This window comes from Salvelinus fontinalis, chromosome 32, assembly GCF_029448725.1.
Source record: "Salvelinus fontinalis isolate EN_2023a chromosome 32, ASM2944872v1, whole genome shotgun sequence".
In the NCBI taxonomy this organism is placed as follows: Eukaryota; Metazoa; Chordata; class Actinopteri; order Salmoniformes; family Salmonidae; genus Salvelinus; species Salvelinus fontinalis.
The window spans coordinates 20470058-20542146 of NC_074696.1; the positions used below are offsets into that span (position 1 = coordinate 20470058).

A 72089-nucleotide genomic window follows, 5' to 3' on the forward strand; every position below is an offset into this window, starting at 1 on the left:
AAACATACACACACACACACACACACACACACACACACATACACAAACATACACAAACACACACACACAGACACACATATACGTGTGGTTATGTCAGCTCCTCAGTCAGGAGGTTTTTGTCTCAAAATCAACAAACTAAGTTTGATCCATTAGCGTCTACTGGAAGTCTTGACATGAAAACAAAAATGTTTTACTAATTATCTTCAGCAGCATCAGGTGTAAAGCAGTTGCATGTGCAGTCTGAGGAGACTTAGTAGGGGACACCGGTTGCATGTGCAGTCTGAGGAGACTTAGTAGGGGACACCGGTTGCATGTGCAGTCTGAGGAGACACCGGTCCTGCCACGTGTCAATACACGGGCGAGTCCATTATTTTCAGTGAGGGAATCTCTGTAGGGGACAATCCAAACAATGTTGTCAGCCAGTCGACAGCTCTTCCCTCTTCCTGTGCTTCTGGGGCCACAGTACTATGCAGTCAGAGCAGAGGGCCCATCGCCATCAGCCCCTGTACCAGGCCAGTTTTAAGTTTTTCCCTCTGGCCATCTGGTCAGACCAGGGCACCAGCCACCAGACCCAATTTGTCTGCTCAAGCTCCACTGCTTCCATTTGGTTTCCTTGTCCAGTTCCAACCCCCGTTAATTCCAGGTTCCTGGCTGTTGCAGCTCAAGGACAGTGGTGTATTCATTGGGGTGCTGTAGTGTAGCTGGTTAAGCCTCAATTCCATGGCAAGACCTTTAAGATAGGATAGTGTGTGTCCCAGATGGCACACTGTTCCCTTTATAGTGCACTACTTGTTCAAAAGTAGTCCACCACAAAGGGAATAGGGTGTGATTTGGGAAATAGACATAGCTACCTGCTGTCCCTCTGAAACAACATGGTGGGACACTCAATCTTACGGCTATTTGTTTATGAGGTCTGGAATAAAGCAGTATGGACTAGTGTTAGTCCGTGGTGATGTCAGGGCAGTCATAGCCAATTAAAGCAGTGGGATACAGGATGTTCCATCCATGCTGCCGATATAGGTCTGTCTGGTTTCCACCGATTGCAGTAAGCCAAAGTGGGAGCCACCACTGAAGAATATTGTAAATCAGTTAAGAATGAGTGTTATTGTTACGGTGACTTGTTGCCCAAGAATGATGTGAAATGAGCAATGCTGAGACAAATTAAATAATAATACATGTGCCAACAACATAGGCCTAAACCTGCTAGTTAGTATAGGCTACACCACAGGGGATCTCCTTTCTGTGACCAGTTAAAGATTCACAAACAGTTCTCTGCAGTATTTCTGGCCTTGCCTGCTCCCAGATCTGTTTGTGCCCTTGCTTATTCCATCAGCATTGTCAAGGTGAATATGAAATGGCATGACAATTCCACAAGGAGTTAGCAAGAGAGGAGAAACAGACTTATTCTGGTCCAGATGCAGCACAAAGCAGCTTAATGTTGGAGTAAATGTAGTAGAACGAGCAACATTAAAATGCACTTCAAATTTCTAAAATAGCAAACTTCTCAGAAACAAAGATCGGTTATATCACCACTGGAAATTGGTGTTTTGTCAGGACTGAGGCGGAAAGAATGAGAAAAAGCAGTCGTTTGAAAGACGCCCGCGTGTGCCTCTGCCTTGGGAAGCGGACCCACCTGCTGTAATGGTGCCGCCGAACAATTCATTTTGATAGATGCAACTGCTACTGTCAGTGCCGCGCGGGGAATATTGTTCTCACCGCGAGACTTGGCGGTCAGAGAGCGGAAATAATAAATGTTCATTTCACTGAATGTGTTTGTCTTGAATATGTCGTCTGAAAAAACTTTCAAACTGCTTTCATGTAAGAACTAGGAACTATGGGTAAAGTGTGTAATAATGGCACAAGGATATTTGTAAACTTGCTTACAGAGTAGACTATTATCGAGGTTTAGACATGGTGTAGACTGATAGAGCTTGAGGTGGCGCGCGTCAAAGCGGAACCCGTCGTGAGGGTGAATCGCTGTCCGTGGTGCTGAACTTTTGTCAATAGTGCTACGCCCGTTGACCATCATATTTATTTAACTTGGCAAGGCAGTTAAGAACACATTCTTAATTACAATGACGGCGTACCGAGGTACAGTGGGTTAACTGCCTTGTTCAGGGGCAGAATGACAGATTTTGACCTTGTCAGCTCAGGGATTCGATCCTGCCAAACGCTCTAGCCACTAGGCTACCTGCTGCCCCATATTATAAAGAGTCTCAAAAAATCTTACTGTGCCAAGTATTGTTAGAACCTTTGACTGCAGTTTCTTGCTAATCTTAAACAAATCTACTTTGAAACCAAAGTATAGGCTACACCTCACGCACATGGTTATGGGTTTAAAAAAGGAGACTCCTGTACCATGTCAGATATAGAGTTTAAATGTATTACATTTTGAATTTGCATCTCAATATTACACTTTATATACATCACAGAAGACTGAAATATGATAAAACCGATAGAAACACCAGATTTTCAGCTGGCTTTTTAAAATAATGTTTATTATTATTAAATTATGAAAACTATGAACAACGTTCCACCCACGAGGCCACTAGAAATTTGACTGCAGCAAAGGGCTACCTGTAGCCCAGCCAACACACATATAGCCTATACCCCTGAGCACCAAGAGCAAATAAACCTCTGCTATTCCATCTTGAGGAGAATAAATCATTTTCGAAATGTATTCTACCACCTGCATTAACTTCAGCCACTGTTACTTCAGTGTTTTGATTTCACTGCCTGTTTTAAGAGGAAATACACATTATGCCTAAAAGGCATCATCCCACCAATTGATTTATCAATTTCCATCAATCTAATTGCTTATTGGAAAGCAAGTGCAAAAAAACGTGTTGAGACAGAACGAATAGCCTAACTGACGGCCCGTGGCTTAAGGTACTCAGAAAGAGCACAAACTTACGTGTGCCGTCAAACCGTGTGGCTATGGTGTCTAGAAACGTGTTCTGAGGCGCAAGTAATCCTTTCATCACAGGCATTTTCTCTCCCTGTTGTCCAAGTCCCCATCAAAATCACGGAGGTAAAGGTGTGAGCCGACCGAATGTATGAGGCGCGTCCGTTAACACTGATCCGCCAAGAGATCAAGAAGTCGTCTGTGGTAAATTGGTGAAAACCGATTGCAATCGAGTGGAGAGTGAGTGTGTGTGTGAGATGCGCGCTCCCTCGAACCGTATGTGTGTATGTGTGTGACAAGTGGATGTGACGCCTGCAGGTGCAATTCAGGTAACAGCTACTCGGGGATGCCAGCGACAAAGCCAGACGCGGGGACGGACTTTCGGTCAGCGGTCCTTCCGTCAGCGGTCCATTATTATGACGTTGGATTGCCATGATCATCATTTCTCACTGTGCAACGACAGAGGCAATCAATTAAACAGGCTACAACACTCTCTGCCATCAAATAAACTATGTTTAACTTGCTGAATGGGTGAATATGTTGTAGCCATAGGCAACGTTTTATTTTCTCTCTCTTTTAACTTGGCTACTTTAAAAATATTTTTAAGATTCTCTGTTATTCTCGTCAGAAAAGCAATAAATAGCGTTCAACTTTGAATAAAAGGAAGTACAGCCTACGCTAAATTTGTATTGAACAGAACCGCTCAAAATTATAACATTAATTTGGCCTGTCAGCAACAGTGTCCTAACTGAATCCCAAACACATTAAGAGTGCCTGTTTTCGATTGAAATATTTATATTTAGTTATAGGCTATGAGTTTGCATGATAAATAAGAAGTATAAATAGAAGCCTACGCCTGGAGGTTAGGGCACCTTAACCGCGGGACAGACACATGCACAAACGCACAGGCAAGCACACGTACAGGAACAGTGCATAGTCTTTTTTTTCCAATCAGCTGGTTCTGACATAGGACCTAATTGAGAGAAAGGAAAGCAAGGAAAAGGGTTGAACAATAGGCTACTCGTGAAGCAAACAAATGTTTTAAAAGATAAGAGTCGAGTACCATACTATTTTGTTATCAGTGTCTGTCATATCTCTCTCTCTCTGACAGCACCTGTCTGGCGCACAGCTGACCGTCCAGGCATCCGGAGAGGTCTAGCACGACACTCTGCCTCTCCCTGATGGTGTAAGGGAGACATAGCAGTTGAGCCATTTTTGTAAAACAAGGGCGCCCCCTTGTGATTTACACAGCTCTGTCATGGACACATAATAACCATGAGTAGGCCTACAGACGCCCTCTCTCTCTCGATCTCAATAGGGAAATAACCAATATAAAATTAACAGTAAACATTAAACTCACAAAAGTTCCAAAGGAATACAGACTTCAGATTTCAAATGTCATATTATGGCTATGTACAGTCTTGTAATGATATGCATATAGTTAAAGTACAAAGGGAAAAATAAATAAACATAGGTTGTATTTACAATGGTGTTTGTTCACTGGTTGCCCTTTTCTTGTGGCAAAAGGTCACAAATCTTGCTGCTGTGATGTCACACTGTGGTATTTCACCCAATAGAAATGCGAGTTTATCAAAATTGGATTTGTTTTCAAATTCTTTGTGGGTCTATGAAATCTGAGGGAAACATATGTCTATGGTCATACATGTAGCAGGAGGTTAGGAAGTGCAGCTCAGTTTCCACCTCCTTTTGTGGGTGTACCAGTATAACTTTAAGTCGTCCCCTCGCCCCGACACGGGCGTGAACCAGGGACCTTCTGCACACATCAACAACGGTCGCCCACGAAGCGTCGTTACCCATCGCTCCACAAAAGCCGCGGCCCTTGCAGAGCAAGGGGCAACCCTACTTAATGTCTCAGAGCAAGTGACGTAACTGATTGAAATGCTACTAGCGCGTACCCGCTAACTAGCTAGCCATTTCACATCCGTTACATGGGCAGTGTGCACGTAACCTGTCTTCTCTTGAGAGCCAGGTCTGCCTATGGCGGCCTCTCTCAAAAGCAAGACTATGCTCACTGAGTCTGTACATAGTCAAAGCTTTCTTTAATTTTGGGTCAGTCACTGTGGTCAGGTATTCTGCTCTGTTTAGAGCCAAATAACATTCTAGTTTGCTTTGTTTTTTGTTAATTCTTTCCAGTGTGTCAAGAAATTATCCTTTTGTTTTCTCATGATTTGGTTGGGTCTAATTGTGTTGCTGTCCTGGGGCTCTGTTTGTGATGGCTTTGTTATGGAAGGTTTGGGAATCGCTTCCTTTTAGGAGGTTGTAGAATTTAACGTCTCTTTTCTGGATTTTGATGCATTATTTGGTGTTTTACATAGTACACAGAGGATATTTTTGGGGTCTCAATTTGGTGTTTGTCCTATTTTGTGAAATCTTGGTTGGTGAGCGTACTCCATCCCTCACAACCATAAAGGGCAACACACACACACTCAGAGTAGTGGTGATCAGATTGAAATTGTGTGTTAAGCACTTAATTACCAAGGTGATCACCACTGGCTGGCCTTAGGCTAGAGTGAGTCAGTGTGTGTACATACACTTCCGCTCAAAAGCTTTAGAACACATACTCATTCAAGTTTTAATTTTTTTTGACTATTCTGTACATTGTAGAATAATAGTGAAGACATCAACATTATGAAATAACACATATGGAATCATGCAGGAACCAAAAAAGTATTAAATAAATCAAAATATATTTGAGATTCTTCAAATAGCCACCCTTTGCCTGGATGACAGCTTTGCACACTCTTGGCATTCTCTCAACCAGCTTAATGAGGTAGTCACCTGGAATGCATTTCAATTAACTGGTGTGCCTTGTTAAAAGTGAATTTGTGGAATTTCTTTCCGTCTTAATGCATTTGAGCCAATCAGTTGTGTTCTGACAAGGTAGGGGTGGTATACAGAAGATAGCTCTCTTTGGTAAAATACCATGTCCATATTATAGTAAAAATAAAGAAAAACCCTTGAATGAGTAGGTGTGTCCAAACTTTTGACTGGTACTGTAAGTGAGGCGGTCTAATTCGGCCTAATTCTCTCTCTCACATACAGACACTGACTCACTCCAGCCTAAGGCCAGCCAGTGGTGCTTCACCTTGGTAATTAAGTGCTTAACTTCTTCTTGTCAATTCAGAATTTCAGCCTGATCACCACTGCTCTGTGTGTGTGTGATGCTTTCCTGCCTTAAAGGAAAGGTTTATCCATTTTGAATGTTATGTTGTTTTTGTTCAACTCTGAGTGATGTTCTATCGATTCCCTGGATCATTTAATGTTTTCATGTGTATCTGAGTTATTGGTGTTCAAGCAGGCAGAAATCCAGCAGGTATGACGTAGCACTGTGATAAAGTCTCTCTCACTACACTGGAAGTCAATAGGAATATGGCTTCTAAATCACCAAAACATCATACATGTCAGATTTCAATACTGGCTGATGTCATAACTCGGGAGGTTGTCTTCTCTGAGCCATTGATCATATTTTTCCGTTATTTCTACCTCGAGAAATGTGTAATTTAACGGCGGGTCTAGCACATTTTTCCTCTTTGTCTGCCTCTTCAGTCCAGGGTGCATTGCGTGTTGCCAGAGATATTATAGAAAGGAGATAGGAATCCAATGAATGAAAGACTGTTTAACGACCCACCCAGCAGATATCAAATTAATTATGTCACATTTGGAAAAGATTTGTAATGTTTTACTTCTTGTTGATGAATTTCTTGCTAATGTTGCGTTTTTGAGCATGCGCCCAATAGACTCCCATTCACTCCTTAAGCGCTCCTTGTCCCATAATCGCACGGAATGCACCGCGTGGCCCATTGCCGTAGCATGGGCAACATTTCCCATCTCCTCAAAAGTATATCTGCCGTTGCCTCTGTGAGGCACATAGATCGGCAGGTTGAACATGGGGAAATTGTTAGAGATGTTACAGCTAACTAGCTACGTTACATGCTGATATTGTGTTTGTTATTATTGTGTGTAGCTACGTTTGCTAGTGTCACATTCTTCGAAAGGATCGGACCAAGGCGCAGCATGCGTAGAGTTCCACATATTTTAATAGATTGAAACACACCAAACAAAACAATAAAGCTGTAACGGCAGCCTTCCCTCTCTTCACGAGAAGAGAGTGTAACAGGGATCGGACCAAGACGCAGCGTAGCTTGTGTTCAACATGTTTAATTAACAAGACGAATACTGTGAACACTTACAAATACTACAAAATAACAAACGTGGCTTACCGATACAGTCCTTTCTGGTGCAGACAAAACACAGAGACAGGAAACAACCACCCACAAATCCCCAACACAAAACAAGCCACCTATATATGATTCTCAATCAGGCACAACGATTGACAGCTGCCTCTGATTGAGAACCATATTAGGCCGAACACAGAAACAGACAAACTAGACACACAACATAGAATGCCCACCCAGCTCACGTCCTGACCAACACTAAAACAAGCAAAACACATAAGAACTATGGTCAGGACGTGACAAAAGCACAAGAACAATCGAAACGCTACTGGTGTGTACACAGGCAATGATCTGTAGACAAGATCCCACGAAAACACAAAGGGGAAATGGCTGCCTAAATATGATCCCCAATCAGAGACAACGATAAACAGCTGTCTCTGATTGGAAACCATACCAGGCCAACATAAACCATTAATCACCTAGATGACCCACCCTAGTCACTATCACGCCCCAACCAACAAAGAGAATAAACAGCTCTCTATGGTCAGGGCATGACAGCTAGCCAGCCAGCCCATAGTGACAGTTTTGCACTGTGGATTTTGCAGTCAACTTGAGCTGCAACAGATTGCCACAACGATTTTCCATTTTGCTACCAACCTTATCATAACACCAAAATGAAACATTTGTTCACAAAAAATATTGTTCTCACATATTAGTGTTATTTAAGAATGAGTGGTTTTGGGTGGATTAATGGGGATCCTGTGTCCATTATATCCATCATTTCCCTATATCACTTCATTGTCTCCTCTCTGGGATCAGTTACAGTAAACCAGTAATTCAACTAGTCTTTCCATTTTTTAACAGTCCGTCTATCAAACAATATCAGATGGACTAATGTGTTATATTTGCCTACTTTGGTCTCGGATTGAATAAACTCCCACCTCTCTTTACAGCTCCCCTCTAACTGCGCCTGCATCATTGGAGATGTAGTGGAGAATGTTTGTTCTTACAGTGCTGGCATCTTTGAGAACTGTAGGCTACGGAAATGTCTTGGCCTGGGTCAAAATGGTTTCATTATATCTCCACTCATCTCCACTATCCAAATGCACGTGACTTTGAACTCCGTCCAATCTACCATGTTGTCCTTATTGCAACACCATGCATTTCCTTTAGCTGTATCTGTACAGTATATAGGCTGTCTCTGTTGCACCCAGCCATGCGTTTGGCTCCAAACACTCTCCTCTCCTCTTTGGCATGTCAGTCACGGTGAGGTTCTAAGTGTGCCAGTATTCCAGCATAGCCATGGTAACTGCAAAGTTATACTATTCCCTCTGGTACTATGCAGTGAGCGGGCATGGCTCTCCGGGGGCACTGATGGGCACTTTACCCACACGCTGGCAGAGCTTGCCAAGAGCCATGAAACAAACACACACACAGAAACAGAAACACACAGACACAGGCACACACAGAAACAGAAACACAAACACAAACAAACACACACAAACAGAAACACACAGACACACACAGAAACACAAACACACAGACACAGGCACACACAGAAACAGAAACACACAGAAACACAAACACAAAGACACACACAGAAACACAAACACACAGACACACACAGAAACACAAACACACAGAAACACAAACACACAGACACACACAGAAACACAAACACACAGACACACAAACACAAACACAAAGACACACACAGAAACACAAACACACACACAAATGCACACACACATAACTAAACCTCATACCAGCTGATAACAACAGCGGTAGATGTACTGAACAATCAGCGGTATATGAACTGAAATCTGTAGAACCTTAGAACCTTGTGAAGTCTGCACTTGAACCAGAATCAAAGAGGTCAGTGGCTTATAGGCCATTATGAATGTAATGTACTGAGGAGTTCTTCAGTAGGAACAGTAATAAACCTTCACCTGGGGCCTTGGCTGTCCCAGCTAATACCTGATCCCTGTAAGGAGAGGTATTATCAGTCTAAGGAGTCCCGTCCACACCCCTATATCAGGGGTAACACGAGGAGGGAGAAGGCGCCATAATGGAAGTAATACGGTTATAGTATGGATACCCTGCAGCCAGATTTCTGGGTTGAAATGTTTCTATATTGGGACATGACAAGAAAAATATGAACAGAGGTCCTGTATTGGTTCGATTTGTGTGTGCGCGTGTGTGCGTGTGCGTGTGTGTGTGTGCGTGTGTGTGTGTGTGTGTGTGTGTGTGTGTGTGTGTGTGTGTGTGTGTGTGTGTGTGTGTGTGTGTGTGTGTGTGTGTGTGTGTGTGTGTGTGTGTGTGTGTGTGTGTGTGTGTGTGTTTGTACCTTCCCATCAAAAAGAGTACAACCATGTAATAACCATATCATAACAGTGGCTTTTGACTGCAATGGTAGCTAACCTTATGATAGCTAACCCAATGATAGCTCACCCAATGATAGCTAACCTAATGATAGCTAACCCAATGATGCCTAACCTATTTTGGAGAAAGACAGTACTGGGAGACTGTTAGGCAAGCCCCTGGGATCAGCAGCAGATTGAGAAAGCTGTGTTGAACTGTTAGCTTGCTCTGTGTTATACTGTTAGCTTGCTCTGTGTTATACTGTTAGCTTGCTCTGTGTTGAACTGTTAGCTTGTTCTGTGTTATACTGTTAGCTTGCTCTGTGTGGTTCTATTAGCTTGCTCTGTGACCGTGTAATAGTCTTAATGATTATTTACCATCAGCCTCATTGACAAGGAATTTAAGCATATGAGAGGGATAGAGAAAGACGCACACACAGTCATTCACACACACACACACACCTACCTCAGAGTGTCATCTCTTTCTCTTAGTCACAATGAATGAAATCTAACCAGCCGTGACTCGCTCTGGCTATAAGGAGATAATTCTGTTTGTCTAATTAACCAAGAGGGTAATGGAGCTCTCTCTCTCTCTCTCTTTCGCTCTCTCTCTCTCGTCTCTCTCTATCAATTTCAAAAATTTTCCATCTCTCATTCTCACTCTTATCATCTTCACATGGCACAGCCAGAAGAGGACTGGCCACCCCTCATAGCCTGGTTCCTCTCTAGGTTTTTTTTTTTTCCTAGGTTCCTGCCTTTCTAGGGAGTTTTTCCTAGCCACCGTGCTTCTACACCTGCATTGCTTGCTGTTTGGGGTTTTAGACTGGGTTTCTGTATAAGCACTTTGTGACATCAGCTGATGTAAAAAGGGCTTTGTAAATAAATGTGATTTGATTATTTGATTTGATTCTGTCTAGCCTGATGACTCACACTAAATTCTTCCGCTGCTCTGTCGTTCACTACATACTTTAGTCTGAGACTGCCATCATTGAAGTTGTTTGTGTTCACGAGGGGTGTTGTACAAAACAAAGTCATTAGAGATTGGAAAGGTCTCTAACCAATCAGAGTATCAGAGGCAATGACACATTTGACACAGCTGCCGGTGACCATAGCAATGAAATAAACAAACATTATCAACGTGCGAAAAAATTATTGCTATAATCATGCATAAAAACGTATTGACAGAAATTATCACCAGGACTGAGTATGGGAAACTCTGCTCTATGGGTCCATCAATGGGAATTGTCTTTCTACTCCATGATTCAGTTAAACTGCAGTATCGAAGCAATACTGTAGGTGCAGGCAAAAGTGTCCTTCCAGACGGGAACCCTGGCCCCTTGGCTGAGCGGCTTCCACAGGCACGAGCACCTCTCCGCCTGGATAGAATTTTGCCCACCGCCAAGGCTTCCTTGAAAATGAACGGGCCACTTTGGCCGGAGTAAGGAGTCTGGGTAGCCAGGCAACATTCTCTCTGCCTTGGTATGCCTTTAAGCAGTGGTGGAAAAGTACCCAATTGTCATACTTGAGTAAAAGTAAAGACACCTTAATAGAAAATGACTGAAAGTAAATGTGAAAGTCACCCAGTAAAAAACTACTTGGGTAGAAGTGTACAATTATTTGGTTTTAAATATAGTTAAGTTTAAAAAGCAAATGAAATTGCAAAAATATACTTAATGAGCTCAAGTAAAATCAAAAGTATAAATAATTTAAAGTTGCTTATTTAACCTAACCAGACAGCACAATTTTCTCTACGGATAGCCAGAGGCACACTCCAACATTCAGACATAATTTACAAACGAAGCATTTGCGTTTAGTGGCTATCATTTTTGTCCTTGTGGGAATTTACTTATTGACTCTATGACATGCAACTTTATCGTTAGTCTATATTTTGCAAGGAGCATTTTAGGATATTTATAGGGATTCAACTATTATAGGGATGAAACACGATTTATTCTGTGTCATATAAATGTTTTAGAACAAGGTAGGCTACACTCCTATTGACAGTGGAGATAAATACATCACCATCTCTCACTTCAACCTGTTATTAGGCTACCCCTCTGTTTTAATAGGCTACCCCTCTGTTTTAATAGGCTACCCCTCTGTTTTAATAGGCTACCCCTCTGTTTTAATAGGCTACCCCTCTGTTTTAATAGGCTACCCCTCTGTTTTAATAGGCTACCCCTCTGTTTTAATAGGCTACCCCTCTGTTTTAATAGGCTACCCCTCTGTTTTAATAGACTACCCCTCTGTTTTAATAGGCTACCCCTCTGTTTTAATAGGCTACCCCTCTGTTTTAATAGGCTACCCCTCTGTTTTAATTGGCTACCCCTCTGTTTTAATAGGCTACCCCTCTGTTTTAATAGGCTACCCCTCTGTTTTAATAGGCTACCCCTCTGTTTTAATAGGCTACCCCTCTGTTTTAATAGGCTACCCCTCTGTTTTAATTGGCTACCCCTCTGTTTTAATAGGCTACCCCTCTGTTTTAATTGGCTACCCCTCTGTTTTAATAGGCTACCCCTCTGTTTTAATTGGCTACCCCTCTGTTTTAATTGGCTACCCCTCTGTTTTAATAGGCTACCCCTCTGTTTTAATAGGCTACCCCTCTGTTTTAATAGGCTACCCCTCTGTTTTAATAGGCTACCCCTCTGTTTTAATAGGCTACCCCTCTGTTTTAATAGGCTACCCCTCTGTTTTAATAGGCTACTCCTCTGTTTTAATAGGCTACCCCTCTGTTTTAATTGGCTACCCCTCTGTTTTAATAGGCTACCCCTCTGTTTTAATAGGCTACCCCTCTGTTTTAATAGGCTATCCCTCTGTTTTAATAGGCTACCCCTCTGTTTTAATAGGCTACCCCTCTGTTTTAATAGGCTACCCCTCTGTTTTAATAGGCTACCCCTCTGTTTTAATAGGCTACCCCTCTGTTTTAATAGGCTACCCCTCTGTTTTAATAGGCTACCCCTCTGTTTTAATAGGCTACCCCTCTGTTTTAATAGGCTACCCCTCTGTTTTAATAGGCTACCCCTCTGTTTTAATAGGCTACCCCTCTGTTTTAATAGGCTACCCCTCTGTTTTAATAGGCTACCCCTCTGTTTTAATAGGCTACCCCTCTGTTTTAATAGGCTACCCCTCTGTTTTAATAGGCTACCCCTCTGTTTTAATAGGCTACCCCTCTGTTTTAATAGGCTACCCCTCTGTTTTAATAGGCTACCCCTCTGTTTTAATAGGCTACCCCTCTGTTTTAATAGGCTACCCCTCTGTTTTAATAGGCTACCCCTCTGTTTTAATAGGCTACCCCTCTGTTTTAATAGGCTACCCCTCTGTTTTAATAGGCTACCCCTCTGTTTTAATAGGCTACCCCTCTGTTTTAATAGGCTACCCCTCTGTTTTAATTGGCTACCCCTCTGTTTTAATAGGCTACCCCTCTGTTTTAATAGGCTACCCCTCTGTTTTAATAGGCTACCCCTCTGTTTTAATAGGCTACCCCTCTGTTTTAATAGGCTACCCCTCTGTTTTAATAGGCTACCCCTCTGTTTTAATAGGCTACCCCTCTGTTTTAATTGGCTACCCCTCTGTTTTAATAGGCTACCCCTCTGTTTTAATAGGCTACCCCTCTGTTTTAATAGGCTACCCCTCTGTTTTAATAGGCTACCCCTCTGTTTTAATAGGCTACCCCTCTGTTTTAATAGGCTACCCCTCTGTTTTAATAGGCTACCCCTCTGTTTTAATAGGCTACCCCTCTGTTTTAATAGGCTACCCCTCTGTTTTAATAGGCTACCCCTCTGTTTTAATAGGCTACCCCTCTGTTTTAATAGGCTACCCCTCTGTTTTAATAGGCTACCCCTCTGTTTTAATAGGCTACCCCTCTGTTTTAATTGGCTACCCCTCTGTTTTAATAGGCTACCCCTCTGTTTTAATAGGCTACCCCTCTGTTTTAATAGGCTACCCCTCTGTTTTAATAGGCTACCCCTCTGTTTTAATAGGCTACCCCTCTGTTTTAATAGTCTACCCCTCTGTTTTAATAGGCTACCCCTCTGTTTTAATAGGCTACCCCTCTGTTTTAATAGGCTACCCCTCTGTTTTAATAGGCTACCCTTCATATCCAGTCTATTCATTAGAATCAACATAACTTCCGAAGTCAAGCTCATAATGTCCCCTACTTCAACGGCTTCACATCACCTAAAGTATAATATATATCCAAAAATAGGGATACATTGAAGATGATTGCTTATATGGAGGTGGGTCGAGAATAATTTGAACAACAAACACACATGAGAAAAGTTGATAAGCAACCGGTCACATCCAACGCGTTTCCATGGAGAGTTATTACATCCAGGATATAAAAACAAACCATGCATATAACGGCAGAAAATAATAAACACATTTATGCGTGATTGTCACATTTAATACACTTACGCTACCGGAGTGCAGTGGTGAATTCCTTATTACACCATATGTTAATGCAGCTGCCTCTGTTTATGGGCTATGGGTTTACGTGCTCGCGCGTGCGTGCGTGATTCATCTTAATTTGAATTTGGAAAAATATCAAAAGAAATTATTCAACAATTATCCTTTCTTTTTTGGCAGATGGGCTATATATCCATCATATCATGCAATGTGTCTGGAAAAATACAAATATTTTGTACAAACTAAACCAACTCTGTAAGAGTGGAGACAAGTACTGTAGGTCTAATTCTGTTTCCACATTCAAGTTCTCATAAACAAAGAAACACTGGGAGATAAGGTTGCATTCCACATGCTCACAGTTACATTTGGTTTACATAGGCTACCTATTAGTACCACAGTTACATTTGGTTTACATAGGCTACCTATTAGTACTCTATAAACGTGTAGCTTAATAACGCCCAGAGAAACTCCGTGGCCGGTAGGTCCATGGGAGAGGGAGGTACGGAGCGCGTGCGCATGCTTGTCCGCGCGTGTTTGTTGCAACCAATAGCCAACTGAAGAAGAGATAGTTGTTTCACAGACAGACTAATGACACTCGCGGTGTATTGTTCGCTTCACCCGTTTCTACTGGATCCCTGTAGCCTACCAGCTGGTCTGTATCGTCATCCCGGGAACAGTGTCTGTCACTGTGGATGCTTTGACTGAGATTTCGGGTAGACCACCTATAGGCCTATAGACTCGTTTCATATTGTTGAAGAGGTCCGAAAAACGCAGCCAGCAAGAGACGACGGGGCATGTTGCTACACAGCTAATATTGACACAATAGACCGATAAATAGTGTGAAGGCGAAAGTGAGATGTTGTTCACTCACTGACACAGAAAACAACACAAGGAACTGTACTATTTTACTAACGGTATCTCGGAGTCTCAAGAGACAAGAAACCAGCAGCGGATGTCAGGTTTGTCTGATTTAGCCTACTTCGATTTAAAAAAAGAGAACGTTTTTTTTTGGATGTACCGGTACCTGAGATAAATATGACTGAGATTGTGGAGGTTTTGTTGTTGTTGTTGTTGAAATTCACAATTAGTCAATCTACAATAATGGACAACGCGCAATAATGAGGACTGACAACGTTTGCCTCAAACTTTCTCCACAATGAGTGTGACAGGGCTATTTGTAGAGCGCTTTTGTCAGGTCGGCTTCTGTTGTCTTGATATGCCACTGTCAAAGTCCGATGTCTATAGAGACAGATCGACATTTACTGGGCTGGGGGGTGGTCCAAAAAAGGGTTGTCAAAATACCTTTTTGTTGCTTTGAGGAGGATTGTGTGATTTTTGTATTATTGGTCACAGTGCATTTTTCCCTGGTTTACATTCCCCATTTTTCAGGTTATATTATTTAATTCCTTCCATATAGCCACTTCCTCATCTGCTCATCTGCATGTTTTGGTACTTCTCTTATGCACTATGCTTTTCTGCCCACTTACTATATAGTCAACTCTATCCTGCCCTCTATCCATATTGACAATAGTGGTAGGTGGATCGTTTGTCCAGATCTGCAATAGGTTAACTAGCAATCATACCACACATAATATCATAAAAATCTGCACCAATTTTCAATATAAATCCACATGAACATAGAGGAATAGCTGATGCGTCATTGCGCATGAAAGAACTGTCAAGACACGCAGCTCTTATACAAATGACATTTACTGTATAAACGATTCTCCTCTTCACATTTCTCAAAATAGTAAAGAATTAAATAGTGATTCACAGACAGCTGATGTGTTGTGCACTGAAGTCCAAAAGTGAAGAGAAAAGGTGAGAGGAGGTGAGCGTGTAGATAGTTGCGAGAAGGAATTATACAGTATATACAACGAGCTAGTGATCATGCTGTTTTTATGTGGCTGCTATGAAAATTAACTGTTTACATGTGAATAGGGGTGTATTCATTCTGTCGATTCTGTTGAAAAACGTTTCTTAAACGGAAGCAAATGGAACAAAACGGGGATAAACATACCTGAATTTGTCCAATAGAAACTCTAATTTGCAACTGTTGGACTAATGATTACACCCTAGATCAGCTAGATGCAGGCAACAGTGTGCAACGCAGTATTGAATGTGTCTGTCACCTTGATTACTCAAAATTCTCCAGACCTGTGCACCTAAAATTTCATTCATAGTCTAGGTTGTAGCAACCTCATGATTGGTACAGAGAAAATTTGAGTATGATGTAGTAACCTAAACCTATCGATGTTACATTGAACTGGGTGAATGACATTAAACCAATATGCTGTAATAGGAATAATAATAAGGCCCACATCATAAAAGGCACCGACCTCCACTGCATCCCAGTTAAATGTTGACTGAAATGTAGGCCCACCTGACAGAATGATATGATGATGATTTGTATCAATCAGGTGCAATTTTTTATAAATTGTATTTTAAAAAATGGCATACTCTGTCATGTACAGCTAGCCTAACACAAATGTACTGTGACTAAAACCTGGCTGGGACATTTCAATGGTGCTCTACAACACCTGCCACTGATATAGTGGATTAGGGGGGGTACCCTGATGGGGACTCAAACCTTGGTCCCTGTGACTGTCATTCCAAAACTATTATACTGTCACTATCCTCGCTATATGAGCCTTGATACAATTCCTACCAAGTGGGCACGATGCATGGGGTGTTTGCCTTTCACGCCAGTGACCCGGTTTCACTTCCTTGTCCTTCCATTTGAATCAGTTGTGGGTCTACTCTCGACAGATTATAAGGTCTAGAAAGGCACAGTACAGGACAGTCTGGCTGTATGTTACTTATGATACTGATGCACTGTCTGTTGATCATTGTCATTCTCCCAAGTTGTCGTCCTATGTGCCCAGCAGGCTCAGTTATTCAGAAAAGCTTAATGCACGTTCTGCCTCCTTTCCAGTCCAAGCGGCTATTCCTCGACCTCAAACTTAATGCTTCAATATAGCCTAAATATTTGTCATTTAACTTTTAAAACATATAACCAGTCACAACTAGTCACAATGTTTTAATCTGATTCATTCAAAAGTCTTTTGTAGGCTACCTGTAGGCTACCTGTAGGTTACCTGTAGGCTACCTGCGCACATTCATCCACTCCACTCTAATATCATATCATCCAAACTGCACTTTCCATTCCATTAATGGAAAGAGACATCTGTTACAAAACACCAACAAGTTTATTAGAATTCAGAGATTGCCAAGCCTTCCATACTGAGTACAGTAGGGAGGGATGGATTTTCTGTTTCTCCAGATTGACATACACTATTTGATTGTGGGTTTGAAAACGCAAACAATGATAAAGCCCTCAAAGCCGGTAATCGGTATGCTGCGTTGCTAATTGGTTGTATGTGATGCATTGGCACAGGAACCCGTTGGTGGAAAATTTGTTGCATATATTTTATATAAATATAGCATCAAAATGTTGATCATCTGATTTCCCCCTAGCTGATTATTGTTGTGCAGGTGGCTCTGATCATAGTGTAATGAGACAGGCAGGGAGAGTGAGCTCGTCCGTGGTGGTCGACGGAGCCTCAATGTTCTGGCCCGTAGCCCTGCGTGGCACCGACTGTGCCACTAAACCATGCAGAAGTGGTCAAGTCGATATCAACGTTTAGAAACACAGGGTTGCTACAGTTATTGTTAGTTGTGGTGGTAATCATTATTTTCAAGTTCATTTTATGAGGGGGGAGGGTGGGCACATTTTGTTTTTCAGTCAAAGGAATGGTCATGTGAAAATATTCTTAACGTTGGGAAGGGGGAGCTTTTTTACTGAGGGGGGGGGCAGTACATTTTTCAACGGTCACTAAGGTTCTCAAATGAACTCAAGGACTTGTCAGTCATTCAGTTTCTCCCTCTCTCTCTCTGTCTCAGGTGTTTCTGAGCTACAGTGTTAGTGTGATGGACCACCAACAGTGTGATGGAGGCCATGTGTCAGAGAGCTGTGACTCACCCGGTAACGGGGACTCCTGGCTACCACCTGCCAAACTGTCCCGCCTGGAGATGAATGGTGGCATGGGCCCCTCAGGGCCATACCAGGGCAGGACAAGACAGGGGAGCCCAGGGACCAGAGCCCCCACCCCGGCCCCCATACCCACGATACCCGCACCACAACCTAAGAACTGGCCTAAGAGAGGTAAGACTGAAAAGAAGAGAGGAGGAGAGGAGAAAGAGGGAATGAGAAAGGGAGGAATGGGTGAATAGAGGAGAGAGAAGGTGCATTCATTGCAAGAGTGGACAACTGATACCTTTTCATTTCCCAAACCCTCTGCTTCTATCTGAATGCTGTGATGTGATTGGCTGTGCTGTGTGTCCGTCGTTCCAGGGAGCCTGCTGCCTGTGCTGTGTGTGGTGGAGCACAGAGAGAACCCAGTCTCGGCAGTGGAGGCTGAGAGGCGAGAGGAGCATGCAGAGTTTGTACTGGTCAGGAGAGACCTGCTGTTTAACCAGCTGATAGAGATGGCTCTACTGGCCCTGGGCTACTCTCACAGCTCAGCAGCACAGGCAAAAGGTACACTACACATACATATGCTTTGACACACACGCACACACACACACACGCTCTTCCTCCAGTGTCATTGTTTGTAACAATGTCTGTCTGTCTGTCTGTCTGTCTGTCTGTCTGTCTGTCTGTCTTTCTGTCTGTCTGTCTGTCTACAGGTTTGATCCAGGTGGGTAGGTGGAACCCTGTCCCTCTGTCCTGTGTGACTGATGCTCCTGATGCCACAGTGGCTGACATGCTGCAGGACCTCTATCATGTCACCACCCTCAAGATCCAGCTCACCAGGTACCCAGAATCTCTTGAGGACAGACATACAAAACATAAATTGTATCTTAACGTCTGTCAACAGACTTTAGGATGCGACAACTAATGAGCAACTTCCCTGGTTATCAGGATGACGTTCTGGATCTTTAGAATGTCATAAGGGAAGGGGAAATTTGGCCCATAGACATGCATGAGACATGTGGAGAGAAGGACATTTGGCCCATAGAAATGCATGAGACATGTGGAGAGAAGGACATTTGGCCCATAGACATGCATGAGACATGTGGAGAGAAGGACATTTGGCCCATAGACATGCATGAGACATGTGGAGAGAAGGACATTTGGCCCATAGACATGCATGAGACATGTGGAGAGAAGGACATTTGGCCCATAGACATGCATGAGGCATGTGGAGAGAAGGACATTTGGCCCATAGACATGCATGAGGCATGTGGAGAGAAGAACATTTGGCCCATAGACATGCATGAGGCATGTGGAGAGAAGTGGGGGGAGTGACCAAAGAGGTTCTGGCACTTGGACTAGTTTCATATGTGTTGTGTGAAGTAATTAACTAATAACTACCACCAGGAGACATAGGCACATACACACACACACGTGCACACACACACAGGCACACACACACACGTGCACACACACACAGGCACACACACACACACGTGCACACAGGCACACGTGCACACACACACACGTGCACACACACACAAGCACAGGCACACACACACAGGCACACACACACGTGCACACACACACAGACACACACGTTCACACACACACAGGCACAAAAGGTGGTGCAGTGACTTCAGAAAATATTCATACGCATTGATTTATTCCACATTTTATTGTGTTACAGCCTAAATTCGAAATGGATTCAAAAAAATAATAATTCTCACCCATCTACACACAATACCCCATAATGACAAAGTGAAAACATGTTTTTTTTATGTTTTCAAATTTATTGAAAATAAATACAGAAATATCTAATTTACACAAGTATTCACACCCCTGAATCAATACTTTGTAGAAACACCTTTGGCAGTGATTACAGCTGTGAGTCTTTCTGGGTAAGTCTCTTAAGAGTCTTCCATACCTGGATTGTGTAACATTTGCCCATTAATCTTTTTTTTTAAATTCAAACTCTAGCAAAATTGGTGTTGATCATTGCTAGACAACCATTTCCAGGTCTTGACTTAGATTTTCAAGGACCATTCATTGTCTTCTTGGTAAGCAACTGCAGTGTAGATTTGGCCTTGTGTTTTAGGTTATTAACCTGCTGAAATGTGAATTAATCTCCCAGTGTCTGGGGAAAAGCAGACTGAACCAGGTTTTCCTCTAGAATTTTGTCTGTGCTTAGCTCCTTAACAATTACAAGCATACACATAACATGATGCAGCCACCACTATGCTTGAGAATATGGAGAGTGGTATTCAGTTATGTGTTGTATTGGATTTGTCCAAAACATAACACTTTGTATTCAACCAAAAAGTGAATTGCTTTGCCACTTTTCTTGCAGTATTACTATAGTGCCTTGTTGCAAACAGGATACATGTTTTGGAATATTTCTTTATTCTGTACAGGCTTCCTTCATTTCACTCTCTCATTTAGGTTAGTATTGTGGAGTAACTGCAATGTTGTTGATCCGTCCTCAGTTTTCTCCTATCACAGCGATTCAACTCTGTAACTGTTTTAAAGTCACCATTGGCTTCATTGTAAAATCCATGAGCTGTTTCCTTCCTCGTTGGAGTTAGGAAGGACGTCTGTATCTTTGTAGTGACTGGGTGTATTGATTCATCATCCAAAGTGTCATTAATAACTTCACCATGCTCACAGGGATATTTAATGTCTGCTTTTGTTTGTATTTTTACTCATCTACCAATAGGTGCCCTTCTTTGCAAGGCATCGGAAAACCTCCCTGGTCTTTGTGGTTGAATCTGTGATTGAAATTCACTGCTTGACTGAGGGACCTTACAGATAATTGTATGTGTGGGGTACAGAGATGAGGTAGTCATTGAAAAATCATGTTAAACACTATAATTGCAAATTAGTAAATGCAACTTAATATGTGACTTGTTAAGCAAATGTTTACTCTTGAACTTATTTAGGCTTGTCATAACAAAGGGGTTGAATACTTATTGACTCAAGACATTTCAGCTTTAAATTTGTAATAAATTAGGAGAAGTTTAAAAAAACATAATTCCCCTTTGATATTGTGCAGGCCAGTGACAAAAATATCAATTTTATCAATTTTAAATTCAGGCTGTAACACAACAAAATGTGGGAAAATTCAAGGGGTGTGAATGCTTTCTGAAGGCACTGTATCTCAAACCCATAGGAGAACCCTTTGAAGAGCCCTTTTTGGTTCCAGGTAGAACCCTTTTTGAGTTCCATGCAGAACCCTTAACACAGAGAGTTCTACATGGAAATCCAAATAGTTCTCCTACGGGGACAGCTGAAGGACCCTTTTGGGACCCTTTTTCCTAAAGTGTATACAGGAACACACACAGAAACACACAGTCAGCCAAAGTCTAGATATGCCATTCCACAAGAGGGGGAACAATTTCAGACAGCATATTTATGAATTTTTCACTCTACTTCTTTCCTCCCTCTCTTCTTCTATCTCTCCATTTGTCTCTCTCTCCCGTATCCCTCTCCAATTATCCCTCTATCTTCCCCCCTATCGCCCCCATCTAACTCTCACTCACCCCTCTCTCTATCCCTCTCTCACCCTCTCTCTCTTTCTTTCTCGACCCCCTCTCGCTCTAGTTGTCCCAGGTTGGAGGAACTCCCTCCAGAACAGTGGAGTCACTCTACAGTGAGAAACGCCCTGAAGGAGCTACTGAGAGACATGAACCAGAGCTCACTGGCCAAAGAGTGCCCTCTGTCCCAGGTACACAAACACAGGCATAAACATGTGCACGCACGCACACGCATGTGTACAGAGGTACGAACACGTACACACAGGCATAAACACGTGCATAAACACACAAACACGCACACCCGTGCACAAACACCTGCACACACACAGAAGCACGAACATGTACTGTATGCCCATACACACAAACACACCTGTTTGTGACCCCACTCTCCGAGGGTGTCTCAGGGGGAATAGGATATGCAAAATACATTTCATTTCACCACGCACACTTGTACATGTGAGAACCAGGACAAAAATAAGCACCTTCTTTTTGACCTTTTTTACGTTTGACATGCACACGCACTTCCACACACGCAACTCTCACACACACAACTCTCACACACACAACTCTCACACACACAACTCTCACACACGCAACTCTCACACACGCAACTCTCACACACACAACTCTCACACACACAACTCTCACACACTCAACTCTCACACACACAACTCTCACACACGCAACTCTCACACACGGAACTCTCACACACACAACTCTCACACACACAACTCTCACACGCAACTCTCACACACGCAACTCTCACACACACAACTCTCACACACGCAACTCTCACACACGCAACTCTCACACACGCAACTCTCACACACGCAACTCTCACACACGCAACTCTCACACACGCAACTCTCACACACGCAACTCTCACACACGCAACTCTCACACACACAACTCTCACACACAACTCTCACACACGCAACTCTCACACACACACACCTATTGAGATGGTTAGTTCTGCTGGTGTATACTGTACCATTGTACCCCTCTGCTACCATCTGACTCTTCCGAGTCAATCTCTCTCTTTCTCTGTGTGTGTGTGTATCTCACAATGTTGCAAGCCCAGGCATTAGCTCAGTGGGCTAAACCAGTATTGTAACACACAGGCAGTGGACCCCTCTCTCCCTCTCCCTCTCTCTCTCTCTCTCTCTCTCTCTCTCTCTCTCTCTCTCTCTCTCTCTCTCTCTCTCTCTCTCTCTCTCTCTCTCACCTTCTCCCTCTCCCTCGCTCCCTCTCCCTCTCTCTCTCTCTCTCTCTCACCTTCTCCCTCTCTCTCTTGCTCTCTCCCTCCCTCCTCTCTCCTCTTGCTATCTTGCTCTCTCCCTCCCTCTATTTCTCTCTCTCACCCTCTTTCTCTCCCTCCCTCCCTCCCTCTCTCTCTCTTTTTCTCGCCCTTTCCCTCTCTCTCCTTCTCTCTCTCCCTCTCTCTCTCTCTGGAGCAGATTAGAATACCAATGAAAATAGAAGGTGTAATCAGATGTGTAGATGGCACAGGATTGTCTTGGGAGAAAATCCTGTGTGTGATCTGTTATTTCCTTTGGCTTCAGTTTCTTAAACAACAGATTGCACTTAGTTGAGGCGACACAAGCACACACAATACACACACACACACACACACACACACACACACACACACACACACACACACACACACACACACACACACACACACACACACACACACACACACACACACACACACACACACACACACACACACACAGACTCATCTGTCTTTATTACAGAGTTTACCTGGGGGTATGTTTTAATAACACAGATCGGAGTTCATTATGATCACACATTCTGTGTTCAGCTGAGATTCACAAAGATAAAAATGGAGACGGGTAAAATGAGACGCAGAACGATGATTTAAAATGAGAATCGTTACTTCTTTGTCTCTTTAATAGTATTGTATATTTAATTGTTTATATTCTGACTTCTAATGGAAGTATTACACAGTTCCTCAGCTCTGTTACCAAGAGGAAAATAGAGTGTCTCTCAGGCTAGCGTATATAACATGTTCTTGTATTATTACTTGATTATGTATTGATCTGATGATTGTGGATCAGTATTCCTAATGCTTTTCCCTGACACTGTTTTCACTGACTCCATATTGTTGTATTTTGGCCCCGTCTCTCAGAGTATGATCTCCTCCATTGTAAACAGCACCTACTACGCAAACGTGTCGGCCACCAAGTGCCATGAGTTTGGCCGCTGGTACAAGCACTTCAGGAAGACCAAAGGCATCGTGGGTAAGACTACAGGTGTCCTTAAAAGGGTAGTTCAATCAAATGTATTTACAAAGCCCTTCTTACATCAGCTGATGTCACAAAGTGCTGTACAGAAACCCAGCCTAAAACCCCAAACAGCAAGCAATGCAGGTGTAGAAGCACGGTGGCTAGGAAAAACTTCCTAGAAAGGCCAAAACCTAGGAAGAAACCTAGAGAGGAACCAGGCTATGTGGCCAGTTCTCTTCTGGCTGTGCCGGGTGGAGATTATAACAGAACATGGCCAAGATGTTCAAATGTTCATAGATGACCAGCAGGGTCAAATAATAATAATCACAGTGGTTGTTGAGGGTGCAACAGGTCAGCACCTCAGGAGTAAATGTCAGTTGGCTTTTCATATCCGATTATTCAGAGTATCTCTACTGCTCCTGCTGTCTCTAGAGAGTTGAATACAGCAGGTCTAGGACTGGTAGCACGTCCGGTGAACAGGTCAGGGTTCCATAGCCGAGAGAGAGAGAGAGAGAGTGATTTCATGAGAGAGAGTGTGTGAGAGAGAGAGAGAGAGAGAGAGAGAGAGAGAGAGAGAGAGAGAGAGAGAGAGAGAGAGAGAGAGAGAGAGAGAGAGAGAGAGAGAGAGAGAGGAGAGAGAGAGAGAGAGAGAGAGAGAGAGAGAGAGAGAGAGAGAGAGAGAGAGAGAGAGAGAGAGAGAGAGAGAGAGAGAGAGAGAGAGAGAGAGAGAGAGAGAGAGAGAGAGAGAGAGAGAGAGAGAGAGAGAGAGAGAGAGAGAGAGAGAGAGAGAGAGAGAGAGAGAGAGAGAGAGAGAGAGAGAGAGAGAGAGAGAGAGAGACATCATACTTAAATTCACACAGGACACTGGATAAGACAGGAGAAATAATCCAGATATAACAGATTGACCCTAGCCCCCCGACACATATACTACTGCAGCATAAATACTGGAGGCTGAGACAGGAGGGGTCAGGAGACACCGTGGCCCCATCCGACGATACCCCCGGACAGAGCCAAACAGGCAGGATATAACCCCACCCATTTGCCAAAGCACAGCCCCCACACCACTAGAGGGATACCTTCAACCACCAACTTACCATCCTGAGACAAGGCAGAGTATAGCCCACGGCACAACCCAAGGGGGGCGCCAACCCAGACAGGAAGATCACGTCAGTGACTCAACCCACTAAAATGACGCACCCCTCCTAGGGATGGCATGGAAGAGCATCAGTAAGCCAGTGACTCAGCCCCTGTAATAGGGTTAGAGGTAGAGAATCCCAGTGGAGAGAGGGGAACCGGCCAGCCAGAGACAGCAAGGGCGGTTCGTTGCTCCAGTGCCTTTCCGTTCACCTTCACACTCCTGGGCCAGACTACACACAACCATATGACCCACTGAAGAGATAAGTCTTCAGTAAAGACTTAAAGGTTGAGACCGAGTCTGCATCTCTCACATGCGTAGGCAGACCATTCCATAAAAATGGAGCTCTATAGCCCTGCCCTGCCTCCAGCTGTTTGCTTAGGAATTCTAGGGACAGTAAGGAGGCCTGCGTCTTGTGACCGTAGTGTACATGTAGGTATGTACGGCAGGACCAAATCGGAAAGATAGGTAGGAGCAATCCCATGTAATGCTTTGTAGGTTAGCAGTAAAACCTTGAAATCAGCCCTTGCCTTAACAGGAAGCCAGTGTAGAGAGGCTAGCACTGGAGTAATATGGTCAAATGTTTTGGTTCTAGTCAAGATTCTAGCAGCCGTGTTTAGCACTAACTGAAGTTTATTTAGTGCTTTATCTGGGTAACTGGAAAGTAGAGCATTGCAGTAGTCTAACCTAGAAGTGACAAAAGCATAGATTAATTTTTCTGCATCATTTTTGGACAGAAAGTTGTCCTTGAAACAGTCTTGATATGTTCGTCAAAAGAGAGATCAGGGTCCAGAGTAACGCCGAGGTCCTTCACAGTTTTATTTGAGACGACTTTACAACCATCAAGATTAATTGTCAGATTCAACAGAAGATCGCTTTGTTTCTTGGGACCTAGAACAAGCATCTCTATTTTGTCCGGGTTTAAAAGTAGAACATTTGCAGCCATCCACTTCCTTACGTCTGAAACACAGGCTTCCAGGGAGGGCAATTTTGGGGCTTCACCATGTTTCATCGAAATGTACAGCTGTGTGTCATCCACATAGCAGTGAAAGTTAACATTATGTTTCCGAATGACATCACCAAGAGGTAAAATATATAGTGAAAACAATAGTGGTCCTAAAACGGAACCTTGAGGAACACCGACATTTACAGTTGATTTGTCAGAGGACAAACCATCCACAGAGACAAACTGATATCTTTCTGACAGAAAATATCTAAAACAGGCCAGAACTTGTCCGTGTAGACCAATTTGGGTTTCCAATCTCTCCAAAAGAATGTGGTGATCGATGGTATCAAAAGTAGCACTAAGGTCTAGGAGCATGAGGACAGATGCAGAACCTCGGTCTGACAACATTAAAAGGTCATTTACCACCTTCACAAGTGCAGTCTCATTGCTATGATGGGGTCTAAAACCAGACTGAAGCGTTTCGTATACATTGTTTGTCATCAGGAGGGCAGTGAGTTGCTGCTCAACAGCTTTTTCCAAAAATGTTGAGAGGAATGGAAGATTCGATATAGTCCGATAGTTTTTTATATTTTCTGGGTCAAGGTTTGGCTTTTTCAAGAGAGGCTTTATTACTGCCACTAGTGAGTTAGATACACATCTGGTGGATAGAGAGCCGTTTATTATGTTCAACATAGGAGGGCCAAGCACAGGAAGCAGCTCTTTCAGTAGTTTAGTTGGAATAGGGTCCAGTATGCAGCTTGACGGTTTAGAGGCCATGATTATTTTCATCAATGTGTCAAGATATTTAATACAAAAAAATCTTGAGTGTCTCCCTTGATCCTAGGTCTTGGCAGAGTTGGGCAGACTCAGGACAACTGAGCGTTGGAGGAATACGCAGATTTAAAGAGGAGTCCGTAATTTGCTTTCTAATGATCATGATCTTTTCCTCAAAGAAGTTGATGAATTTATCACTGCTGAAGTGAAAGCCATCCTCACTTGGGGAATGCTGCTTTTTCATTAGCTTTGCGACAATATCAAAAATACATTTTGGATTGTTCTTATTTTCCTCAATTAAGTAGGAAAAATAGGATGATCGAGCAGCAGTGAGGGCTCTTCAATACTGCACGGTACTGTCTTTCCAAGCTAGTTGGAAGACTTCCAGTTTGGTGTAGTGCCATTTCTGGAAGCTTGCTTCAGAGCTCGGGTATTTTCTGTAAACCAGGGAGCTAGTTTCTTATGACAAATGTTTTTTGTTTTTAGGGGTGCAACTGCATCTAGAGTATTGTGCAAGGTTAAGTTGAGTTCCGCAGTTAGGTACTCTGACGATATAGTTAACATATATTCATCATCAATGCTAATGTTAGCAAATAATAGTTGTGGCTTTTTATACTAACTCCCCTCTCTTCCTCCATCCCTCTCTTCCTCCATCCCTCTCTTCCTCACTTCAGAGATTGATAGCTTCTCTGACCAATCCCAACCGGGCTCCACCCATCTGACCTTTACCCATCAACCAATCCCAGGCAACACAGCCAAACAGGCCGACTCCTCGCCCCTCGTCTTCCCTCACGGGGGAGCCGCCCACATTTCTGGTCGTGGCTGCCTGGCCCCAAGTCTCCGCCCCCCAGTGCTGGTGACCGCCCCCCTCAGCCCCCAGCTAGTCAACCCCCAACAGATAGTCATGGCCCAGTTCCTCAACCAGCAGTATGCAGTCACCCGAATGTTATCCCAGCAGAGCCTGTCTGTATCTGTCTCTACCTCCCCCCAGCAGTTCCTCAACCACCCCTCTGTGGGGAGGCCTCCCACCTCCCTGGCCCTAGCCAAGGCCCTCGACCCCCAGCCCCAGGCTGGACCACCAGGACCCGGGTCTGGGTCCCAGAGCCAGGTGTGTGGACCATCAGACATCTACTATGAGATCTACCAGTGGGTGAGAGAGGAGCTGAAGAGAGCAGGCATCTCCCAGGCTGTGTTCGCCCGCGTGGCCTTCAACAGGACCCAGGTATGGGACAGACAGGGACAGGGGGAACTGGATGTATGGGACTGTGCTGTAAACTAGGGGTTGGGGATTTATGAGGGGTGGGAGAGGAGGGGTTGATCTCATGATGTGTGTGCATGTGTGCGTGGTGATTAGCTCTTGGCATGGCCTTTTGCCGCATGTCTATGACTGTGTATGTGTGTCCCAGCTCTTCTCTGCAGTAGGAACTCGTGACAGCAGTGGAGCAGCTGCTGGGCCAGCTAATCACACTCCCTTAGAGAGTCTGTACCTCTCTAATCACACTCCCTCAGAGAGTCTCTACCTCTCTAATCACACTCCCTCAGAGAGTCTGTACCCCTACCTCTCTAATCACACTCCCTCAGAGAGTCTCTACCTCTCTAATCACACTCCCTCAGAGAGTCTTTACCTCTCTAATCACACTCCCTCAGAGTCTATACCGCTCTAATCACACTCCCTCAGAGTATATACCGCTCTAATCACACTCTCCCAGAGAGTCTATACCTCTCTAATCACACTCCCCCAGAGAGTCTATACCTCTCTAATCACACTCCCTCAGAGAGTCTCTACCTCTCTAATCACACTCCCTCAGAGAGTCTATACCTCTCTAATCACACTCCCTCAGAGAGTCTATACCTCTCTAATCACACTCCCCAAGAGAGTCTATACCCCTCTAATCACACTCCCTCAGAGAGTCTATACCTCTCTAATCACACTCCCTCAGAGGGTCTGTACCCCTACCTCTCTAATCACACTCCCTCAGAGAGTCTCTGCCTCTCTAATCACACTCCCCCAGAGAGTCTCTACCTCTCCCATTTTCCATCCCTCGATTCTCTCCATTACTCTCTCTCTCAATCTCTCTATCACTCTCTCTGTTCATTTCTCTATATATCTTCCTCTCGTTTTATATTTCCTACTCTATTTCTCTCTGTATCCATGTTGTGTCTTCATGTGACTGGTCGATCCCTTGATTTTCATCTCTCCCCATTTGATACCTCTCTCTCCATTCTGTCTGCCTCCCTCCCCCTCTCTCCTCCTGCTGTCCTGTGCTCCTGCAGTTAGAAGGCTTCTAGAGAGACGTAGCCCACTGTTATTATCACCATCATTATCACCAGCATCATCATGGGTGTTATTAGAATTACCAAAGGCTGTCATTATAGCCACCTGCCCATCCGTCGCCATGACAATGGGGCTCAGCAGCCAGGTAAAATAGGGTGTGGTGTGGAAGGAATGTTTCACCTGGGCATGGTGCCAAGGGTAGAGTGAGTGGGGCTTGGAGTGTGAAGACCCAATTGGAGTGTAAAGGTCTTAATGGCTGGTGTGTGTGTGTGTGGGGGGGTCTACATTAGAGGGGTATAGTTGTAACAACTGGAGTGAAGCACACAATTGCTCATTTCTGGGGAGGGAGTGAGGGAGGGATGAGTCCCATCTTAAGGAAGAGAGTCTGACTCCTGTAAGAACAGAAGCAGACAGATAATGATGTAGTAAGGGACTAATCAGTTTAATAGCAGAGCTTTAGAAGGTGGCTATCTACTGTGTTTACTCTAGCACCCTGAACAGAAAAATACTACTGTGTTTACTCTAGCACCATGAACAGAAAAATACTACTGTGTTTACTCTAGCACCCTGAACAGAAAAATACTACTGTGTTTACTCTAGCACCCCGAACAGAAAAATACTACTGTGTTTACTCTAGCACCCTGAACAGAAAAATACTACTGTGTTTACTCTAGCACCCCGAACAGAAAAATACTACTGTGTTTACTCTAGCACCATGAACAGAAAAATACTACTGTGTTTACTCTAGCACCCTGAACAGAAAAATACTACTGTGTTTACTCTAGCACCCTGAACAGAAAAATACTACTGTGTTTACTCTAGCACCCTGAACAGAAAAATACTACTGTGTTTACTCTAGCACCCTGAACAGAAAAATACTACTGTGTTTACTCTAGCACCCTGAACAGAAAAATACTACTGTGTTTACTCTAGCACCCTGAACAGAAAAATACTAACTGTGTTTACTCTAGCACCATGAACAGAAAAATACTACCTGTGAAAACATGTGCTGTCTGGGTGGGTGTGTCTGTTCAGAGAAACTCCTGTTCTAAATGACCCTCAGCCAGGTTTGTTTTAGTACAAAACCTTCTATCAGATTATTTTTTTAATGTTAATTATGTATATTTATCAGAGCTGATCTGAGTCTCTTGGCCTGGTCAACATTACAGGGCTGCTACGCTGGACGCGTAACTTGCCACAAGTAGAGGCTTCCATTCATTTAAATCATGGGTCTTCAACGTTCTCTTCGGGAGGAACCCAGGGCCAGGTTGATAAAGTGATGTATGCTCTGTTACATGTTAGTAGCGGCTAAAAACCTAGTGTTTTGCGATGCCCCGGTGTATCCCCTCTTAGGATGTGTGTACCTGATGGTGTCTATCTCTGTGTGTCAGGGCCTGCTGTCTGAGATCCTGCGTAAAGAGGAGGATCCGAAGAGTGCCTCTCAGTCTCTCCTGGTCAACCTGCGGTCCATGCAGAGTTTCCTCCAGCTACCTGAGAGCGACCGCGACCGTATCTACCAGGAGGAGAGGGAGAGGAGTCTGACCGCGTCAACCACTATCACCCATTCACCCAACAACACTACCCCACCATGCCACACACAGGTCAGACAGACAGAGAAGGGAGTGTGGGTATTGAAGTTCTGTCTCGTTCATGCCACTCAAAGGTATATTCCTTTGATGTTTCAGACCAGAAAGGAAGAGGGGAACTTTGTCAAGGCTGAAGATTGGCACTCCCGGGTTTCCATAGGCATCCCTATAGTAAGGATAACCTCGTTCCTCTCTCTCTCTCTCTAAACCCCCTCTCTTTAACCCCCCTTCTGCTCCACCTACTTTCTCTCTCTCTAACCCCTCTCTCCCCCTCTCTGTCTCCCCCTCCCTCCCGCCTGCAGGCGAGGCTGTCCCCAGTAGCAGTAATTAACAGAGGGGTGAAGAGTGAGGGATGTGTTCTAAACATCAACAGTTCTATCTACGAGGAGATCCAACAGGAGATGAAGAGAGCCAAGGTGTCTCAGGCCATGTTCGCCAAGATGGCCGCCTCCAAGAGTCAGGTACACACACACAAACACACACACACACACACACACACACACACACAGACACACACACACACACACACAGACACACACACACACACACACACACGCACACGCACACGCACACGCACACGCACACACACACACACACACACACACACACACACACACACACACACACACACACACACACACACACAGAGAGAAGAGAGAGTATGGTACTCACTGACTGGAGGGATGTCTATTGAAGTGAAGACAATCTTTAGCTTTACATAGTTCCCCTCCTCCCTCTTGGACTGAGAGGGAAAAGTTTTATATTTCAGACTGTTATTAGAAAATGCTTAACACACACACACACACACACACACACACACACACACACACACACACACACACACACACACACACACACACACACACACACACACACACACACACACACTCCCATAAGTACCTTTATCAGATTTTCTGTGTGTGTGAATGTATTATATACCATCTGTACACAGAGCCACATTGGGCAGTAACTGGCTGTGTAGAAAATGCCAGATTATTTACACACACACACACATACATGCATGCCAACACACATAAACACTGGTGCTTTTATTGTGCTTGTTTTCAAGGCAGAACCATAAGCTTGTTATTGCCTTTTGTTTTGGGGATCATTTCCCTCCTCAGTGGAATGGAGGGATTTCATCTGTTGATGTCTCTTTCTCTCTGTCTCTCTGCCTCTCTTTCTCTCAGCCTCTCTTTCTCTCAGCCTCTGCCTCTCTTTCTCTCTGCCTCTATATCTCTTTGCCTCTCTTTCTCTCTGCCTCTTTCTCTCTACCTTTGCATCTCTTTCTCTCTCTCTCTGCCTCTGCCTCTCTTTCTTTCTGCCTCTCTTTCTCTCTGCCTCTCTTTCGCTCTTTCTCTTTTTCTCTCAACCATAAGCTTGTTATTGCCTTTTGTTTCGGGGATCATTTCCCTCAGTGGAAATGAGGATTTCATCTGTTGAGGTCTCTTTCTCTGCCTCTCTTTCTCTCTGCCTCTTTTTCTCTCTGCATCCTTCTCTCTGCCTCTCTTTCTCTCTGCCTCTCTCCCTGCCTCTATATCTCTTTTTCTCCCTACCTCTATATCTCTCTGCCTCTCTTTCTCTCTGCCTCTCTTTCTCCCTGCTTCTATTTCTCTCTGCCTCTCTTTCTCTCTGCCTCTCTTTCTCTCTTTCTCCCTACCTCTATATCTCTCTGCCTCTTTCTCTCTGCTTCTCTTTCTCTCTGCCTCTGCCTCTCTTTCTCTCTGCCTCTCTTCCTCCTCCCTGCCTTTATCTCTCTGTCTCCCTACCTCTATATCTCTCTGCCTCTTTCTCTCTGCCCCTCTTTCTCTCTGCCTCTGCCTCTCTTTCTCCTTGCCTCTCTTTCTCTCTGCCTCTTTCTCTCTACCTTTGCATCTCTTTCTCTCTCTCAAATTCAAAGTCAAATTCAAGCTGCTTTATTGGCATGAAAAACATTGTGTCAATATTGCCAAAGCAACAATGTATACAATATACATTGTAATACAATTATAAACAATGACAAATAATAATATAGAATGGCAGTAAATAATAATAATACAAAATTAAATATAAAAATAGTAACAATAAAATGCCTCTGCCTCTCTTTCTCTCTGCCTCTCTTTCTCTCTGCCTCTGCCTCTCTTTCTCTCTCCCTCTCTTTTGCTCTGCCTCTTTTTCTCTCAACCATAAGCTTGTTATTGCCTTTTGTTTCGGGGATCATTTCCCTCCTCAGTGGAATGGAGGATTTCATCTGTTGAGGGCTCTTTCTCTCTCTCTCTCTCTCTCTCTCTCTCTCTCTCTCTCTCTCTCTCTCTCTCTCTCTCCAGTATAAAGTACTTCAGTGAGGATCGGGTTGTTCTCCTCTATAAAGGTCATGTTGAGGTCAATGCCATTACACTGACAGGTGGTACTCTAAACAGTAGCCCAGCAGGGGTAATCTCTCTCTCTCTCTCCCTCTGCCTCTTTATCTCTCAAACCCCACCTTCCCTCTCTCTCTCCTCCCCTCTCCCCCTCTCTTTCCCCCCTCTCTCTTTCCCTCTCGCTCTCCCACCTATCTCTCTCTCTCTCCCTCTCTTTCTCTCTGTAATACGATTGTGTCAGCTCACGTTAGTGTAAGGCTGTTTGGCAGGCAGCACCATGTTGGAGCTCTGTGTTGTATCTGCTTACTGCATCTGGATGGCTTTTTGTGCTAGTGCTGGACTACGGCCAGGTGTGTGTGTGTGTGTGTGTGTGTGTGTGTGTGTGTGTGTGTGTGTGTGTGTGTGTGTGTGTGTGTGTGTGTGTGTGTGTGTGTGTGTGTGTGTGTGTGTGTGTGTGTGTGTGTGTGTGTGTGCGCCACTGTAATTGTGTAGAGGTGGAGCGCTTGACATTGTTGCTGCTTTCCCTCTCTGTCTCCTCCTCTCCTCCAGCTCCTAATACAGAGAAGGGTTCTGCTATGAGTTTGAAGTGTACTTGCTTTATATAAAGCATGAATAACTGTTGTTTTCTACTCATGAAAGCACAGAACATCTGATTTACTATATTTACTGAAGATAGTCAACTTTAATTTTAGTATCTTGCTTGACGATGCTGTAGTGGAGCAGGTCGATAGCTTCAAGTTTCTAACATGGTCCAAACACACCAACACAGTTGTGTTGAGGGCACGCCAATTTTCTTCCCCCTTATGAGGCTGAAAAGATTTGGCATGGGTCCTCAGATCCTCAAAAAGTTCTACATCTGCACCATTGAGAGCATCTTGACTGGCTGCATCACCGCCTGGTATGGCAACTGCTTGGCATCCGACCTCAAGGCGCTACAGAGGGTAGCGGGAATATCTGCATTGACTCTTTGTGCACTAACTTTGACTCATCAAATACGCTGCTGCTACTGTTTACTATCTGTAAATGTATCCTTAGTTATATGTACATATCTACCTCAATTACCTCGTACCCCAGCACATCGACTCGGTACATGTACCTCGTGTATATATTGTTTCTCATTGTGTATCTATTATTACTTTTATTATTATGTGTTTTACTTTTCTATTATTTCTCTATTTTCTTTCTCTCTGCATTTTTGGGAGGGGCCCGTAAGTAAGCATTTCACAGTAAGTCTACACCTGCAGTTTACGAAGCACGTGACAAATAACATTTTATTTTATTGAAGGGGTTCTGAAAAGGTTCCTTTTCTATGGTTTCTCTGACTGGGTTCTGATATGTGTTCTGCAGGGCTGGCTGTGTGAGCTTCTGCGCTGGAAGGAGGATCCGTCCCCGGAGAACCGGACCCTGTGGGAGAACCTGTGTATGATCCGGCGCTTCCTGAGTCTGGCCCAGACGGAACGAGATGCCATCTACGAACAGGAGAGCAACGCTCTGCAGCAACACTGTACAGACAGACTGATACAGCTAGTCAACGACAACACACTGGTCAGTCTACTCTGTATAGCCTGTACAGATGTAGGATCTTAATTTGATCACTCTGTTGTTGCTGAGAATTTTCCTGCGCCACAACAAATGGCAATTTGTTTTTTTGATATACATAAATTCCCTGAAAACCTGCACAACACACGGTCATATTAACAGTAATGCACTTTTCATGTAGCCTAATTTTAGCAAGCTAATAGCCTAACCACCGATCAAGCAACATTATTGACTAAACATTAAAATCCAGTTGCTGCAGGATTGTTTTGCTACAACAATGCTGGTCAAATTAAGATCCTACATCTGTACATACACACACTAATACAGTAATAAACAGTCAACACAAACACAAAAACAACTTTGGAGAGACAGACTCACACAGCTAGTCAACGACTACACACTGGTCAGTCTACCCGGTATAGCCTACACACACACACACACGTATACAGATGGAAGCGCACACACAACACAAACACATAATTCTACTCTGTAAATGTACATGCGGTACACATGTGTATGTAGATAATTGAATGTAGAGTTGTGTAGCTGTTTGACGATAGTGTTGATACTTGTAGTTTGGACCTCCTGTAACACAACTTATCGTCAGCTCCCATACGTTTGTTTAGAACTTCACTTCCATCTGTCTCCACCAGCTCCAACGCCACTCCCCGTTGCCACAGCAACACCATCAACGACTCCTGACCCCTCGGTCCCAGCAGCCCTTGCAGCCCCAGGCGGGGCCTCGCCTGCCTCCACGACAACCGTCCACAGCATCACCAGCCGAGACTGAGGGGGGTGGGGGCCAACTGAAAACTTGCTTGGGGGGTAGTAAGGTTGATGGGAGGGTAGAGGACGTTACTGGCCTGGGCAATAGGAGTAGGGCTGAGGGTAGTAATGACAAGGAAGGAGGCGAGGGAGGTTGGTCGGGGGACAGACAGAGTAACGGAGAGGGCAATGGCGGGCGTGAGGGGGGTGAGGGGTTTCGGGTGTCCCAGGAGGCGCAGGGGATCCTGCAGAGCTTCATCCAGGACGTGGGTCTGAACCCAGATGAGGAGGCTGTCCACACCCTGTCAGCCCAGCTGGGCCTGCCAAAACACACCATCCTCAGCTTCTTCCATTGCCACCACCACAGCTACACACACCAGAACCATAGACAGGACTACAGTGAGATCCACCACAACCAACTTCCCAGCCAGAACCACAGGGACCAGGACCTGCTCTTCTGTATTGGAGCAGGCCCAACCCAGCCTGATAGAACTACAGGGGGGAAGGAGGAGGGAGGAGCCGTAGATCCCGCTGGACAGATAGATGGACAGGAGGAGGAGGACATGGAGGGGGAAGAGGAAATAGAGTGGGAGGGGGGGAAAGAGTTGGATGTGAGCACCCAGACTAACGCCGTCGTCACCCTAAAGGAGGAGGAGCAACATGACTCTAACCAATCACAGCCGGAGACAACCCAACCACATGACTCTGATGAATAGCATGGCCCCATCCACTAGTTGTCCTTTCAAACCCAATGACTCAACTAGATATTTCCACAGCGCTACTGCAGAAAATAATATTCCCCTTTTCTGAAGAACTGGAGTAATGATGTGTCATAATAGGTAATTCCCTTATTTGTAATGAAATATTGAAATAAAGGACTGTCTTTGTGAAAAGAAATGAGATTATGTAGTTACACAAGATACTTTAACTGTTGAGGATTTTTCCCATTTTAAACACATTATGCCAACAAATGCCTTGTAGTATGTGTCACTACCCACCTGGTCCTATGGCTAGATCGGCCTCTCTGGATTCTGATGATACTGAAATGTGAATATTGATAAGTTTGTTTTGATTTCTTTCTCTGTCACCAAACTCAACTATGCTTTCTTATATCTTTCTGTCACAACGTCCACTTTTAGGTGTCTCTTTGACTGACGGTAAAATCAATTGTCTTAAGGTATTTTATGGTCAACAATCAACATATTTGAGTGGCTTCTCTCAAATTGTGTATGCAAATGATTTCACTCATGCAATTTAATACTTCAGTTGGTCAACTGTAGAAGAAAAGGCTAATATGCAAATGATGTGTGTGTATAACTGCCTTTGATTTAATCTACCATCTTTGTAAAAATGTATTTATTTTAAAATAGTTAATTCCATCGACTTATGAGTAACTTGATCGAAGTGGTTGTTTTAAACATCTTTAATAATTTATCTGTTCAGAAATGCAATGAATGTGGATGTTAATTAATTTTGTATTTATACCTGTGATTTATGATTTGCTTCGTCACACATTAAACACTTATAAAATGGACCTACTGTTGATTTGGTTGTTTTTTCTGTGGTATCTATGGTTACAAATATTATTTTCAATCTAAGCTGGCTTTTCCCAGACAGACAGACATCTTTTTTCTGACATGTTCACAACTGCTCAGTTATTATTCCCTTGAAAATAAATGTACTACAGTTGAAGTTGGAAGTTTACATACACCTTAGCCAAATACATTTAAACTCAGTTTTAAACAATTCCTGCCATTTAATCGTAGTAAAAATTCCCTGTCTTAGGTCAGTTAGGATCACCACTTGATTTTAAGAATGTGAAATGTCAGAATAATAGTAGAGGGTGGACCCAATAAATTGGGTGAATTTTGGCCCATTCCTCCTGACAGAGATGGTGTAACTGAGTTAGGTTTGTAGGTCTCCTTGCTCGCACATGCTTTTTCAGTTCTGCCCACAAGTTTTTGAGGACAGGGCTTTGTGTTGGCCACTCCAATACCTTGACTTTGTTGTCCTTATGCCATTTTGCCACAACTTTGGAAGTATGTTTGAGGTCATTGTCCATTTGGAAGACCCATTTGCAACCAAGCTTTAACTTTCTGACTGATGTCTTGAGATGTTGCTTCAATATATCCACATTATTTCCCTTCCTCATGATAACATCTATTTTGTGAAGTGCACCAGTCCCTCCTGCAGCAAAGCACCCCACAACATGATGCTGCGAACCCCCGTGCTTCACAGTTGGGATCGTGTTCTTCGGCTTGCAAGCATCCCCCTTTTTCCTCCAAACATAACGATGGTCATTATAGCCAAACAGTTCTATTTTTGCTTCATCAGAACAGGAACTATTTCTCCAAAAAGTACTATATTTGTCCCCATGTGCAGTTGCAAACCGTAGTCTGGCTTTTTTATGGCGGTTTTGGAGCAGTGGCTTCTTCCTTGCTGAGCGGCCTTTCAGGTTATGTCGATATAGGACTCGTTTTAGTGTGGATATAGATACTTTTGTACCTGTTTCCTCCAGCATCTTCACAAGGTCCTTTGCTGTTGTTCTGGGATTGATTTGCACTTTTCACACCAAAGTACGTTCATCTCTAGAAGACAGAACGCGTCTCCTTCCTCAGCGGTATGACGGCTGTGTGGTCCCATGGCGTTTATACTTGAGAAGTATTGTTTATACAGATGAACGTGGTACCTTCAGGTGTTTGGAAATTGCTCCCAAGGATGAACCAGACTTGTGGAGGTCTACAAAAAAAAAATCTGAGGTCTTGGCTGATTTCTTTTAATTTTCCCATGATGTCAAGCAAAGAGGCACTGAGTTTGAAGGTAGGCCTTGAAACATATCCACAGGTACACCTCCAATTGACTCAAATTATGTCAATTAGCCTATCAGAAGAATCTAAAGCCATGACATAATTTTCTGGAGTTTTCCAAGCCTTTTAAACGCACAGTCAACTTAGTGTACGTAAACTTCTGACCCACTGGAATTGTAAACAATAGTTGGAAATATTACTTGTGTCATGCACAAAGTAGATGTCCTAACCGACTTGCCAAAACTATAGTTTATTAACAAGAAATGTGTGGATTGTTTGAAAAACGAGTGTTAATGACCTCAACCTAAGTGTATGTAAACTTCTGACTTCAACTGTAAGTAGTGAATGACATGAACTGAGTTGTTGTTGTTTTGATTTGAAGTCAATCTTGTCATTTCACCATGTAACATGTAACATGGGGAAATACATTGTTGGCTATTGCTCTTATGTTGTATAGCACAGGAGGTTGGTGGCACCTTAATTGGGGAATATGGGTTCGTGGCAATGACCCCCCCCCCCATTTCATTACTTTACTGATAATGGTTTGTGACACCTGGGACCACACAGGTTCAGTCTCATCAAATTGAACTCCTACTACACATCAACCCCCTCACAGGCATGTTTCCTCATTCTGTGGTACAAGATGACTTGTTGATGTGATAAGTAGATGCCCAGAAACGTTATCATCTGTTATCATATAGGCCTAGTGTCAGGAGTCATCTAACCACAATCAATTTTTTGTTGTTGATAAATCTCTGTTTTGGTCACATAAATATGGTGGTCTTCAATGTCAAATTTACAAGACTTTGCTGTTAAATTTGTTTGTTTGCCTTGGCTAGCTGGATGGCTTAATGTTTTTATTTAAATAACGAAGCAACAACCCCAGCTTTTTGTTTTATCTGCCAGTTGGAAGATGGAGAGTGCTATGTCTCAGATGTCAGAGAGGCAGAGTTTGTTCCTGACCACTGCTGATGTGTGGTTGAGTTTCTGGCACTTTACTGCAGCCGATGCATCACCCAGTTGGGTGCTACACTGTCAGCAATGGAGGATCAGCTACCTACGGAGGAGCGGCTACTATGGAGGATCAGCTACCTACGGAGGAGCGGCTACTATGGAGGATCAGCTACCTACGGAGGAGCGGCTACTATGGAGGATCAGCTACCTACGGAGGAGCGGCTACTATGGAGGATCAGCTACCTACGGAGGAGCAGCTACTATGGAGGATCAGCTACCTACGGAGGAGCGGCTACTATGGAGGATCAGCTACCTACGGAGGAGCGGCTACTATGGAGGATCAGCTACCTACGGAGGAAAACGTCTGACAAAACGATGGGCCCTGATGAAGAGCTCCTGGCTCCTGACAGACTGACTTTCTCCCTGGCTGCGCCCTCCTCTCAAGCCAGACTGGTTGTTCTGTGTTTTAATTATTTTTTTCAAATAAATCATATCATATGATATATTTAAACACCATTCATTAAGTCCTTCACAGAGGCAATTTTACACTTTTTAAAAACACCTCCACACAATAACTGCCACTGCATAGGCCTATGAAGTGAAATCATCTTAATTATTCTTTAATGTTGTTCAAGGCGAGGACTCTTTAATCAACTGCACATTTTCTCTCTTCAGATTATTTTTTGCGTATTTTAATAAACCTTTCTCTCCCGAGAGTAAATCATAATTTTCAAAGATAATTTCTCACATATTAATTCAAGGTTTATGTTATGCGTTGTGCACAGAAAGACTAATGCGTGAGACAAACTACCTCTAATTTCTTTCTATAAACTCTGCTGTAGAAGAGCGAGAAGTAGAACACGGCCAAATTACAGTTAATAGATCAAATGATTTTCATTAGTCATACATTAGCATATAGTTTACTTCATATATATCTAATAACGTCTTACTATTCTAGATCGTTCTGTTGAGGACGTTAAAAGCTCACTTTGGAGCACAAAGGAGACGCTCTGATATACACTATTAACACACACAGTTTTTTTTACTCTGACCAGTTCATAGAACAATAACGTTCCCTTTGATATCATTGAGTGCAACTAGCCAACATTTCAATCAACAAAGGTTGATTGAGCATGAGTAATGCACTCTTAGAAAAAAGTGTTCCAAGAGGGTTCTTCGGCTGTCCCCATAGGAGAACCCTTTTGGATTTCAGGGAGAACCTTTTTTGATTCCACATAAAACTCTTTGTGGAAAGGGTCCTACATGTAACCCAAAAGGGTTATACCTGGAACCAAAAAGGGTTCTTCAATGGGGATAACTGAAGAATCATTTTAGGCTCTAGATAGCACCTATGGAAGAGCAGTGGTGCAGCATGGCTGTAAGGTTAGAGTAATGGTGTCCAACATCATTCATGAGTATCGAGGCACAAGGCGAGACCCAGATGCAGACACAGGAGGCAGATGGTTGGAGTTACAATGTTTATTAATCCAAAAGGAGTAGGCAAGAGAATGGTTGTGGACAGGCAAAAGGTCAAAACCAGATCAGAGTCCAGGCGGTACAGAGTGGCAGACAGGCTCGTGGTCAAGGCAGGCAGAATGGTCAGGCAGGCGGGTACAGAGCGGCAGACAGGCTCGTGGTCAAGGCAGGCAGAATGGTCAGGCAGGCAGGTACAGAGTGGCAGACAGGCTCGTGGTCAAGGCAGGCAGAATGGTCAGGCAGGCGGGTACAGAGTCCAGAAACAGGCGTGGGTCAAAACCGGGAGGACTAGGATAAAGGAGAATAGCAAAAAGAAGGTGAACGGGAAAACCGCTGGTTGACTTGGAACGTGCAAGATGAACTGGCACAGAGAGACAGGAAACACAGGGATAAATACACTGGGGAAAACAAGCGACACCTGGAGGGCTTTCCACTAGATGTTGGAACATTGCTGTGGGGCAATGCTTCCATTCAGCCAAAAGAGCATTGTTGAGGTCGGACACTAATGTTAGGCGATTAGGCCTGAATCGCAGTCGGCGTTCCAATTCATCCCAAAGGTATCCAATGGGGTTGAGGTCAGGGCTCTGTGCAGGCAGTCAAGTTCTTCCACACCGATCTCAACAAACCATTTCTGTATGGACATAATTATGTTCATGGGGGCATTGTCATGCACAGAATCTTCTAGAATGTCATTGTATGCTGTAGTGTTAAGATTTCCCATCACTGGAACTAAGGGGTCTAGCCCAAACCATGAAAAACAGCCCCAGACCATTATTCATCCTCCACCAAACTTTACAGTTGGCACTATGCATTGGGGCAGGTAGCATTCTCCTGGCATCTGCCAAATCCGGATAAGTCCGTTGAACTGCCACATGGTGAAGCGTGATTCATCAGTCCAGAGAACGTGTTTCCATTAAGCTTTGTTGATCTTGGGCTTGTGTGTTGATCTTAGTCTCGCATGGCGTTGCGCATGGAGATCTTAGGTTTGTGTGCGGCTGCTCGGCCATGGAACCCCATTTCATGAAGCTCCGACAAACAGCTCTTGTGCTGCCGTTGTTTCCAGAGGGAGTTTGGAACTCGGTAGTGAGTGTTGCAACCGAGGATAGACGATTTTTTTCGCGCTACACGCTTCAGCACTATGCAGTCCCGTTCTGTGAGCTTATGTTTCCCACCACTTCACGACTGAGCCGTTGTTGCTCCGAGACGTTTCCACTTCACAATAACAGCACTTACAGTTGATCGGGGCAGCTCTAGCAGGCCAGACATTTTACGAACTGATTTATGAGAAAGCTGGCATCCTATGACGGTGCCACGTTGAAAGTCACTGAGCGCTTCAGTAAGGCCCTTCTACTACCAATGTTTGTCTATGGATTGCATGGCTGTGTGCTCAATTTTATATACCTGTCAGCAACCTGAAATAGCCGAATCCACTAATCACTAAGGGGTGTCCGAATACTTTTGTGTATATAGTGTAGCTGGGAAGGAGTGATGACGATACCAGCCACTACAACTTCCTGAGTGATAACAAGTACTTTCCCACAATGTCTGACTGATTAGATAGATCAGACCAGATACAGTAACCTCAGAATGTATTCACACCCCCTGACATTTTGTTAAATTAATCTTATTCTAAAAATGATTAAATTGTTTTTTCCCCTCATCAATGTACGCACAACACCCCATAATGACAAAGCAAAAACAGTATTTTTTACATTTTTGCAAATGTATACAAAAAAAGTGGAAATATCACAATTTACATAAGTATTCAGACCCAATACTCAGTACTTTATTGCAGCACCTTTGGCAGCGATTACAGCCTTGAGTCTTCTTGGGTATGAAGCTAGAAGCTCCCATTCTTCTCTGCAGATCCTCTCAAGCTCTGTCAGGTTGGATGGGGAGCATTGCTACACAGCTATTTGAAGGTCTCTCCAGAGATGTTCCATCGGGTTCAAGTCCAGGCTCTGGCTGGGCCACACAAGGACATTCAGAGACGTCTGCCGAAGCCACTTCTGCATTGTCTTGGCTGTGTGCTTAGGATCGTTGTACTGTTGGAAGGTGAACCTTCATCCCAGGCTGAGGTTTTGAGGGCTCTGGAGCAGGTTTTCATCAAGGATCTCTCTGTACTTCGCTCCATTCATCTTTGCCTCAATCCTGACTAGTTTCCCAGTCCTCACCACTGATAAACATCCCCACAGCATGATGCTGCCACCACCATGCTTCATCGTGGGGATGGTGCCAGGTTTCCTCCAGACGTGACGCTTGGCATTCAGACCAAAGAGTTCATTCTTGGTTTCATCAGACCAAATAATCTTGTTTCTCATGCTCTTGATTGATTGATGGAGTGCTGCAGAGATGGTTGTCCATCTGGAAGGTTCTCCCATCTCCACAGAGGAACTCTGGAGCTCTGTCAGAGTGACAATCAGGTTCTTGGTCACCTCCCTGACCAAGGCCCTTCTCCCCCGTTGGCTTAGTTTGGCCGGGTGGCCATCTCTAGGAAGAGTCTTGGTGGTTCCAAACTACTTCCATTTAAGAATGATGGAGGCCACTGTTCTTGGGGACCTTCAATGCTGCAGAAATGTTTTGGTACCCTTCCCCAGATCTGTGCCTCGACAAAATCCTTTCTCGGAGCTCTATGGACAATTCCTTCAACCTCATGGCTTGGTGTTTGTTCTGACATGCACTGTCAACTGTGGGACCTTAAATAGACAGGCGTGTGCCTTTCCAAATCATGTACAATCATTTGAATTTACAACAGGGGGACTCCAATCAAGTTGTAGAAATATCTCAAGGATGATCAATGGAAAAAGGATGCACCTGATCTCAATTTCGAGTCTCATAGCAGAGGGTCTGAATACTTTTCAGACCCTTTTCAGACCCAAACGGTTTTTACTTTGTCATTATGGGGTATTGTGTGTAGATTAGTGAGGAGTTTATTTATTTAATCCATTTTATAATAAGGCTGTAATGTAACAAAATGTGTACAAATTCAAGGGGTCTGAATTCTTTCCGAAGGCACTGTATTAATGGCAAAATAACATGCAACACTGGCTGAGTTGATGGATGTTGTTATCAGATTAACACGTTTTCCATCATGCACTATGTTCAACTAGTTCAATGCTCAACCAATCTGTAAGTCTCAGACAGAGCATTGATAGATAGAGGTGTTTTATTGTAGGCCTAAAACTTTAAATAGATTGAATGCACAGTTTTTCAGCTTTATTTAGTTATAGTGTGTCACCTTGTAAAATGTTGGTGCTTTCTGTCTGAGTGAATCTGTGTCTTGTCGGACATAGGCTAGTGCCTCTCAGTTCTCTGTCTGCCGCTGTCTATCTCTGTCGCTCTGTCATTCTGTCTCTCTGTCATTATGTCTCTCTCTCTCTCTCTATGTTTCTCTGCTCGACGATGTTGCCCATTGCTATTCTTCACCAGATAGTGAATCGTTCAAGCCCCATTTGCTCTGAATGTCTTTTAGCATAATTCAATAAAGATTTGCGGCATTCTGTCATCAGTTACCATGACGACATCTCTACCGGGGCCAATCAGGGCCTGTGGAATCCTCGTCATCGGTAATATTAGCGATAATAACGTTAATGGCGTTTCTGAAAATGCAGCGCTCCTGATTATTATTACGATGGTAATGATGATGATGATTAGACATTGTTGTTTCGTTACGCTGCCCCATCTCCCCCTCCCATATCAACATCCTCCTGTAGTACTCTTAATGCAGGACAGGTTAATGACCCTCCCCCCTTACTCTCTCCCATCAGACATTACTGAGGTTCTTAATGGACTGGAGACTCATTGCCTTTTACTGTGATGACCTTCATGGCTGTGATAACTTTCATGGCTGTCACCAAGCAGTCAACTATGAGAAGTATGAAGAACCATCAGCATTGAAGTATCATCAACACTTGTCAAAAGCAGTCTTAAAAAGAAATCCCCATACAAATGGTTTCTCTCTCTCACACACACACATACACACTCCCTCAACGTTTTTCAAACTTATAAATGTATAAACTTCCATCGAACTTTATGCGTTACATTTATTTTCATATTGACTTCTGTTCCTATTATCATCAATTGTCTCTAATTATCTCATTAAGCATATCTTAATCAGAACTAATGACTTAGATTTGTCTGAGAACCGCTCTTGATAATCAGTGTCAGTTTGTCTATCAGTGTCTCAGTTGCTCACCAAAAACCTTACAAGGCTCTTACATGCTGACCAGACCGCTCGCATGTTGATTTTGTCCACCCACACTAGATGCGATCAGGACACGCAGGTTGAAATATCAAAATGAACTCTGAACCAACTATATTAATTTGGGGACAGGCTGAAAAGCATGAAATATTTATGGAAATTTAGCTAGCTTGCTGTTGCTAGCTAATTTGTCCTATTTAGCTAGCTTGCTGTTGCTAGCTAATTTGTCCTGGGATATAAACAATGGGTTGTTATTTTAACTTAAATGCACAAGGTCCTCTACTCCGACAATTAATCCACAGATAAAAGGGTAAACCAAGTTCGTTTCCAGTAATCTCTCCTCCTTCAGGCTTCTTCTTTTTTGGACTTTATATGGCGCTTGGCAACCAACTTTAAGGTGTATAACCTCTACCAACTGGACTGGAGTGTGGACCTCAGTTCATCTTGAAATCACCCACGTGGGTATATGCTCCTAAAAACCAATGAGGACATCGGAGAGACGGGACTTGCAGCCCGTCAAGTGTCACAAATAGAACCAAGTTCTATTTTAGCGCCTGGTTACGCAAATGCTCGTTGACGCGTGTGAGCAGTGTGGGTGCAATAATTGAATTGAACATGTATGTGTAAATTTATTTAGCAACGTTGACGCAACGCGAGCGGTGTGGTCAGCATGTTAGCATAGAATCACATCTACAGAGATACCTTACTAAACATAACTGCTATGAGACTTGAAATTGAGCTCAGGTGCTGTTTCCATTAATCATCCTTGAGATGTTTCTACAACTTGATAGGAGTCCACCTGTGGTAAATTCAATTGATTAGACATGATTTGGAAAGGCACAGATCTGTCTATAGAAGGTCCCACAGTTGACAGTGCATGTCAGAGCAAAAACCAAGCCACGAGGTTGAAGGAATTGTCCATAGAGCTCCGAGACAGGATTGTGTCGAGGCACAGATCTGGGGAAGGGTATCAAAACATTTCTGCAGCATTGAAGGTCTCCATCATGGAATGGAAGAAGTTTGGAACCACCAAGACTCTTCCTAGAGCTGGCCGCCTGGCCAAACTGAGCAATCCGGGGAGAAGGGCCATGGTCAGGGAGGTGATGAAGAACCCGATGGTCAGTCTGGCAGAGCTCCAGAGTTCCTCTGTGGAGATGGGAGAACCTTCCAGATGGACAACCATCTCTGCAGCACTCCACCAATCAGGCCTTTATGGTGGAGTGGCCAGACGGATGCCACTCCTCAGTAAAAGACACATGACAGCCTGCTTGGAGTTTGCCAAAAGGCACCTAAAGACTCTCAGACTATGAGAAACAAGTTTCTCTGGTCTGATGAAACCATGATTGAACTCTTTGGCCTAAATGCCAAGCGTCACGTCTGGAGGAAACCTGGCACCAGCCCTACGGTGAAGCATGGTGGTGGCAGCATCATGTTGTGGGGATGTTTTTCAGCGGCAGGGACTGGGAAACTAGTCAGGATTGAGGCAAAGAGGAATGGAGCAAAGTACAGAGAGATCCTTGATGAAAACCTGCTCCAGAGCTGTCATGACCTCAGCCTGGGACAAAGGTTCACCTTCCAACAGGACAACAACCCTAAGCACACAGCCAAGACAATGCAGAAGTGGCTTCGGCAGACGTCTCTGAATGTCCTTGTGTGGCCCAGCCAGAGCCTGGACTTGAACCCGATCGAACATCTCTGGAGAGACCTTAGAATAGCTGTCTAGCAATGCTCCCCATCCAACCTGACAGAGCTTGAGAGGATCTGCAGAGAAGAATGGGAAAAACTCCCCAAATACAGCTGTGCCAAGCTTGTAGCTTCATACCCAAGAAGACTCAAGGCTGTAATCACTGCCAAATGTGTGTCAACAAAGGTCTGAGTAAAGCGTCTGAATACTTATGTAAATGTAGTATTTACGTTTTTATTTTTTATAAATTTGCAAAAATTAAAAAAGAACAGTTATTGCTTTGTCAGTATGGGGTATTGTGTGAAGATTGATGAGAGGAAAAACTATTTAATCAATTTTAGAATGAGGCTGCAAGTTAACAAAATGTGGAAAAAGTGAAGGGGGTCTGAATACTTTCCAAAGGCACAGTCCTCATCAATCTACACACAATACCCCATAATGGCAAAGCAAAAACAATAGGTCATAAATCATTCATTACCCAAGAACACTTTCTGTTACTCTCTACTCAGGTCTGACTGACTCTCATTTCTCTCTCTCTCTCTCTCTCTCTCTCTCTCTCTCTCTCTCTCTCTCTCTCTCTCTCTCTCCTCTCTCTCTCCTCTCTCTCTCTCTCTCTCTCTCCTCTCTCTTCTCTCCTCTCTCTCTCTCTCTCTCTCTCTCTCTCTCTCTCTCTCTCTCTCTCTCTCTCTCTCTCTCTCTCTCTCTCTCTCTCTCTCTCTCTCTCTCTCTCTCTCTCTCTCTCTCTCTCTCTCTCTCTCTCTCTACTTCAATAAACCAATTTCTAATTCCCTAACCCCTCTACTTCTTCACTCTTTCCATTTTGGACTAGACTGACTTCATGACCAAAATTATCATATTTACACTTTGTAGTCAATTTTGACACTAGAATAAATGTTTCTGGCTAACATCGATGCCACATGATCCATTTTCTACTAGGGAAATTGTTTATGCCTTAATGCCTTCAGTTGCTCTTTAATGGAATGTTTTTTAACATCTTTCATGCCTGTCTTGGCCAGACAGGGGTAAGGTTGCCAAACTCACGTTGTGCTCCAGACAGGGGTAAGTTTGCCATAAACTGGCCTCGCTTGGGTTTTCAGCTGATGGTACTGATCACAGCTGGCTCCCTCGTGAACTACAATCCCGACGCTCTGTCTAAATGCAAATACGCCTCACTTGCGATACAGTTTTGGAAACATTTGGAATGTAATTTTCATACTGTATAAGCGAGAAAAAAGATACCCCCTCAAACACACCACGCACGCACGCAGGGTTGGGTAGGTTACTTTCTAAATGACTTTCCCCTTAAGAGGCATTAGAAGAATACAAAAATGTATGTTACCAATTAAATGACATCTATTGCAGGATAAATCAATGTTAAAGTTTGCATAGCTGGCAATATATGGATGTTAAATTTTACTTTATGGGTTGGTTATGTAGGCTTCTTCTAACCCATCAGTTTCTACTACATATAATAATATGGTTAAATTATATCTTTACATTAAAAACCAAAGTCTATCAGAATTCCAGTCATTCCAAAAAATGTTACACCCCTTGATCTTCCAGAATAGGACTTGGAATATGGAAGTATAGATTATCCAAATTGTTTTACCTGAGCAAAACCCCAAAACAAAGGACTTATTAGCCAGCCTTACTCTGTTTGTTGTTTATGATTTTGTTGTCATGGAGGACTGATTGGGCTAGTTGATTTGAGTTGAAAAATAAATGCTGCACTCATGGAATGGCATGCTTTGAGCACTACTGAAAGTGCTATTTATATGTGAAAAATGAATGCCATATGCTGCATTTGCGATAGGCCTATTGTTAACCTTTTTGTTGGTGACATTTTGATATCTTGATAATATGCAGCTGTTTAAAGGACAAATCCACAGATTGAATAATAACTAAACGGTCGCCCCGCCTTTGTTTTGGTAAAATGCGGAGGGATGGGCCTGGAGAAATGTAACCACTCTCAGATTAATAGACAGAGCTATGGATGCGAGGACTGACCATCCACAATATCAGAAGTATTGTTTTAACCATGTTATGAGGCTATACAGTGTTTGTTTGCATTTACAGTCTTTACAAACATTGGAATAAAACAAGCCTATATGTTGGGTTCTCATTGAGTGTGACAGTTGAACTAAACTCATGAGGGATTTATAAAGTTATATTATTTAAGAATCAATAGGCCTATGAATTTATTTATTTATTTTGTATCAGCGTGAATTGGATTGAGCAATAAATGCCCCACTTTTATTCCATAGGCTTCAATACACACAATGCAGCTGTTCCAAGAGTGCATTGTTCACTGGCTGTCCACTGGTTTCAAAAACAATGATTGATAGGCTGCTTAAACTTCTTGAATTCAACCCTGCACACGCTTCCACACACACACACACACACACATCAATCTGACACAATAGTTGTCTGCTCTACTTACAGAGGGCTAGTGGCTCTTCAGGGGCAGTCTCTTATAATGCTGCAAACCCTAAAACAATGTAAGCATTGTTCCTCAATCTGTTTGGGAATAATCAACGGCGAGTGTGCTTAATGTACCGTTTAACCATTTCACCATTGTAGATTCTCTGTGGGCCTTCATCACACACGTTTTATCCTCATCATTCATCACATGACAGAGGATAGTGATGTGTTGCATGATAATGTTTTGATGTAGAAGTATGTAATATAAATTAAACATATCGCAAGGTTCCTATTTTAATATGGGTCCTCAACCCATCCTGTTTTTGTTATGATTGATCATTTCAAGAACATGTTTATGGTAAATACGCTGACATAATTTTACCTCCCTGGTCACATGTTCTATCAGCTGTGCACCAGCATATCCGCCTGATTCGCGACTGTTTACAATCAGAAGACAGACCAGAATGGGGAGCCCCGCATGAGCAGAACTGGTAAAACACCCTCACAGTAAACGACAGAATATACAAATTAGTTTTCATTTATTTATTTTTATTGGGAAAAAACTATTGAGTTTGCATGAAGTTGCTATTTTGTTTTGTCTTTATCTAGCTGCATGTCGGAAGTATAGAGCTAGCCTGCTAACCTGAAGAAATAAAAACAGTGAGACAGTTTGACGATTAAATTCAATTACGAGCCATCAGCAACGTAGTGGCATAATACATTATTTGCTAACTATTGTAAATATGCATGGTGTTGCTACCTAGTTAAAGACATGTTTGTTGGTCTACCACCATGTTGTTGGAGAACTAACGTTAGCTAGAGTTAGCTGCTAAGTCATGCCAATATTACACACTAACATTGCGGTGAAAATTTGTCTGTTCACCTTTTCTGTAAATAAAGCTATAATCTGTTAACTGTCTATTTACCCTGTGTTCACATTCGGTTGATTCATTTTGAGACATTCAGTTGGCCTCCACTTTTAATCTATTGTTTTCTAGTTAGCTATGCACTAGTCTACCTGTTTTTATTATGTCCAAGTTATAGTTGCCAACAACACTATTGTGATCCAGTATAAGGCATTGATTATATGAGGTAATTGCAGGGCGTTTGCATAGTGCATTGACAGTTTAGTCAGGTTGTGTCCAGAGCTGTTTTGGTCGGAGGCCAAACAGGAGAGGTCTGTCTAGTGAGAACCGTTCTGTCAGCGTCGACCCTATGATCTCTGAGCGAGGTACGCTGACTGCAGGGAAGCAGCCAGTCTAACCTGTTACTGAAGACATATCTAATCCGTAACTCCTTGTCTGTCCATCCGGATAGTCTACCCAAGCCAAGTTATAGGTGCTTTACAGATTTCCACCCATTATACAATCCGAAGGAATGGACAAGGAGTTCCGGATTATAGTTATAGCTAGTTATTGTCCAGGCCCCCCTGCCTTGGATCTTTCTAGGACACCCATGTGCAAATGCTACCTAGTTTCTATAGCAGGGGCGTAGCAAGAAATTAAGTGTTTTTTTATTTTATTTGAAATTGTCTATTTTACACCCCTGCTCTATAGAGCTAGCTGAGGTGACAGCTGTAGGGAAAACAAATCCCTAGGTAGTGGATAGAAAGAAACCTTAAAAGTAACCAGACTCATGGTTGAAGCTGATTAGTTATGGACATGTACCAAACTGTGCTAGGCTAGGGGCAGTAGGATGTTTCTTGCCTATGATTGTCTTCATACTTTGTTCTTTGTTTGCTCCTGATGTGTATGTGTGTGTGGGGGGGGGGGGGGGGGGTTTGTTTCATGTCTCAAACACTGAGAGACATACATTTTCAGGATCCCGGTCTGAACCCTGGCCTGCTCAGAATCTGTGATAGCCTGTAGTGTGCATCCCCAATGGCACCCTATTCCCTACATAGTGCACTAGTTCCTTTGGGCCCTGGGGGAAAGTATTGCCCTATATAGGGAATAGGGTGCCATTTGGGATGGAACATTAGCCTGTGTGTTGGTCTGGGAGCTCCTGTGGACCATGGGACTAGAGGCCTGTACAGCAGTAATATGGAGGTAATTGTGTGCTGAAGTGGAGGCATGTGAGTTTGTTTAACAGGGGTTCTTTCTTCTTCTCTTCCTTTTCACCTAGCATGGAGTTTATGGCACCAGGTCTCTAGTCCTAACTCTTCCTGTCAGCTCCGATCAGAGCAGCTCCTCTCATTGGCCTCTCTCTCTCTCTCTCCAATTCAAGGGGCGTTATTAGCATGGGAAACATAGTTAACATTGCCAGAGCAAGTGAAGTACATAATAAACAATAAAATAAAAAAATGATGAACAGTAAACATTACTCACAGAAGTTCCAAAAGTATAAAGAAATGTTAAATGTTGTGTGTGTGTATATACAGTGTTGTAATGATGTACAAATAGTTAAAGTACAAAAGGGAAAATAAATAAAAATCAATATGGGTTGTATTTACAATGCTGTTCTTTACTGGTTGCCCTTGTGGCAACAGGTCACAAATATTGCTGCTGTGATGGCACACTGTGGTATTTCACTCAGTAGAAATGGGAGTTTATCAAAATCGGGTTTGTTTTTGAATTTTTTGTGGGTCTGTGTAATCTGAGGGAAATGTGTCTCTATGGTCATCCATTTGGCAGGAGGTTAGGAAGTGCAGCTCAGTTTCCACCTCATTTTGTGGGCAGTGTGCACATAGCCTGTCTTCTCTTAAGAGCTCTCCTCTTGAGAGCCAGGTCTGCCTACGGCGGCCTTTCTCAATAGCAAGGCTATGCTCACTGAGTCTGTACATAGTCAAAGCTTTCCTTAAGTTTGGGTCAGTCCTCTCTGTTTAGGGCCAAATAGCATTCTAGTTTGTTCTGTTTATTTGTTAATTCTTTCCAATGTGTCAAGTAATTATTTTTGTTTTTTTCATGATTTGATTTGGTTTGGTCTGTTTGTGTTTAAACAGAGGGTCAGGACCAGCTTGCTTAGGGGCCTCTTCTCCATGTTCATCTCTCTGTAGGTGATGGCTTTGTTATGGAAGGTTTGGGAATCGCTTCCTTTTCGGTGGTTGTAGAATGTAATGTCTCTTTTCTGGATTTTGATAATTAGTGGGTATCTCAGTTTATTATGAGGATCATAAACATCCTTTCTTTCCTTGTAGGATGACATCAAAGTAGCTTATAGTGTTGGTAGGTAGACAGACTAGTGCTGTCAAGAACAGCAGGTGATGAGTCTCGGTGTAAGCAGGTGACATATAGTTAGGGCTAGCTAGGCTTACATCCAGAAAGGCTTACAGTTGTAGAGTATTATTTTTGCTGTATGGGGAGTACTAGGTGATCCACCACCTGGATTCGATCGTATGTAGCAAAATTTGAAATTAGTGTTTATTTATTTTTTACATCGGCTTAAAGTAGAGACTCAGAGCAACAAAATGGTATATCAAACACTACAGTTGAGGAACAATGGGAAAGTAATTCTGCTTTGAAAGTTGATAAACTTGTAACCCCACTTTTGAGAAAATGGTCCTTGAATGTTTTGGTACACCTACTGGAAAGCTCTTATTTGTCTACACCCATTCAGCATTGTTGACACCCTCTTAAACCTTAGCCCCAACCATCTCTTTAAGGATTCACATGTGCGGCCATGTACTAAACAGAGTGAATACGGTAGTCTAGTAAACAACCAAAGATTTTAAGACTAAACGTAGAATAAAGTAGTAGAGAAAATACACTATCTAGTCCTTGGCCTGTATCCTAATCTGACTTTGGTGCAGGTCATGTTGTTCTTCACATTACCGTCTCTGGTGAACACACACTATATCAAATAAAATCCACGTTTATAGTTTATTTGTCACATGCATGGGATAAAGGTGTAAACGGTACAGTGAAATGGTTACTTGCATAGTAGTCTTTTGTTTAAATTCTTATGGCTGCAGGGGTAGTATTGAGTAGCTTGGATGAAAGGTGCCCATAGTAAACTGCCTGCTCCTCAGTCCCAGTTGCTAATATATGCATATTATTATTAGTATTGGATAGAAAACACTCTGAAGTTTCTAAAACTGTTTGATGTCTGTGAGTATAACAGAACTCATATGGCAGGCAAAAACCTGAGAAGAAATCCAAACAGGAATTGGGTAATCTGAGGTTGGTCGATTTTCAACCCAGCCCCTATTGAATACACACTGGGATATGGATCTGTTTGCACTTCCTACGGCTTCCACTAGATGTCAACAGTCTGTAGAACCTTGTCTGATGCCTCTACTGTGAAGTGGGGCCCGAAGGAGACAGGAATTAGTCAGGTCTTCCATGAGGTGACCATGCTCTGACCATGCGCGTTCACACGAGATGGAGCTCTGTTCAATCGCACATCTGTAGTCAATGGTATTCACCGATTGGAACGTTATTCAAGATTTATGTTAAAAACATTCTAAAGATTGATTCAATACATCGTTTGACATGTTTCTACTGACTGTTATGGAAATTTGACATTTCGTCTGCTTTTAGTGAATGCGTTTCCAGACTTTTGATTTGTTTACCAAACATGCTAATAAAAATAGTTATTTGGACATAAATGATGTACATTACCAAACAAAACAAACATTTCTTGTGGAAATGGGAGTCCTGGATTGCATTACGACGAAGATCAGCAAAGGTAAGTGAAGATTTATAATACTATTTATGAGTTTTGTTGACTGCACAATTTGGCGGGTAACTGTATGGCTTCCTTTTGTGGCTGAACGCTGTTCTCAAATTATTGTGCTTTTGCTGTAAAGCTTTTTGAAATCTGACACAGCGGTTGCATTAACTTCTCTAGGGTAGGGGGCAGCATTTTCACATTTGGATGAAAAGCATACACAAATTCAACTGCCAGTTACTCATCCCCAGGAGATAAGATATGCATATTATTAGTAGATTTGGATAGAAAACACTCTGACGTTTCTAAAACTGTTTGAATCATGACTGTGAGTATAACATAACTTATTTAGGAGGCGAAACCCCGAGGACAAATCTTTCAGATGTTTTTTTTTTGAGGTCACTGTCTTTTCAATGAGGTTTCATTGGGAAACCAATTTCTAAGCGAATTGCTTGCAGTTCCTACGGCTTCCACTAGATGTCAACAGTCATGAGAAATAGGTTGAGGTTATTCCTTTGTGTAATGAAGAAATACGGCCATCTTGAAGTCGAGGCACTCCAGGTGTCCTGGACATGCGCTTCAATCAAACAAGGCGTGCTACATATAGTTTTAATCCTGTATTGAACACATCATCCTGTCTTCAATTTTATTAATGTTAAATACCTAAAGTTTTATTACAAAAGTAGTTTGACATTTTTTGGCAAAGTTTACAGGTAACCTTTGAGATTTTTTCGTCACGTTTTAGCAAGTTGGAATTGGTGTTTTTCTGGATCAAACGCCCCAAATAAATGGAATGGTTCTGCAAGTGGTGACAAATGCACATTTGTGGCCTGCTGGAGGTCATTTTGCAAGGCTCTGGCAGTGCTCCTCCTGCTCAAAGGCGGAGGTGGCGGTCCTGCTGCTGGGTTGTTGCCCTCCTACGGCCTCCTCCACGTCTCCTGATGTACTGGCCTGTCTCCTGGTAGCGCCTCCATGCTCTGGACACTACGCTGACAGACACAGCAAACCTTCTTGCCACAGCTCGCATTGATGTGCCATCCTGGATGAGCTGCACTACCTGAGCCACTTGTGTGGGTTGTAGACTCCGTCTCATGCTACCACTAGAGTGAGAGCACCGCCAGCATTCAAAAGTGACCAAAACATCAGCCAGGAAGCGTAGGAACTGAGAAGTGGTCTGTGGTCACCACCTGCAGAATAACTCCTTTATTGAGGGTGTCTTGCTAATTGCCTTTAATTTCCACCTTTTGTCTATTCCATTTGCACAACAGCATGTGAAATTTATTGTCAATCAGTGTTGCTTCCTAAGTGGACAGTTTGATTTCACAGAAGTGTGATTGACTTGGAGTTACATTGTGTTGTTTAAGTGTTCCTTTTATTTTTTTGAGCAGTGTATATATATTAGACGGAATTAATCAAACAAAAGGACTATTTGTGATGTTTATGGGACATATTGGAGTGCCAACAACAGAAGCTCGTCAAAGGTAAGGCATGAATTATATTTTTATTTCTGCGTTTTGTGTCACGCCTGCTGGTTTGAAATGTTTTCTCTTTTGTTTACTATGGTGCTATGCTCAGATAATAGCACCGTAGGCTTTCGCTGTAAAGCCTATTTGAAATTGGACACTTTGGTGGGATTAACAACAAGATTACCTTTAAAATGGTATAAGATACATGTATGTTTTGAGGAATTTTAATTATGAGATTTCTGTTGTTTGAATTTGGCGCCCTGCACTTTCACTGGCTGTTGTCATATCATCCCGTTAACGGGATTGCAGCCATAAGAAGTTAATTAAACATCTAGCTATCTAAACAATTAACCATAATCCCAACTCATACTACCACGCATGAAACTGCAGGTAGCTAAAGATAACCAACTAGGTTCAATGTTAGCCTAATATTAGCTAGCTAGCTAACTAGCAATGCAAATAGATTTTTGAGATACGAATAATATTACTAATCAGATCATACACGTAACGTTAGCTAGTGAGCGAGCCAGCTAACGTTAGCTAGCTAACAGTACGCTTTAACTTGCAATGAAATTGACTTTCTGACATAATTAGAAATTTATAATATCTGAAAATGTAGCTAGACTCTTCCCCGTCTATGTGGATGACCGCTTCTCTGTCATGGATGCCGTAGTTGCCATTTGTTTGCAAATGTAATCCGGAGACGTATGTTTTATACAACAGCCTCCTGTGTTGTCTTTTCGAGACTCCACATTTGGCAATCATCTCTCAGCTTCCACTGATTTAAAAACTCGGTCAACTTCGCAACAACCACTGTTGATCACTGTTTCTTCTGACGACAGTGATGGGAAGAATACAGTGTCTGGTTCAATGAAATGTTTTTACCTAAAATCAGGGATTTTGTCATGTGATTCATTTTCAGCATGGAACGATCGTCAAGTAGTCCATCACAACGTTTTCCCACTGATCTTTGTCTATAGTGCTATTAACTTCAGGGCAGCAATGGAGCACATTTTTTTCCAGTTCTTAATGATATCTTAAAAAAACAAAAAACGCGTTAGAGGATTATCCACACGTACTGAGCAGCTCATGTTAAAGACAGAATTATGCTACATGGCAGACAAATCCAAACTCATTTCTTGGCCTGTCCAGGCCATCCATTATCTTAGCCGATCATGGCTAGCGGGAAGGTTCCTGTATTCTTCTGTGGATAAACCAACTAGGCTCTTAATTTAACCATGTTATTTGTATTTACAGATGGCATAGGTTTGTTATTAAGGCACATGAAGGTCACATGCATTTCTGTAAAAAAAAATAGCATTTAAAATCACTTAATGCCTCTTGTGATGTGCGACTTACGCCCTAGCTTCTTGAAACAGGTTACACTAGGCAGACTGATAGGAAGGTCCTAAACAGGGATGGTCCTTGTGGTGTAGGTTTTGCGTTTCTCAGAGCAAAGGCTAGATGTTACTTGACCTCCTCAGCAAACCACTTGATTGGTTCAGTCTTCAATTTCTCGAACGCAATCTGTATAGACTACATCCACTAAGATGGACCCTCAGTCACATGAAAGTCGTAGTCTTCTATACTAGCACTGAAGTACCCTGCTCTTTCTGTTATTCCTCAGTGTATTCTGCTGTTGTCTCCAGTGTTGTCAGAATTCAGAATGTCCAGTTTATCTGCTGTTCTACAGCAACATAATCAGACTGAATGAAAGCAGAAGAAGGTCTTTATGGCTCTGGGCAGAAACTACACAGCCTCTCTGTCTAGCTCAGTTTATATCCAATTTGTTTTCTACCATTTCAGGTCCTCAATCTTTCTTTTAATTGGAGTGGAGGGAGAGGGACTTCACCTCTTCACAGCAGGCATGAAGTGATGTGCTGTTTACAGTAAAGAGGAAGTGAATCATTATGTTGGTCTATTAATCTCCCTGAGGGAATGAAAGTGTAGCTTTATGTATTTCACTTGCATTTCTCATTTTATTTTGTAAGGCGTTTGTCTAATTTAGCTATCTGTTTCTGTAATGTGTTGTCATACGCTGTACAAACGACTACATAAGGCTAATCATTGTTTTTGGGCTGCTGGCTGGGATCATGTAGAGGTCAGGATGAGGACTCTAATGTGTGTCGTAATAATGTCTGTTAATGGCTCAGACTATCCTCATTCCCCAATGTCTGGATCGTATTCATTAGTGCACACTGTAGCAAAACATTTTTGCAATGGAAAAGCAACAAGTTCTTCTTATTGGACAAGTTCAGGTTTCCCTGTTTCTGTCCGTTTTGTTACGTTTGGTACCTAGTGGATACGGCAAAGTTTTCCCCACAAAAGTGGGATTTAGTGGGCCTTGTTTCAGTATGCTAAATCACAGGCAAGTATCTAATTCCAGGACATGCTTGTAGATAGCAATGTAAAGTTATTTACCCATTGGTTTATGAATGTCTTCCGTAATGTATTTATTTGATTACATAAAAGATGAATGTGGTGAACTATTGAAGTATCTTCTTGTGGTATGCAGTAGTTAATTTGCGTTGATTATTGCACTGAGAAGTTTGTCGTTATTGTTACAGAAAAAGAGTTGACGCTGAAATATAACTTGAGAATAGATGATAGTTTTAACCAAAATATCCCACAAGACCTAGAATTGCCTTCATGTGTATCCCACAACAAAGGTTCACTGTTATAAGCAAACGTTTCTTTGATGAATTTAAGCTAATTTCCTGGGCTTAACTTCCCATGGTAAATTCCGGAAAGTTTCAGAGCCTTTGCAACCCTAGTTATAGTTCATAAAAGGAAATCAGTGAATTTAAATAAATCAATTAGGCCCTAATCTATGGATTTCACGTAACTGGGAATACAGATATGCATCTGTTGGTCACGTATACTTAAAATAAAAAAAAATAAAAAAATGTAAAGGCGTGGATCAGAACTAGTCAGTATCTGGTGTGACCACCATACACGCTGTCTACTAGCTGCTCGGTACACTTAACCTGGGATTGATCCATGAAGAGCACACTTCTCCAGTGGCCAATGATGGTGAGCATTTTCCCGCTGAGGTCGGGGCCCTACATTCTAGAACAGTCAAGTCAAGACCCTGTGAGGACGACCAGCACACACATGAGCTTCCCTGAGACTGTTTCTGATAGTTTGTGCAGAAATTCTTTGGTTGTGCAAACCCAGTTTCACCAGCTGTCCGGGCAGCTTGTCTCAGGCGATCCCGCAGGTGAAGAAGCTGGATGTGGAGGTCCTGGGCTGGCGTGGTTGTGAGGCCGGTTGGTTGTACTGTCATTCTCAAACTTCATTGGAGGCGGCTTAGAGAAATGAACATTCAATTCTCTGGCAACAGCTCTGCTGGACATTCCTGCATGCCAATTGCACTCTCCCTCAACTTGAGGCAATATGTTGCGTTACAAAACTGCACATTTTAGGTTGGCCTTTTTGTTGTCCCCAGCATAATTTGCAGCTGTGTAATGATCATGCTGTTTAATCAACTACTTGATATGCCACACCTGTCAGGTGAATGAATTGTCTTGGGAAAGTAGAAACGTTCACTAGCAGGGATGTGAGCACATTTGTGCACAATTTGAGAGAAATAAGCTTTTTGATCTTTTATTTCAGCTCATGAAACAACACTTTTTACATGCATTTATATTTTTGTTCCGTATAGTTGTTCAAGTTCTAAATATTGAGATTGGAACTCCCCCCCTTTTAATAATGGTTTGGTTGGTCTCTATTGGGCCATTGAAGATGAAGACAGTCATCTTACATGATTAGAGGACCTTGAGATGCTGGAACTGCTGCACTGCTAGTAGCTTCTGTTACATGTTCTGATTCTTCTGTAAAAATCCAATTGACATGAAACGTACACAGCCCGTGACCTGACAGTGGCCTGACAGTGGGCAGTCATAGAGTTTGAGGAACTAGACGATCAGGCACGTCTGAAACACGTCAAACAATTTTCATAATCCATTCTAGTTCAAAATGAGGAAACGCAACCCATTATTATTTACCTATTCACAGCATCTCTCATTGGAGATTAGTTCTAATTATTTAATGGGATAATGCCTTTTTAAAAGGGTTAGAAAAAAACCCTGAAATGACTTAAAGAAGGCATTAGTCTTTGTGAAGAACAGATGTTGCCAAGGCAAACAGGAGCATGCATTATGCATATAAAATGATTTATTTTGGTAGCGTGCACGGCTGATTTATCGAAGCCCCGTTCCATGCGCCTCGTTAATGGGTTTAAGGAGATGCCTTTTGTAAAGGTGATTTCCATAATTAATAAAGGGACATACATAATGCGCTGCTGCAGTGGAAGGAGGCATGCGTTATGTAGGCTAGGTCTAACGTGTGTACACACCAACACATTGATAACCTGCGAGGCCTATCCATGATAAAGAACACACAGGAGGACTTGTTTAACCTAAATAAGATAAACAGGGTTTATTGAGGATGATATAAAATGTTGGTGTCTTTTGATGAAATACATGTTGTGGTTTAGGCTAGTTCTGGAATAGAACTGCTCGATGGCCTATCGTATTATGTGAAACGTCATGATTTTTCTCTTTTGGCACTGTAGGACTTAGTCTGATTTCCATGGCGTTGTAGTGTCAATATTTGTCACATCTCCCACATAGCGCTGTCAGTGTGAACATTCCCTGGGCTATCCTTGTTCCCTACTTTCTCCATGGAAGTGGTTGTTTTTGTGCACAAGTCACTCTCTGATTAGTATGTTTTCATTTGCATACACATTGTCATGTCAATTTACATAATGTTATTTTCCACTTCTTGTTCTTGTCCAATCTGTTTTGTTAGTGTAGGCTGTCAGCAATGTTTGAAAGCCACTCGGCAAACATTACAGTAGTCTAAACTCCATGCAGCAACGAACTCAGTCATCAGATCTATCAGTTCCTCCTTCACTATTGTCTTGTTGAATTCCCTTCTAGTATTGTCTTGTTGAATTCCCTTCACTAGTGTTGTGTTGAATTCCCTTGGTGTGATCTCAGTACTCAGGGATAGAGAAAAATACTAAGACTGCTTTTTTTGTTTTTGATCTTTGATTTCTCTTTTTGTCCTGCATGTCCCTCTGTGTTGTTTCTCTCAGATAAACCTTCATCTGTCGTGAGTCTAAGCTGAGGAGAAACACATTGTTGTGACTGTAAGTACTGACATGGAACAAAGACAAAAAAGCCTAGGCCTGAAGCTTAATTGGATAAGAATATTCCCATTTTATACTGTTCTGTTTTTAATTGCTCAACTAAACTTCCTCCCACTCTTTCTATTATCAGATAAATCCTCCTGTTCTTGCTCTGTGGTGTGTTCAGTTATTCTATGTATTTTTTTTTTACTGCTGCAGTCATCTGTTTTTTCTGGATTAAAAAGGGGCTTAGGTGGTGGGCGTGGTAGGGGGTATGGCAATGGGTGTAATTTTAGAACATTTTATCTGGGTGTTTTAGCATTTTTAAACATTTCCTGCAATTCTCAGTTTCTCCTTGGAGCAGAGATGTATTTTTGCAGTTTTAAGGTTTTGCCATTCAGCTGACATTTTGCCATTCAGCTGACAGAAAATGTAGCAGTTTTAAAGCTAATTTCCAGGGATTCTACACATTCTGCCATGGAGCTGAAATAATTTTTAAAGATAATTTCCTGCAGTTCTATGCATTTTGCCATAGCTAATGCTGTGTTCTTTTGCTCAAAGGGAAACTTCACAAGTATTCAACTTCATAGTCATCTCCAGCACCAGCTCAACATATGTGAAAATGATGCGTTTTTATGTATGTAGTAGAAAAGATGGAGGAAGATAAGTGTTTTTAATGACATCATCAGTGTGCATCATGTGATTTTTGACCAATTGTGTGTAGGCATTGCCTACTAATTGGTTGATGTCATTGGAAACACTTAACTTTCTTTTTTATATTTTTTACTACAAAATATAGAAACGTGCCATTTTACATATGTTGATGTGGGGCTGAAGCTGAGAAATTGTGAAATTTCTGTGAACAAAATCAATACTATTAAATCGTTTTGGGAGTGTTCTATTCCCTGACTGTCTAGATTTTATTTTGGTGACTTAGTGATCAAAGATTATTTTTATCAAAATGCTCTACTGTAGGTCTAATCTTTTCTACATACTTTATCTAGTTTTAGTCGTTTAAGTTTACACAAAGCGTTTTTTTTTTTTTTTGACTTAGGCGTACCGAAAACCACTTAGGCGGCCTGCCCAAGGCTTTCTATGGTAGAAAAATCCCTGCATCCTACTCTCGTTCTTGTTCTGTGGTACACGGGTAGTTCTAACCCCTCCTGTTGTTCTCATCACAGGTTCTGTTGGGTGGTGGTCATGCAGCACCCTAACTTTGAGACCCACCACCCTCTCCAGCCAGAGGGAGAGCAGGAGACTGGGTTTGACCCGCTCCACAACTTAAACCGGAATCTCAGCCGCGGTGAGTCGACATTTACAACCCATTCATTAAGGATTTATTAACATGTTATAAGTCTTATCTCGGAGGCTTAATTAACCTCTACCGAGTACCTAACCCGGATCCGGGAGCACCCCCCACCCCCCCCACACTGATTAGCATCGCTAGCATAGCGTCACAATTAAATAGTAGCATCTAAATATCATTAAATCACAAGTCCAAGACACCCAATGAAAGACACAGATCTTGTGAATAAAACCACCATTTCAGATTTTTTAAATGTTTTACAGGGAAGACAAAATATGTAAATCTATTAGCTAACCACGTTAGCAAAAGACACCACTTTTCTAACTCCATCAGTTTCTTACTCCATCAGGTGCTATCACCAATTCGGCTAAACTAAGATATTGATAGCCACTAACCAACAAACAAATTCATAAGATGACAGTCTGATAACATATTTATGGTATAGCATAGTTTTTTTTTTTTTTTTTATGTGCATTTTTCAGGTATAAATCACAGTTCTACATTGCAGCTACAATCTGATATAGTGCTGATGCAGCTAGAACAATTACAGAGACCAACGTTATATAACTAATTACTTGTCTTAAAACATTTCAGAAAAAATACACAGCGTACAGATATTGAAAGCCCAACATCTGGTGAATCCAAACAATATTTCAGATTTATTAAATGTTTTATAGCGAAAACAAAATGTAGCGCTAATTTAGCATAGCCACGCCAGCCAGAACCAGCTGGGCGCGCCCGACCAGTTCACATGCACGACAGATATATGAAATAACATCGTAAATTGGGTCTTACTATTGCTGATCTTTCATCAGAATGTTGATCAAGGTGTCCTTAGTCCTGATGAGTCGTTCAATCCATTCACAATGGCAACTTTTCCTCTTCATTTAGCCTGGGTACTGGTCGACTGGCACGATTCTGTCCAAAGTTAAAAAACTCACAGAACGGAACACGGCAAAACTCCCGAAAAAATTCAAATAATCTGATTAAACTATATTGAAAAAACATACATTACGATGATATGGTCACATGTATCAAACAAACTTCGAGACGGAGATAGTTTTCATCCGTAACGTCAGCATAACAAAAGACAATTGCACCTCTAAAACGCGCGTTTCAGAAAACCGGAAGTTGTCGGTCACGCTAAAGAAATAGGTCTTATTTCACGTCAGTACAAGATAAACAAAAAATTTCTCCTCTGACGTCTTCCTGACACCCAGAGGAAGACGAATGAAGTGTGTTTCGGGTCATAGGTGGCGTGACCATATATAGGCAGAGCGTTGAAGCGAGCATACACATCTTGCAATCTTCTTCTGGCTCAGGGAAAGTGCTGTCAAATGACCTGTGTTTCACTCAGAGACAAAATTGAAACGGATTTAGAAACCATAGCTTGTTTTCTATCCAATGGTATATGGTTATATGCATATAGTAACAGCAATAATTGAATAAGAGGCAGTTTAATCTGTAGAGGCAATTATGCTAATGCGAAAACAGCACCCCCTGTATTCTGAAGAAGTTTTAAGCTCTTCTGAATATGAAAAGTTAATATCTAGTAATGTGGGGAAAAGTCGATAGTTACTTGTATGATAGTATATCGATATGACACCGAGTATAGATTAGTAAAATATATACAGTACCACTCAAGTTTGGACACACCTACACATTCAAGGGTTTTTCTTTATTTTTACTTTTTTCTACATTGTAAACTCAGCAGGAAAAGAAACGTCCTCTCACTGTCAACTGTGTTTATTTTCAGCAAACTTAACATGTGTAAATATTTGTATGAACATAACAAGATTCAACAACTGAGACATAAACTGATCAAGTTCCACAGACATGTGACTAACAGAAATGGAATAATGTGTCTCTGAACAAAGGGGTCAAAATCAAAAGTAAGTAAGTATCTGGTGTGGCCACCAGCTGCATTAAGTACTGCAGTGCATCTCCTCATGGACTGCACCAGATTTGCCAGTTCTTGCTGTGAGATGTTACACCACTCTTCCACCAAGGCACCTGCAAGTTTCCGGACATTTCTGGGGGGGAATGGCCCTAGCCCTCACCCTCCGACCCAACAGGTCCCCAGACGTGCTTAATGGGATTGAGATCTGGGCTCTTCGCTGGCCATGGCAGAACACTGACATTCCTGTCTTGCAGGAAATCATGCACAGAACGAGCAAAATGGCTGGTGGAAATGTTATGCTGGAGGTCATGTCAAGATGAGCCTGCAGGAAGGGTACCACATGAGGGAGGAGGATGTCTTTCCTGTAACGTACAGCGTTGAGGTTGCCTGCAATGACAACAAGCTCAGTCCAATGATGCTGTGACACACCGCCCCAGACGATGACGGACCCTCCACCTCCAAATCGATCCCGCTCCAGAGTACAGGCCTCGGTGTAACGCTCATTCCTTCAACGATAAATGTGAATCACCCCTGGTGAGACAAAACCACGACTTGTCAGTGAAGAGCACTTTTTGCCAGTCCTGTCTGGTCCAGCGACGGTGGGTTTGTCCCCATAGGAGATGACGTTGCCGATGATGTAAGGCAGGTCCTCACCAGACAACAGGCCTACAAGCCCTCATTCCAGCCTCTGTCCACAATATGCTGAGAGTCTGAGCACTGATGGAGGGATTTCTCGTTCCTGGTGTAACTCGGGCAGTTGTTGCCATCCTGTACCTGTCCCGCAGGTTTGATGTTTGGATGTACCGATCCTGTGCAGGTGTTACATGTGGTCTGCAACTGCGAGGACGATCAGCTGTCCGTCCTGTCTCCCTGTAGCGCTGTCTTAGGCGTTTCACAGTATGGACCTTGCAATGTATTGCCTTGTCCACATCTGCAGTCCTCATGCCTGCTTGCAGCATGCCTAAGGCACGTTCACACAGATGAGCAGGGACCCTGGGCATCTTTCTTTTTGTTTTTCAGAGTCAGTAGAAAGGCCTCTTTAGTGTCCTAAGTTTTCATAACTGTGACCTTAATTGCCTACCGTCTGTAAGCTATTAGTGTCTTAACGACCGTTCCACAGGTGCATGTTCATTAATTGTTTATGGGTCATTGAACAATCATGGAAAACAGTGTTTAACTTCTCTATGGTAGGTGAGACGCTAACGTCCCACCAGGCCAACATCCAGTGAAACTGCAGAGAGCTAACATTCTAAATACACCATTCGTTATATTAAACATTCTTGTAAATACATGTATCTGACATCATTTAAAAGATAAACCCTTTACAATGAAGATCTGAGAAGTTATTTGGATTTCACGAATTCTCTTTGAAAGACAGGGTCCTGAAAAAGGGACGTTTCTGTTTTTGCTGAGTTTATAAGAAAACATGCCTTCGTCAGAGAAGGGTGCATTGATCAAGTATTCAAACATCCATTATGTTGGAGCTGAGCTTCACTGTTCCACATCATTGGTGTCTATAGCGCCTTCTAGTGGCTGCATGTTTAATGCTTTTCATAAAATGTGTGTTTAACAGGAGGATCTCTGGATAGTAGCACTTTGTCTGAGTCCACTTTCCTCTCCTACAGGTAATGTGTGTGTGTGTGTTTGTGATTTATGTTTTGGTCCACGTCACAGCCAGATCTAATTCTCTGCTTATTCCATATTAGATTAAATCAAATTGGAGAGGGCTGAAAACTCACTAAAACCTCTTCTCATCTCTCTCATTACTGCCCTCCCTCTAAAGGAAAGAATGGGATGACTTGTTTCTGAACAGTAATTACCTGACCAGGATCCGGCAGGCAGGCATCAACGGTCGATTGCGGAGCAGCCGATTCCGCAGTGTGTGCTGGAAGGTAAATCAGTCACAGACAAACATGGCTCTTGGGTGTCTGAAGGTAGTTCTACCATGTGAGTCCTGTGTGTTGTCTTCTAGTTGTACCTGGAGGTCCTTCCTGAAGATAAGAGTCAATGGATCAACAAGACCAAGGAGTTACGATCCCAGTACGAGAAGATCAAAGAGACAGTGAGTTGGTGTGTGTGTTTGTGTGTGTGTCATGCGTTCACTTGTTCCTGTGCCTGCTCGTTTGGGTGAGCATCAACTCCTACATTTTACTCTGTCTGTGTGTGTGCCAGTCACTGACCACCTCTCCTCCTCTCAGCACATCACCAACCCCCGTAAGGCTGCAGGCCAGCAGGACTTGGTGGTCAACAACCCACTCTCACAGGACGAGGGGGTAGGTGTAGCCTCATGGTCTCTCTAGATACAACTCTTTATCCAGAACAGTGGGAATGTAAACATCTAAATAACTCTATCACAGGACTAAGGGGGTGTCTCTGTTGGAAATACCTACTTATTATAATACCTTTATGATATGTATACAGGCAACTGAGAAAATAATGTAAAGCCGGATATAAAGTATATTGCTTCCACACAGGTGTGTTTCCTGAGTTAACTAAGCAATTAACATCCCATCATGTTTTAAGGTCATAAAAATGCTGGATATTATTTAACGAACCATGGCTATGCCCCCATAGGATGACAATGCCCCAACCCACATGGCACAAGATGTGCCTGAATGGTTTGTTGAGCATGAAAACTATGTAAGCCATATGCCGTGGCCATCTGAGTCACCAGATCTCAACCCAATTGAACACTTACGTTTTCCACCTCCATCAACATTGCTCATGGACGAATGGTGTCATATCTCTACGATATAGGTCCAGACACTTGTAGAATCTAGATGCATTAAAGCTGTTTCGGCTCGTTGTGGCCCAACACCCTATTAAGACACTTTATGTTGGGGTTTCCTTTATTTTTAATTTACCAATATGTCCTTGTATTGACCCCAATGGGGAATGGGAACTGTGTACAACATGTCACCTAACAGAACAAACTCTGAAGCTAGATGGTGGGCGATCAATTCACAGATGGTGTCCAGGGCACAGCTGGGAGCTGAGGGGGGTCGGTAGCAGTGAGAGACTTATTTCTGGAGAGATTAATGTTTAAAATTAGAAGTTCGAACTGTTTGGGCATAGACCTGGAAAGTATGACAGAACTTTGCAGGCTATCTCTGCAGTAGATTGCAACTCCTCCCCCTTTGGCAGTTCTATCTTGACGGAAAGTGTTATAGTTGGGTATGGAAATCTCAGAATTTTTGGTGGCCTTCCTAAGCCAGGATTCAGACACGGCAAGGACATCAGGGTTGGCAGAGTGTGCTAAAGCAGTGAGTAAAACAAACTCAGGGAGGAGGCTTCTGATGTTGACATGCATGAAACCAAGGCTTTTTCGATCACAGAAGTCAACAAATGAGGGTGACTGGGGACATGCAGGGCCTGGGTTTACCTCCACATCACCCGAGGAACAGAGGAGTAGTAGGATGAGGGTGCGGCTAAAGGCTATCAAAACTGGTCGGCTAAAGGCTATCAAAAATATGTCACTGTGTTCTCCTCCCTCCTGTCCAGAGCCTGTGGAACAAGTTCTTCCAGGACAACGAGTTGAGAGGGATGATCAAACAGGACGTTATGAGAACGTGAGTCTGATTTAACATCTTAACTGTTAACCAGAGCTATATTTAAAGGTTTAACAGACTGTCATTCTCATATCTACTGTACACCTCTGAAATAAACACCATCTCTCCTCTCTCCCCCTCTTCTCTTCTCTCTATTCTGTCTGTAGGTTTCCTGAGATGCGTTACTTCCAAGAGGAGGACGTAAGGACCAAGCTGACAGACATCTTGTTCTGTTACGCCCGAGAGAATGAGCAGTTACTGTACAAACAGGTACCATTCCAGCATTAGTTAAGATTTCTAGAGGCACACACTGTGTTAGATATGCCACTAGGCAGGCTAATGCACCCCATAGACTAGACAGTGTACTGTCTTCATAGTGCTACAGACGGTGAGAGGACGATGACCAGTCAGTGTTCTAACAGGAAGTGACACACGTCTAGCCACTGGGTAATGAAGTTTAATGATACCGGTCAATACTGATAACACACCTCATGCATCACCCTGAAAGAAACAGGCCATTCACGCTCTCTCGCTCCTCTCTCTCCTCTCTCTCGCAATACAGATAACACACCTCATGCATCACGCTGAGAGAAACGGGCCATGTTCGTGCTCTCTCGCGCGCGCTGTCTCGTGCTCTCTCACTCTCTCTATCCCCCTCTCTTTCTGCAGGGAATGCATGAGTTGTTGGCTCCTATTGTGTTCGTCCTACACTGTGACTATCAGGCCTTTCAGCACGCCAGCGAGACCGCCCACCCCAGGTCAGTCACACCTGCACTCCTCCTCCACATCGACTTCCCTTCAGTTTAACCCTATCCTGTCCATTCCTCCAAACTGGTCTGTGTTGATCTAATGCTTTAGTCTTTGGTCCACAGTGAGGAGATGATGTCTCTACTGAATCCTATGTTCCAGGAGCATGATGCCTAGTGAGTTAAATATTCATTCCATATTCTTCACATCCTAGTTCAGGGATGGCCAACCTGCCCCCCTTTTGTCGGCCCGTGGACTAATTTCACTATTTTATTATATTAATTATTATTTTTATGTAAATATATATTTTAGGAACTCAGTCAGGGTCTCAACGTACTATTGAGAGATAGAATAGTACAATACAAAAGGTGCAATTTTGAAATTTGGTTGTGCATCCACAGTCACTAAATTAGCAAGTGTCAGCTAAATGTTTTTTGATTAGATAGCTGGCTGCTTGACTAACTTACCAAACTTGAATTATGGGTGGGGTCCATTGATCATCATTTACCTCAACCCTATGGCAATGTGTAGAACTGAATGAAATTAACTTAAACACACATTTTGTTTTTATCTTCGTTTTCACGAGGGGGGCTGCTAAAATATTTTGCTCGCGGAGGGGCCTCATGATGAGTTATATTTTTTTGTGGCCGTCACCCCCATCAAAGTTACCCCTCCCTGTCCTAGGTGGTGGCAATAATATGGACAAGTCAGAGAGACTTCTAACATGAGACATTCTCCTCTTTGTGTCTTTGTTGTGCAGTGCCATGTTTTCCCAGCTGATGGAGACAGCAGAAGCCTGGTTCTCCAGCTTCCAGAGGGAAGCCAGAAGGGTCAGTAGTAGTACTCCTGCTAATATTCTCTTTAGTTGTAACACTCACCTGTCAAACACTCCGCCAGTGGCTTAAATGAGCTCAATGGAATACATTTTCTTTACGTTGCATCTATAAGAATGACGAAGCTTTGTTAGGGATTTAACACATTGTCTCGACACTTGTATCACAAGAAAGAGAAGAGAACTTTTATTTTGGTGGTTGTTCCTTTTTTGCGGAATAGAGAATAATTATCATTTAATACAGTTGACAGATTTACAAATTTAAATGCCCTGAAATGAAAGCAACTTCCGAAAATGAACACTCAGATTATAATGATATTATGTCTGATCTCACAAACAATGTAGAGTATTAATAGATCTGGAGCCAGGCGTGTTGATTTTTAATCTGAGGGTATCCCTGCTATTGATACACAACAACAGCAATTATTTTTTACATTTTATTTCACCTTTATTTAACCAGGTAGGCCAGTTGAACAACTTCTCATTTACAACTGCGACCTGGCCAAGATAAAGCAAAGCAGTGTGACACAAACAACAACAGTTACACATGGGATAAACAAACATACAGTTAATAACACAATAGAAAAATCTGTATACACTGTGCAAATTAAGTACGGAGGTAAGGCAATAAATAGGCCATAGTGGTGAATTTATTACAATTTAGCAAATTAACACTGGCGTATTGTTTAGGTAGGCCTAGACAGAGCAGGTAGGCCTAGACAGAGCAGGTAGGCCTAGACAGAGCAGGTAGGCCTAGACAGAGCAGGTAGGCCTAGACAGAGCAGGTAGGCCTAGACAGAGCAGGTAGGCCTAGACAGAGCAGGTAGGCCTAGACAGAGCAGGTAGGCCTAGACAGAGCAGGTAGGCCTAGACAGAGCAGGTAGGCCTAGACAGAGCAGGTGAGTGCAGGTAGGGGTAGACAGAGCAGGTAGGGGTAGACAGAGCAGGTAGGGGTAGACAGAGCAGGTAGGGGTAGACAGAGCAGGTAGGGGTAGACAGAGCAGGTAGGGGTAGACAGAGCAGGTAGGGGTAGACAGAGCAGGTAGGGGTAGACAGAGCAGGTAGGGGTAGACAGAGCAGGTAGGGGTAGACAGAGCAGGTAGGGGTAGACAGAGCAGGTAGGGGTAGACAGAGCAGGTAGGGGTAGACAGAGCAGGTAGGGGTAGACAGAGCAGGTAGGGGTAGACAGAGCAGGTAGGGGTAGACAGAGCAGGTAGGGGTAGACAGAGCAGGTAGGGGTAGACAGAGCAGGTAGGGGTAGACAGAGCAGGTAGGGGTAGACAGAAAAAATGTTTGGTGGTTGCAGCCCTGTTCCACCCCTTTATGTTAACGTATTCAAATATGCAAATACACCCAGTGTATTGATGCAAAACGGGCACATATAATTTTCTTTATATAAAAAAGATACAATTATAAAATGTATGTATGAGTGCATTCTAAGAAAGAAAAATTAGAAATTTGACATGTAATACTTAAATTCCCACAAATCCCTGAACTCTATTCATTATTTGTCCGTGCCAGTAAAATGTTTTAACCTAATGGATTTAAAACAAATTCAAAAAGTTTGGAGTATCTTTATCCAATGTCCAACTGTTGCATTCATTAGAATTGTTTTTAAACCTAACACTTTTGATGATGTTGCTAATTCTAACGTATTCCAGCATTGTTATGTTCATGTTTTCATGTTATTCCAATGCTGTGACGACGCCGTCTAAACCTCATGTCGGCGACGCCGTCTAAACCTCGTGTTGATGTTCTCCTCAGGGCAAGGAGGAGATGCTGACCAGCATGCCGTTCGCCCGGCCGCAGGACTTGGGGCCGCCTGTTGCCATAGTAACCAAAGTGAACCGCATCCAGGACCAGCTGGTGAAGAAGCACGATGTGGAGCTGCACATGCACGTCAACCGCCTGGAGATCGCCCCGCAGATATACGGCATGTGAGTATCGCCACCTGTGTTTGTGTGTCTGGGTCTAAGTGCATGTGCGTGTCTGTTTAATGTGTGTGCGTGTCTGTTTAATGTGTGTGCGTGTCTGTTTAATGTGTGTGCGTGTCTGTTTAATGTGTGTGTGCGTGTCTGTTTAGTGTGTGTGTGTGCGTGTCTGTTTAGTGTGTGTGTGTGCTTGTCTGTTTAATGTGTGTGTGCGTGTCTGTTTAGTGTGTGTGTGTGCGTGTCTGTTTAGTGTGTGTGTGTGCGTGTCTGTTTAGTGTGTGTGTCTTTATTGTATGTGTGTGATGTGTCCGTCCGTCCGTCTGTGTGTGTGTGTATGGTGTGTGTCCCTCTGTATGGTGTGTGTCCCTCTGTATGGTGTGTGTGTCCGTCCGTCCCTCTGTATGATGTGTGTGTCCGTATGATGTGTGTGTCCGTATGATGTGTGTGTCCGTATGATGTGTGTGTCCGTATGATGTGTGTGTCCGTATGATGTGTGTGTGTGTGTGTCCGTATGATGTGTGTGTGTGTGTCCGTATGATGTGTGTGTGTGTGTCCGTGTGTGTGTCCGAATGATGTGTGTGTGTGTGTGTCCGTATGATTGTGTGTGTGTCCGTATGATTGTGTGTGTGTCCGTATGATTGTGTGTGTGTCCGTATGATTGTGTGTGTGTCCGTATGATTGTGTGTGTGTCCGTATGATTGTGTGTGTGTCCGTATGATTGTGTGTGTGTCCGTATGATTGTGTGTGTGTGTGTGTGTCCGTATGATTGTGTGTGTGTGTGTGTGTGTGTGTGTGTGTGTGTCCGTATGATTGTGTGTGTGTGTGTGTGTGTGTGTCCGTATGATTGTGTGTGTGTGTCCGTATGATTGTGTGTGTGTGTCCGTATGATTGTGTGTGTGTCCGTATGATTGTGTGTGTGTGTGTCCGTATGATTGTGTGTGTGTGTGTGTGTGTCCGTATGAGTGTGTGTGTGTGTGTGTGTGTCCCTATGATTGTGTGTGTGTGTGTGTGTGTGTGTCCGTATGATTGTGTGTGTGTGTGTGTGTGTGTGTGTGTCCGTATGATTGTGTGTGTGTGTGTGTGTCCGTATGATTGTGTGTGTGTGTGTGTGTGTGTCCGTATGATTGTGTGTGTGTGTGTGTGTGTGTCCGTATGATTGTGTGTGTGTGTGTGTGTGTGTGTGTCCGTATGATTGTGTGTGTGTGTGTGTGTGTGTGTGTCCGTATGATTGTGTGTGTGTGTGTGTGTGTGTGTGTGTCCGTATGATTGTGTGTGTGTGTGTGTCCGTATGATTGTGTGTGTGTGTGTGTGTGTGTGTGTCCGTATGATTGTGTGTGTGTGTGTGTGTGTGTGTGTCCGTATGATTGTGTGTGTGTGTGTGTCCGTATGATTGTGTGTGTGTGTGTGTCCGTATGATTGTGTGTGTGTGTGTGTGTGTGTGTGTCCGTATGATTGTGTGTGTGTGTGTGTGTGTGTCCGTATGATTGTGTGTGTGTGTGTGTGTGTGTGTGTCCGTATGATTGTGTGTGTGTGTGTGTGTGTGTGTGTCCGTATGATTGTGTGTGTGTGTGTGTGTGTGTGTGTCCGTATGATTGTGTGTGTGTGTGTGTCCGTATGATTGTGTGTGTGTGTGTGTGTGTGTGTGTCCGTATGATTGTGTGTGTGTGTGTGTGTGTGTGTGTCAGTATGATTGTGTGTGTGTGTGTGTGTGTGTGTGTCCGTATGATTGTGTGTGTGTGTGTGTGTGTGTGTGTGTCCGTATGATTGTGTGTGTGTGTGTGTGTGTGTGTGTCCGTATGATTGTGTGTGTGTGTGTGTGTGTGTGTGTCCGTATGATTGTGTGTGTGTGTGTGTGTGTGTGTCAGTATGATTGTGTGTGTGTGTGTGTCCGTATGATTGTGTGTGTGTGTGTGTGTGTGTGTCCGTATGATTGTGTGTGTGTGTCCGTATGATTGTGTGTGTGTGTGTGTGTGTCCGTATGATTGTGTGTGTGTGTGTGTGTGTGTCCGTATGATTGTGTGTGTGTGTCCGTATGATTGTGTGTGTGTGTGTGTGTGTGTGTCCGTATGATTGTGTGTCCGTATGATTG

At 43.1% G+C, this 72089-nt stretch overlaps 3 protein-coding genes across 5 annotated transcripts in view; 2 read left to right on the top strand and 1 right to left on the bottom strand.

Annotated features, from left to right (window-relative positions):
• The window catches only part of LOC129830873 (potassium voltage-gated channel subfamily H member 8-like), a 138764-nt gene extending 135495 nt beyond the window's left edge, over window positions 1–3269 (bottom strand). The window contains exon 1 of the mRNA XM_055893685.1: window positions 2915–3269. Coding sequence (XP_055749660.1) covers window positions 2915–2990 — 76 coding nt within the window. The 5' untranslated portion in view covers window positions 2991–3269. The remainder of the gene's footprint in view (window positions 1–2914) is intronic.
• An 11116-nt stretch (window positions 3270–14385) lies between these two features.
• LOC129830874 (DNA-binding protein SATB1-like) lies at window positions 14386–36519 on the top strand. Its single transcript, XM_055893687.1, has 12 exons — window positions 14386–14824; window positions 17769–18030; window positions 18220–18405; window positions 18555–18681; window positions 21442–21565; window positions 23530–23641; window positions 27156–27703; window positions 30148–30357; window positions 30442–30513; window positions 30645–30803; window positions 34029–34226; window positions 34874–36519. The coding sequence occupies exons 2-12, from the start codon at window positions 17796–17798 to the stop codon at window positions 35699–35701; spliced, it is 2799 nt and encodes a 932-aa protein (XP_055749662.1). The 5' UTR covers window positions 14386–14824; window positions 17769–17795; the 3' UTR covers window positions 35702–36519.
• Window positions 36520–48916: 12397 nt separating this feature from the next.
• LOC129830876 (TBC1 domain family member 5-like) overlaps window positions 48917–72089 on the top strand; it is a 64166-nt gene continuing 40993 nt past the window's right edge. Inside the window, exons 1-14 of one of the 3 annotated variants that reach the window (XM_055893690.1) lie at window positions 48944–49019; window positions 50349–50576; window positions 59704–59757; window positions 60918–61039; window positions 64516–64567; window positions 64726–64834; window positions 64915–65004; window positions 65141–65215; window positions 66444–66511; window positions 66658–66760; window positions 67160–67248; window positions 67363–67413; window positions 67998–68067; window positions 69834–70006. In XM_055893690.1, the coding sequence (XP_055749665.1) occupies window positions 60937–61039; window positions 64516–64567; window positions 64726–64834; window positions 64915–65004; window positions 65141–65215; window positions 66444–66511; window positions 66658–66760; window positions 67160–67248; window positions 67363–67413; window positions 67998–68067; window positions 69834–70006 (983 nt within the window). In that variant the 5' untranslated portion in view covers window positions 48944–49019; window positions 50349–50576; window positions 59704–59757; window positions 60918–60936. Of the gene's footprint in view, window positions 49020–50348; window positions 50577–59703; window positions 59758–60917; window positions 61040–64515; window positions 64568–64725; window positions 64835–64914; window positions 65005–65140; window positions 65216–66443; window positions 66512–66657; window positions 66761–67159; window positions 67249–67362; window positions 67414–67997; window positions 68068–69833; window positions 70007–72089 lie in introns of all 3 variants that reach the window. The other 2 variants (XM_055893689.1, XM_055893691.1) reach the window with 2 other exon arrangements.

Coding starts and splice junctions, on each gene's coding strand:
- LOC129830874 (XM_055893687.1), top strand. CDS start 17,796: ATGGACCACCAACAGTGTGATGGAGGCCATGTGTCAGAGAGCTGTGAC. Junction 18,031..18,219: donor TAAGAACTGGCCTAAGAGAG/GTAAGACTGAAA, acceptor CCGTCGTTCCAG/GGAGCCTGCTGCCTGTGCTG. Junction 30,358..30,441: donor CCCCACCATGCCACACACAG/GTCAGACAGACA, acceptor TTGATGTTTCAG/ACCAGAAAGGAAGAGGGGAA.